The sequence below is a fragment of the Calonectris borealis genome, chromosome 7, assembly GCF_964195595.1.
Source record: "Calonectris borealis chromosome 7, bCalBor7.hap1.2, whole genome shotgun sequence".
Classification (NCBI taxonomy): domain Eukaryota; kingdom Metazoa; phylum Chordata; class Aves; order Procellariiformes; family Procellariidae; genus Calonectris; species Calonectris borealis.
Window position 1 is genome coordinate 25,482,420 of NC_134318.1, and position 71,863 is coordinate 25,554,282.

The 71,863-nt window shown below is 40.2% G+C and overlaps 2 protein-coding genes across 2 annotated transcripts; one reads left to right on the top strand and one right to left on the bottom strand.

Moving 5' to 3' along the window:
• The first annotated feature begins 6,858 nt into the window (after nt 1-6,858).
• On the top strand, nt 6,859-38,209 carry TNKS2 (tankyrase 2). Its single transcript, XM_075154690.1, has 27 exons — nt 6,859-7,142; nt 13,195-13,419; nt 14,399-14,494; nt 14,812-14,848; nt 15,179-15,254; nt 16,581-16,675; nt 17,788-17,854; nt 19,555-19,741; nt 20,661-20,782; nt 21,277-21,368; nt 21,462-21,540; nt 22,599-22,770; nt 23,487-23,566; nt 23,888-24,033; nt 24,442-24,607; nt 24,908-25,127; nt 25,550-25,659; nt 26,371-26,559; nt 27,311-27,563; nt 28,215-28,297; nt 28,895-29,015; nt 30,054-30,151; nt 30,783-30,857; nt 31,908-32,013; nt 33,877-34,063; nt 35,521-35,677; nt 35,967-38,209. The coding sequence occupies exons 1-27, from the start codon at nt 6,941-6,943 to the stop codon at nt 36,027-36,029; spliced, it is 3,504 nt and encodes a 1,167-aa protein (XP_075010791.1). The 5' UTR covers nt 6,859-6,940; the 3' UTR covers nt 36,030-38,209.
• A 16,341-nt stretch (nt 38,210-54,550) lies between these two features.
• On the bottom strand, nt 54,551-55,224 carry FGFBP3 (fibroblast growth factor binding protein 3). The gene has a single exon (XM_075155452.1). The coding sequence runs from the start codon at nt 55,222-55,224 to the stop codon at nt 54,712-54,714; it is 513 nt and encodes a 170-aa protein (XP_075011553.1). The 3' UTR covers nt 54,551-54,711.
• Between the last annotated feature and the right edge of the window lie 16,639 nt (nt 55,225-71,863).

The window sequence follows — 71,863 nt, forward strand, 5'->3', positions numbered from 1 at the left end:
CCCATCCTTTAGATGTATAATATTGGCAATAAACAAAGCCTACCAATATACTAACTCTTCTTTCAATTAAAAAAATAAATTTTAAAATTGCTTTACATATGGGTTTTGTGTGTGTGGTACTGTTGCCCAAGACATTATACTTTTAAAATGTTTTAACAGCTATTTTTAGTAGGCAGTTGAAAGGGAAATAATTCACTTGTCTACTTGATAATTCTGTGAACCTGCACGTAAAAGGTAATCCAAGTGAAAATATAAAAATTACAACAGTTAAATAGTTTGAACTTTGGTAATGTATCTCCACTTATAGCTGGTAAGGTCTCTTCCAACATACCATTAATAATCTGTCAGTGAATGAATGTAAATTAAGAATTATTCTTACCTTGCAGCCTACGTAGATGTAATACAAAAAACCTGCTATAGATAAAGAGTTAGTTTGCTATGATGTTTCAGTGCCCATCCTTGTGCTAAATCTTTGTAGTAATATACTCTAGTGTAAAAATCCAACAAACCCTTTGTATAACATCAGAGAAACTGTTGGAAGATGTTTTGCTTGCACACCGTTAGCCAGGTAATACATAAAAAAAAAGACACCTACGTGGCAGAGTCTCAAAATGAAGCCAAATTAATGACTTTTAATTCAGTTTTGCAATTTATTTGGCTCTTAAGACAGTTCAAACATAGAAATATTTTAGAACTCTTTGACCACCCAGGGTTTTCTAAATTTTATTAGGCCCAATTCTACATTAAATTTAAGGTATAACCAGCTGTTGTGTTACTTTGCTTCAATCTGAGAGGTCTGATAAACAGATTCTGTCTTCAGTTTACTCATGGAACAAAGAAATGAAATAGAAGATGTCCCTTAAGTGGGGATTAGTCCCTTAAATGCAGGGTGGCTGCCTACCCTGCATTCAGGTAGGAACGCAAATGTGTTTACCTGGTATATGTCTGAGTCTTGAGATTTATCTGTTAAAGGCAAAATATCTTTCGATGCAGATTTTAAACCTTGCTTGCAGGAACAGAAGAATTGTTTTAATGGATCACAAAACTTTTTTTCTCCAAGAATATCCCCGGCAAAATGTACTCTACCCTTCTTGAGACATTATTACTGGTTACAGTAAGTGTAAGATGTTGGAAAAATCATCCCAGGAGAAGTTTCTGGTTGTCATGTGTTGGTTTAGCTCCATGATAACTTATGCTTAGCAGGACATATACATAACTGTGTTCGTTTCTCATAATCTTCCTTTCAAAAAAAAATATTACTATTTATTTTATTGGGTTTTAATGACAATTTGTGACCATTAGAGTTTGATTCCAATAACCTTTTGAATCTGTTTCCTATTTTCTGTCACTCAGTTCAAAATCTGCATAAATATATTCTTCACAGTAAGTCTGAGGATTTTAATGTTTTAATATCTGATTTTAATACCACTGTAATGTCATTCCTTCTTTTCATTACAATTCCCCTTCTGAATCAGTGCCATGGACTACTTTTCAGTAGGAGCCTTCTATTAGAAATGTTGAAATTCTTTGGATTTGATCATTATTACTTCATGGTGAAACTATAATTACTTCTTGAACCAAATAACTGTGTTGCTTAAGTCAAGAATAGCCTCCTCTTTTTTTTTTCTCCCTAGACTGTGGAACTAGCTGTTCCAAGAAGCCATCATTTGAATTGTTGAGAAATTGCCTCTCAAAGATTTGTCCTGAAATAACATCTTGCCAATCTATGTGCAAGTAGTTGGAGCCATACACTACCACTTTTTAAAAAACCATTACATTTAGTTGCTGCTTTGCTTTCCTTCACATTGCATACTCTATATGGTATTTACATTACATACTATAGGCAACCAATTTAGGTATCCAAATTAAACGTATAAGCTTCTTACACCATCAATGGAAAGAAGTAAAGTGCTTTAGACAGCAATTAAGAGTACATCAGTGAGAAACCTGCCTGCTTTGTTAATTACTCAGAGGACGTGAACACTTCTGTTAAATGCCCAGGATAGATTGCGAAGATGCCTGAACTTCCCCAAGGCCTTTTTTTTTTTCAGTTGGGACAGGAAACTAATATTGAAATCTGTTAAAATAACGTCACTTGAACTGCAATTTACATGCATGGAGATTCTCTCACTAGTTCTTGCTCCTCTGAAGTTTTCTCCCTCTAAGATGATTTTTCCAGGAGAATTACTACTTCCCATCTCAGTCAGTTCTAGATAGAATATAACCTAACTTCTTTTTTTTCTTTCGGACAACTTCAGAAAAGCTGAATATGTCATGGTTGGATAGACATTCTAGTTTGCCTTTATTTGTTTTTAGCTTTTACATATTATTGTACCTATTTGAGATATAAATGCGTCTGTTTGGCTAACATCCCTGGTCAATGCTGATCTTTGGCCCAACTGCTCCTCTGCTGCTTCTGGCTTTCTTCCTAATAACAAATAACAATTTCCCAGGTCTCTGCCATGTTCCCGTGCTGGCAGCCCACGTAATTCTGTTTTGCACATGTGGAGTCCATGCTTTTAAAAAACCTCTCTGTCGTCCCAGACATGTTCCAGGCACTAGAGAAAAACAAAAGCTCCCTTTAAACCCTCTAGACATGTGTCTGTCTTGTCATCTTTGACAGCAAAACTGGAATCATTTTAAGGAAATCACAAGCGTCCTGGACTAAAGGCTTCTTTTTTGTGTAATCTAGTTTCCATGAACTCTCATACACTTATCTGTGCTTCTGGTGTCAGGATCACAAACTTCTCCCTACCACTAAAAAGGATTTTCTCTAAATATATCATGTGAACTGTCATCTCCACAGCTGCTGGACAGTTCTGTTGGTTGCTGCATACACAGATACAGTATTTCGATAACTAAATTGCCTATCATTACAGCTTGTCAATAACTCACAGTGTACCCACATCTAGAGGGACCACTTAGCTCTGTGTTTGCTCCTCTCTGCAATGCTCAGTCTCTCAGTGCTTCACTATCTCCAAGTCTCCTTTCATCTTTTTTTTTTTTTAAATCCCCTTATTATTCCAGAACAACATTTTATATTTATTCCACTTTACCCCCATCTGCTGGTGAAACCAAGCTGGCACATATATTATGCCACTAACTACAGATGAGTGACTGGCAGAGAAAAGGAACTTAAAATGAGTAGCCAAAGTACTTGGTAGATGTGATGAGAAGGGGAAGGGAGAAAGTAAGTTCCTTTAGAGATCTGGTTGTACAAACATTCACTGTTGTACAACCTGTACTGCTTTGATTTTGCAGTGAGCTCTTATTTCTTAAATTGATCAGCCTCTCTTTTCATTTGGAAAAAGTAGCTTGCACTGAGAAAGTTTCTATTTATAATTTTAAAAATTTAGTAACTAAAAAATAGACCACTTCTGTTTCCCTCCAAAATTACCTGTTTTCTTTATAGGCATGTTTTATTATTTCCTGATGTACAGCATTAATTATTATTGGTTAGTTGGAGGTTTTTTTCCCCAAGTCTCATCCGGAAATACTTCAAATGGAATAAATTTTAAATCATTCTTTTTTTGGAATAAGCTGAATTTCTGAACAGTTGAAATGTCCTATTAATTCTAGCATTTTACTTTGCTTCCAACAGCAAGGCAACTACTGTAGGGACCAATTAGACAGAGCTGAGAAATCCTCACGAAATGAAGGGCTGACAGCTGAAAATCCTAAATCTGATGGGCTGCCTTGCAGATCGGCATGGACAATGTCTCTGCCCATAAGCAAATTTTAATCTCCTAAACAGAAAGGAAAAGGGTTTATTTTTAAGGCTGCCTTAGTCTGTCCATACCCAACAGTCCCTTTTTTCTCTCCTCTTTTGCTTTTTTTCTTTTTCTTTTTTCTTCTTTCTTCTTTTCTGCCCTCTAGCGACCAACCGTGTTTCTAAATAAACTGTTTAAGCACACTTCAAAAATACTTTCATGTATCTATTAGGCCAGGTCATGCCACTGACATAAATATGTTGCGAAGGTAGAGGTTATTCGTATATCACAAATTACACTAAAAAAAAAAGCAGTCAAATGTTTCCAAGCTGTTAATGGCTGAGCCTTTTGGGTTGTAACAGGTGGGTTATAAATCCCCCCTTCCTCTAGAAAAATCCCTACCACTTATATGGGGTGGGATTTGGCATATATTTCAGCTATGGTTTTCTAACCATACTATTGTACAGAAGACTGAAGGAAAGCACTGGATTTTACAGATTATTTTCTCATAAAAGAAATAAACATATAAATAAATAAAAAGTAGATTTATTTTATGTGATGTGAATCTCAAAAGTGAGTGTGAATACACCAATCCTAAAATATGCTGAGAGTCTTTGACTCACTAAATTCAAGTCTAATTGAATCCTGCTCTTACAGGATAATATTTTTAAAAATTATTTTCCATTCACAGAGACCTGCCATAGTTTTACACTCAAGCTATCAGGAAGCTATACTGGAAAAGGAAGTCAGGCTATAGGTAATTTAGAATAATAGTATCTTTTTGGCATAATGACGTGGAAAGAATGGGGAGTTTGTTTATTTTAGATCATGCTCTTTATTTTTATAATCCTGCTCTTTTTCTAACTCAGTTAAATTTTTTTTCCATTACCATTTGATAATAGCTTTTGCCAAGGAAAGAAACATAGAGTTTATAGTGAACTAATGAAAAATTGTTCTAGTTTTAAACTTCTTTAGAAGACCTGGGGAGCAGGATGTGTTTGTATTTACACAGGATTTATACTTCCACAGACTTTTAGACATACAGTCCCTTCTTCAGTTTTGAAATGGAAGCAGCCAAGTTAATGCATTTGCTACTTCTGCTGGAGGCCTGAAGAAGGATTTATGAACTCAAAAGCCTGTGTATTTTTTCCAGCTATGCTAACGGGGCTAATAAAAGATACAAATGGCAGCACTGCAGATCTTGTTTTCAGTCTGTGGAGCCTGCACGTAGAAAGGGCAGTTTTCATCATGCATACTTTGGAAATGCTGGGAAGGTCTGAGATGGCTGCAGGCCTATGAGCCACAGGTGATGACAGTTTATGCCAGAACATTATGGCCACATGCAAAGCAGCGGATGAATTATGTACATGTGACAAAGCTGCTAGAGGGACTCTGGTCATAGCCTGACTTTTCCCTGCCTGCTGAGCACAACTTGTAATTTAAGTGGTAATGGGGAGAAAAGCCAGTGGGATGACAGAAAACACACATGACCAAGGCATCAAGAGTCTGTCAAAGCAGATGGTTTCTGTCCCTGTGCTGGCTGTGCTGCTCTGTCCCGCTTCTACTGTGGCTATATGTAAACTGGTAAACTCAACAGTGCCAGGACATAGACACAGGCATTGGTCCTTGAGCTGTTACTGTAGCATGGTTTTGGCCTGGGACTGCTAGTAGTCTCCCCAAAAAAATTCCTGGGCACAGTTTAGGCATTAGCATGGACCAGAGACAGGCAACGTGGATGTAACTGCCTTGTTTCAGAGGCAAGGATGTTTAACAGAACGGAAGTGACTACACTGTGGAAATTACCAGCTGCATCTCTTCCTGGTTCTTAGGCCATTTAATTTACTGGTATAACAACAGTCTGCAAGTTCAATTGAGTTTGGAGGCACTTATCTTTCTTGCCTTTGGAACAGGAAGCTACTGACCCTATTCAACTACCTTTTCCAAAGTAAGTGTTTTATTATGGCATGAGTGGAAAAATACATTTCAAAATTACCAAGTGAGTCCTCTAGTTAGTCCCATCTGAGCTCAGGTTCCCCATCAAGCTTGTTAGGCTTACAAGAGGGAAAGAGAACAGGGAAGAACGAAAGAACATCTCTGTTACCTTCCAAAACCTTGAACTGGCAAAGTCAACCAACAGTATTTTCTAGTATGTTTTCAGAGATTAAGAAAGAAAACTATGTAATTTATATTGTATAATTTCCATTTCATAGTTATTATGCACTTCATTTTGAGCAAGATATTTTGCTATGTAAATAAGGATTTTGATTACATCATGAAGTTATTAGCACCAAAATGCAGTCTTACACATTTTACAGGGAAAAAAAAAATCCTTCAATAGTTGTCACCTCCTAATCTACGTTTAATTACTGTAAGCAGCAAAGGGACATTTCTATCCTTCTGGGACAAATTGCTACCTCTGTATTTTGAGGTTTTGTGCTACAAATCTTCCCCTAAAAAGGAGCAGCCAGCAGGTTAAAGACAGACCGTGTGAGCAGTATCTTTTATCTTGCTTCCTCCCCAACTTCGAAAAAAGCGTACTGAAAAACTTGTTAACAAGAATCCAGCTTCAGATCTTTTCCGCAGCAGTACGGGCCTTCGGGGGCGGGAGGGGAGAGGACAGACAGCGCTTTCAGACAGCAAGAGTTTCGTGAAGTGGGAATGTCCGGTGCAGGGGCACCCCCCCGGTCCAAGCACACCTCCCGCAGCCCATGCCCGGCTCTAGGCCCCAGCGATGAGCGCCCGCCCCGGCAGCGCCTCCCAAAGCGCAACGGCAACACCGGCCGCTGAGGTACGGGCCGAGCGGCGCCGTGCGACCCGCGGCCCCCAGACTACGCTCAGAGGCGCCCGGAGGCCGCGGCGGAGCCACAGCGGCTCAGCAGCCGAGGCCACGCCAAGCACCCGGCGCAGACGATACCACCCAACGCCCCCTCAGGCAGCGGCCCGGCGCCCCGCTGCGCATGCTCGGTGCAACCTCCCACGCGTGCGCGCCTCGCGCGTGCCCAGCTTGTCGGGGGGCGCCTGCGCAGCGAGGCCGGCGGTGGGGCGGCTGCTGCTGTTGCTGCTCGTGCTGCTGCCTCCGCTGCTCCCTCCGCGCCGCCCGGATCCCTCCGCCGCGATGCGGAGCGTCCAGCGCCCCGCCCAGCGGCGCGTGTCGAGGGCTGCCGCCGCGGAGGGCCGCGGCCTGTGAGCGGGGCGGCGGGGGCTGCTCGGTCGCTTCCGGCGGGCCCGGCATGGCGGGGCGGCGGTGCGCGGGCGGCACGGCCGCCTTGGCTGAGGCGCCGGGCTGCGGCACGGCGGCGGAGCCGGCTCGGGAGCTGTTCGAGGCCTGCAGGAACGGGGACGTGGAGCGGGTCAAGCGGCTGGTGCGGCCCGAGAACGTGAACAGCCGGGACACGGCGGGCAGGAAGTCCAGCCCGCTGCACTTCGCCGCAGGTACCGGCCTGGGGCCGTCCTTACCGCCTCTGTGGGGAAGGGGGAGCCCGGGGGCAGCCCTGCCGGCCGCCAGGCCCGCTGGCGGGACGCGCACCTCCGCCGCCGTCTTGGCGCGGGGCCTGGGCAGGGACGGGCCGCGGAGGAGAACGGGGTGCGCCGTCCGCACCGGGCCCCGCCGCAGCGGGGGGGCCGGAGCCCTTCGCCGGCCCCCGTGTGCATCCGGCGCCCGAGCCGTGGCTGTGGCCCTCTCTAGGCGCGACGCCCGCTCTCGCGTGGCTGGTTAGCTGACACCCACGCGGTGATGGTTCCTGAGTGGTACAGGTGGGGTCTGGTTGGTTGGTCTTTTTGTTGTTTTTTTTTTTTTTTTTTTAAATAATAAACCTCAGCTGGCGTTGGGGACATCTGGACTGAGTTTTAGACTGTTCATGTTGTGGCATGTGAGCTCTGGCAGGTGACAGATGTCCCAGGTACTGTTTCCATTGATTTCAGCAGGTCTGCTCATTTTTAAAATTTCACCCATGAAGGGTGCCAGTCAGGTAACACCGTTTCTAAGCTTTTTGCATTCTTATCTTTAGCAAATAGACTTTGTTAATTCGGGACTTAGATACGCAAGCAACTGACATCGCAGAACAACTGCTTTCACTGGCAACAAGCCAGAAGATTGTATCCCACCTTTTTCAGACAAAGACCTGACTGTGACTGTTGTTTTCATGTCGTTTGTTTTGATTTTATTACAGCATTAGATGTAGGACCCCAAGGCTGGCAGGCTGCAGAAGGCAGCAGCTTCTTTTCAGCTAAACAATATGTATAGTAATAAAGATGTTTGTTTCTTCACTGAATTGTTTTGGAAGACGTTTCTACTTAAGGTGTCCTTTCCTCGCATTCAGTAGACTTAACAGGTCCAAGTTCTTGAAAGCCTCTCCAGGACAGCTGCATTTCACGGATTTAAGAAACTTGACCAAAAGAGAGCCCAGGAGACAACTTAAAATATCCTGTCAGAGGAAAACAATTTTGCAGCTATCTTTTTATATGCAGCAGTCCTGCATGTTCGCTAACAAACTCTGAACTTCTAAACAAATGAGTATGTTTTACAGCATTTTGGAGAAATGAGGGGGTTTTGTTTTGTTTTAATGTGCCCAAGATGTTCTTCATGCAATATAGTGATCTAGTTTATCTCTCTGGACAAGAGTGATCTGTTTTGACTTCAAAAAACAGAACTCCTGATCTATAGAAAGCTTTTTCTTTAAAAAATGCATAGCCATAAGTTCATGTAGTTGTTAGACTTCTAGTGTTAAACAGGTTGGTGTGTAAATGGGGGAGGCCATTGCCATGCTTACGTCTACTTCAGACTTGATGCAGAGAAATTAATTCTCCTCTCACAAGACTGTAGGAGATGCCAAAAGTTTCTGGTTAACATGTGGCATAAAAGACTTGTGTAATTTCTCGATTCAACACTCTTCCACTGCTTAAGGTAGAAATCTGCTGTTGTCAGCCTACCTGCAATAGACTCAGTGTGGAAGATGGACATAAGTAAATACTGGATTTTGGGGTTATTGTTTTTGTTTTGTTTTGCTTTGCATTATTCACAGTTGGAGTAATACTAGCTTCTTTTGTCTTCTGTCTCTAAAGGAATTACATTCCAGGAAGTAAAAGCAAAAGTCTGTTGTATTCTTGCTTTGTTCAGCCTAGGTGGCTAGGTGTTCTTAGAAAATACATTACAAAACTTTTCTGACTAATTTCATTCAGTTTCAAGACTTCTTTTATGGAAGAGGTGGAGCTGAAATATGAAGATAGGTTTTGTGTTGCCCTTTTTTCTTTTTTTAGTAGCATTCTGGGGTCTGAACTTGGGTTCCATTTTTTTAGTCTTTTCCCAGATCCTACCTAGCAATATAAAGAAATAAAACAAATTCCTCTTTTTCCATGTGTCATTTGTAAAGGTGGATTTTAAAATACATTAAAAAAATACTGCAAGCACTCCCTGGGCATGTGTCATTATTAGAAGTAATATGTATTGGGATCTTGGTGAAGGTTGCTCTTTGGATTTTGTAGTATACAATTGTGTGTGTGGTAGATAAGTTGTACTGAAGCTTAAGTCAAGAGCCCACCACCCTTCGCAACAAAATAGGCTCAGGCCTCTCTCACCATAAGCTGCACGTACTTCCTCAAGTCAATCCTTTTCATCACAGTGTATGTCAAACTTGAAAGTATCACAAGGTTTTAAGGACTTGGCAAAACCAAAATGCCCTTCCTGCAAACTAAAATTCATCGGGAAAATGAATGCCTGGGGCAGGGGAGAAGAATCAGAGCTCAGTTGTTTCTGTAGCTTTTCATCACATCAAAATTAGGTGAATGTCAATTATGACACAACAGTGACTGTAAATAAATAATTTTTTAAAAAATTATATACCGTTACAAGTTTCTATGGTGATTAATATTCAGGATTTGTCAGCTAAAAGTTTGTAACTGTTTGGGGAAGAAGTGCAGTGAGCTACTCAGCTGTCGTAGATGGTAGAAGAGTGTCAGCTGGAGGCCCTGAGTAGCCCTTCTACTTTGCAATAAGAAATAAAGTGTTCATCATGATGAGACAGTTATCTTGCACAGTTGCAAGCTGTGATACCATTTAGTTGGTCTTTTGATAGAAGCTCAAGAGCCAAAAAAAAAACCCCACCCCTTAAAAATGACAATGTTTTGTTTTGTTTTTCTTTTTACGCATTGAAATTGTTTTTGCAGCAGTGGACTAATGGCAAAGAGGAACTGTTACAGTAGGTAGTGGCTCCCTTCACTGTGTCAGCAAAGGCTGTCCACTCTTTCCACTCTCAGTGAAAACAAGAGAGAGCAGAGGGACCATCGTACAGAGTTTGGCCACCTCCTCTGTACACATACCTCGTTTAGAAAATAATGAGAAAATACTTCTCTTTCCATATATGGTGCCCTCTTGTACAGATGCTTCCACAAGGAAGTAAGGAATCCCTGCTGTGCACTCAGTGCTGTAGAGAAGTTGCAAAAATTGGCGTGATGCAAATGAGCCTGTCCCAACATTAAAATAACTGCAGGTAGTTTAGGGGTGTTGCTATACTTAGGGTATTTTCCGAATGGATACAGGCTTTGCACAGAGAGAAGTTGTGGGTTGCTCATGAACTGTATCTGATTGAACCTATGTACTAAACAGAGGGCATCCAGGTGAATTCTCTATGCCTATAATGAGGTTTACTGCAGCTGCTTTTCAATTACGGTATTGATTCCTGCTAAGGTTGGCATTTTTACATTCAAAAACATGGCTATACATCAAAGCTTGGAGGGACGGGAGTGCCTTCTGTATGAGATTGAGTGATGTTTTAACTACCAGACGTGTAACTTCTGGACAGATAATTTGATCAGAGGCTTTTCTAACATAACTAAGCAGTTCTGGAAAACATTTTTTGGTACTGAAAGAAGAAGATACCAAGCAGTCTGTCATCAAATAACAGTTTGATGATGTGTTTGCAGGCCTCTGGCACTTGTGAAAAGTCTCATCTGAGTAGATACTTGAAAATTTAGCAAAATTTGGGTATACATTCAAACTAGAAACAGAATTTTTTGAAATTTTGAAGACATAAGAAAAATTCAGGAGGACACATTGAAGAAAAATAGCATTTATAATATCTAGTTATGAAAGCTAAATTTATTTAAAAATGAGAAATGTGCTGCATATAATTTACTATATAGACAATATGACTGCGTGGGTATATGTTGTATAGGTGCTGATTTTTTTTTTGGCAGCAGAAATAAGCCTGCATGTGCAGTGAATATGGCTTATTGTGCCTGTGCAGATAAATTGTTTTTGCATGAACCACACGTCTGATCCAGTTGTCACCTCACGTGTGCTGAGCTCCTGTTCTCTGTTGGGACAGGCAAGGTGCCTTCTGTTAGTTTTAAGATGGGTAACTGTCATGTTGAGACTCAAAAGTGAATTTGCTGTACAGTATGTGGTTCTATCGAAGTTGAGGTCATAGCAAGCTAAGATTTTAATTATTAATAATGTATTATTATTAATAATATATTTTGAAGAACTGAAACACATCACCAGTATAGTCTTGTGACTGTTACTTAAAAATACCTTGGAGTTCATTCTGGGATTAAAAAGTTTCAAATGAAATTATTTTTCTAATAACCAGAAACCTGTGGAGAATGTGGTTCCTTACCAGATTTTGAGGGAAGAGGAGGAAAGATAGAATTTAACAAAGGTTTTTCTGAGTACCTTTCCTGGCCTTTTTATCTTTGGCATATACAGCTTGTATATGAGATCTCCTCTCAGCAGGTAGGTTCCAGAAATTGCTTAATAATGGCAGTGTTTGTTTTTTGAGCTCTCAATAGGGAAGGTGAAAGTACTTGTTACTCTAGGATTTCAGTTGCTGTCAGTCTGGGAGAAGGATTTAGTGAATAGTCAGGTTTAGTGAAGAACAGGCTATGAAAAAGTTGAGTTGCAACTAAACTAAAACTAAAAAGTTCAGTTGTAACTAAAATGTTGCCACTTCTCATATACTTCTGTGACTTTGTCACTGAAATGCTGCATAGTTATCAGGAATAAACATCATTTGTAGGTTATGGTTGCAGGGACTTCTACCTACCTACTGACATTCCATGGATAATTTGTAATGAAGTTTAAATTTGCTACAATCCGAGTATCGCTGGTGTTGGCAGCTGTGTGATGATTCAGTCTGAGGATAAAGATCAAGACTTCATCCCCACCCAGTTCCTGATCTCTTCATGAAAACGGTTTGCAACTCAGATATTTAAAGCAAGGAAGGCCAAGTCCTGCACACACAGGTTATTTCCCAGAAGATACTTGGCACAGATCTGATACATACCAAAATATGGCTCTTACCTGCCCTAATAATCCCTGAGACCCAAAGAGACCTTCATGAAACCTTTGAGGGATTTCTGTAGGCAGTGGCCTTTGGAACATAACCAGATGGGCATAATGGCTACAGGCAGAAGTCCTAAGTCATTCTGGCCTCTTGTGAAGATATTAGAGAAAACATAGATATAGTTTATAAGTTTGATGTCCTGGTTTATTTGTTGTTATATAAATATGCAAGATACAGCTGAAATTAAACAATAGTAGCTATAGAATTGGCTTATAAGAGCAATTACTTTATTTATGACGTGTTTCTAGCCCCCAGTGTGCAAGTGGGCACATTTTTTTGCTGCCTACTAACTTGAATGACAGGATTGTAAAAAAGTGCCTCAGAATGCATAAGAGCATTTTTGTACTTCAGTCATGATCAAATATTTATAATCATTTTAGGCATCACTGAAAATAGACATGAATATCTTTAAGTTATGGTTGTACATACTCTTGTAATAAATTTCTTCAGTAGAGAATGGTCTCAGATAAACTTCTTATGTCTCTAAGGGTTTTCTTAAGTGATCATTTCAAAGATGGAAACTGTGTGCACGTTATGTTAATTATTCCTTAGAAAGCAAATAGCCATGCTTCTAGTTTTAGCCCGAAAGCAGTGCTGCTTACTTGCTTTTTTTAAAAAATAAGCAATGTGTTTCTGTAAAATACTTTTCATGTTACATGAACGTTTTTTTTAAAAGCTTAGTGTATGAATTGTACATGCATTGACTCGTAGCCAGTCTCATCCTTACTGCTCCCAGGGCTCATCTGTTGGTCCTTCCACAAACTGGCCGTGGGTTGGCAGAGTATCATACAAAATATTGTTCAGTTTAATATCCATATAAAATGACTAAACGAGGTTTTGTTCTTTTTGTTATGTTTTCAAGAAGCTGTTGACTCATGGGGCCCTATCAAGATATTAATTGTTCCAGTAATCTTGAATATTATTTTTCTACTGATTTTAATCTAATTTTTAGGAGTTTCAAAAATAGCCTTAGCGTATAAATGCTCCTTTAGTAAAGAATGCCAGTTGTGATTGTTAGTTAGAGTGGTTACTGTTATTTAAGTTATTGTTGTTTTAATTTGTGTATGTGGGACAGGGAATTCTTTTACCCCACCCCAACACCTTTCCTCCCTAGCAGGTGGAACAGAGCTCTTTATCTTTTCCAGGTTTTGGTCGGAAGGATGTAGTTGAATATTTACTTCAAAGCGGTGCCAATGTCCATGCGCGAGATGATGGAGGCCTTATTCCTCTTCACAACGCTTGCTCTTTTGGTCATGCCGAAGTTGTCAATCTTCTCTTGCGGCATGGTGCAGATCCTAACGCTCGGGATAATTGGAATTACACTCCGCTTCATGAAGCTGCCATTAAGGGCAAGACAGATGTCTGCATTGGTAATTTTCTCCCACTGTTCCTGTGACTGACTCGTTTCTTTTCACTGTGAAAAATCAAGACCCTTTTAAAGTCCATTTTTACTCTATAAAGCTATGGCTGGTGTAAGGATTAAAACTAAAAATCTTTCATAAACTTAAATTCATATGCCAGTTTTATAAGAAACAAGTTTTTAGATCTGTTTTTGGTAATTGCCTAAGTATAAAGGTTCACATTGACATCATAGGGAAAGAGCTTTAGAGTGATGTGATGTGATGGAGCTAGGTTCTCTTCTACTTCAGCCTAGATTCTTATGCTGCCTTCTGCTGCTACTCACAGTGCAGTGGAAACAACAAAACTGGTTTTAATAATAGATTCATTCTGTCTCTGTGTGTAGTAGCCATGTTAAATTACTTAAGGATAGGAGCTAAACTTCAATTATGTTGACCACTTGTTTTGCCCACACAGTTCTTAAGAGTTAGGAAGAGGTAGAAAGTTAGATATGTGGTCAAGAAACTAATTTTTTGATTGTGTGGTTTGCTTCCATTTACTTTATTAAGGAGCACATCTGGAGGGTTGTATATATAACATTGCCTGTTTGGCCCCAATATCAGTGCAAGATGCATGGCCTGCTGCTACTGTGTACAGTTTAGGGCATAGTCACCTGTGGATTTGAAGCAGCATGCTCTGGAGCTGATGGGGAGTAGCTACTGTTTTTTGTGGTCTGTCAGTCATAGTCTTTCAGCTGAGATTGCCTCCTGCTAGTCTGTGATTGTTCCATTTCTGCTCTGCTTTTTTCTCATAAAATGTGTCCAGGCATGTTTCACTAGTTAAACTGTTCGCTGCTGACATTAAGGAATTCTGACACTAAAAATTTGAGAGGGGAAGTTAGGATCAGTAACTGGATGTTTCTTTTGTTGCTTGTGGCTTACAGTAATGATACGTCTCATAAGCCATGTCTTGCAGAATTGTTTTCTCATGGAAAACTTTGGCATTTTGTAGTGCTGCTGCAGCATGGTGCTGAACCAACCATTCGGAACACAGATGGAAGAACAGCTTTGGATTTAGCAGACCCGTCTGCAAAAGCAGTGCTGACTGGTAAGTGATAATCTTTCAATTACGTTATGACTAATAACAGCCGAATGAATGTAATGCAGTATTGGGGGCGGGGGGGTGTCTGGTATTACTTTAATTTCTCTCTGTTTTATAATTCTAAATAGAAATTCCTATATGGCCTTCATGATCTCAGTCATGGGATGTATTATGGATAAATAGTTTATTGTGCTAGTTCAGCAATGGACTGTCAAATTTTTAGCACCACGTTCTCTAACATTTTGGAAGAGGAGGATAAGTAGTGAACTTCACGTATATAGATATTTATTTAACAACTAAAGAAACTCCCTTTTATCTTCCAGGTGAATACAAGAAGGATGAACTCTTAGAAAGTGCCAGGTATGCATGTTTGGAAGATATCTGGAATTTAATTATATTTTCAGAATTGTCTAGGGGTTTGTATGTAATGAATATATATATATATATATAGGCTTTTGAGCTGGCATTCCATCTAGATGCTAAGCTTTGGCTGTTATGTGTGAATAAAGCTACAAAAATAATTATATAAATGCATTTCTGCTTTCCCTTTAATGCTGACAATACAGAAGTGAATGTATTGCTTCAGAACAGAACTGCTGAACATTATAGCTAGGAAAAATATAAAAACATAATAAGCTACTAAAAACTGGAATAAAAAGAATTCTGCCCATTTCATATCTTTTTTTCCAGGAGTGGAAATGAAGAAAAGATGATGTCTCTTCTTACACCATTAAATGTTAACTGTCACGCAAGTGATGGCAGAAAGGTATTTTTGTTTAAAACCTGATTTAAAATTAGTTCACTCTTACACGTTTTGCAGTTATTGTTTGACCAGATTTTAAGAAGGTTAAACATAGAATCTATCTGTTTTCTTTAATATATATGGGGAAATAAGATTGTACCTCTCTAGCAGCTAGCTGGTTTTTTTGTTTGTTTTTTAACTTTAAAAGGACTATGTAGGTATTTCCAGCTAGGAGCAATAAACAAACACCTTTTCAATTGGAACTTGTGTTTGACCTTCATATCTGCAGTGATAAAGAAGGGAGGCCTTTTCATAGATTCTTGTTGCTATCATGAAGAGACATACACAGGCCCCATACTTGCCATACACCCTAGGCCAGTTATTCCTGCTGTTTCAGGAACAAGCTATTCATCTCTACAAGTATTGGTAAAGAACTATGTGAAAAAATGTTCAAAATCTCCATTCTAAAAATACTGATAGTCTCCTGGGTTCAGCCCCTAGCCTACTGAAGGTTCAGATTATTGAGTATCAAATTTTGGCGTCCTCGTTGTTCTCATTAAGTATGTGTACTCATTCACTTAGGTTTTGTTTGAATGAGTTTCCCTGTTTAAGGCTTTGTGGTAAGATATTGGGATCCCCAAAATACCTATGCATCTCTATTTTCTTACCTTCTAGTTACGAGACTCATCCTCCAGGAACTGTACAAACCCAGTTCAATTGATGGATTTGTAAATGAAGAGGATTAAGATTTCTCTTCACTAATTTGTAGCTCTGCCCTTGGTGCTGCTGATGGGTATGCTTGAGTGGGTTTGCTAGAAAAGATCATAGAGCAGTTATCTGACTGCTCTGTGGAGGGTGAGAATTTAGAAGAGAAGATTAAGTTTCCCCCACACCCCACTAACTTACTGCACTCACAGATGTGGATAACAATCTCTGTTGATAATTTCTAAACGTAATCTGTTGATTGGTAGGGAGACCTCTTTGTAATTTAGCAGTCATTGTTTCTAATGGCCATCTTATTTCTCCTTTCACAAGGGACAGTTTGTCCCAGCAAAGTATTTATTGTTATAGGCTAAAAGACAAAAATGGACTGCAGGACTCAAAAATCCTTTAAAGAGGGCCTTCGTTGCCAGAATGTATTAATGATGAAGTAAATTCAGGATTTGTGTTTATGATGACTGCAAGAGTAGTCAGTAAACAATGAATATAGTTATCAAATGTCTGATTCAAGCACTCTGTTTTTTTTAATGTTGCAACAGTAATTAGTACTGTTACTAAGTTTTGAAAAAAAAATTAAAAATCAACCCTTGATTTTGTGTTACTGATTACTTCTACATTCTGTCATTTCAGTCTACTCCTTTACATTTAGCAGCTGGGTATAACCGTGTAAAAATAGTACAGCTCTTACTGCAACATGGGGCTGACGTACATGCTAAGGATAAGGGGTAGGTTCATTTTTCCTTTGTTCAGAATAAACAGAATTTGTTAAAAATTGAGATGAAGTAAAGAAAAGCAATACTATTTTAACCGTGAAGAATTTCTAACTTGAGACCATTATGCCATCTTTAGCCTTCCTGTTATGACAAAAATGCAAAGTGTACAGGCTAAAGTCTTGTGAATCAGTAGGATCCAAATTGAGCTGACCATAGAACATGCTGCGTTTTATCACTAGCGAAATTATTGTCTCTTGTTTAATAAAATATGCTCATACCTCACTGTGAAGTCAGCAAATGTTTCTGTGCTGCTTTTTGCAAAGAATGTGATAAAAATTGAAGATCTGTTTCCCAGAGATTTTATTTGGACTACATTTTCAAGCATTTGGTTGTTATGTCAGGAAATGTAGTGAAATATAGACATGCTAAGTTTATTTAGTTACATAAAATATAATGGAAAACCTATTTTTAAAATGTGTATTTATGTACATTAAGGATTATGGAAAGCAAACTCTTATTTCTCCTTTTTCCTAGGATTACTTCACAGCGACATAAATAGCTGCCCGATCAGACAGCTTTAATTTGTCCCCTTGGGGTTGGAATTCACTTTTGTCATATCTCCCTTACTAGCCCACAGTGAAAGAATTCACTTTGGCCAATTTCTCACTTGCTCCTAAGACCACTAGGTTTGAGAAAGTATGAAGCTGGATTTAAAACCTGTAGCTCTGCTGTTACTGTAGAATATTGTACATTAGCCAGTAAGACTTCTTTAGTTTCCAAGGGAGAAGATAATCTTACAGCAATGTTCTTGTGAAAAAGGAACTAATTACTGTCACTCCTGAAAATCCTCTGCAGATAGTTCTTCCTGCTTAGGGTTCTGAGTCTGAGCGGAACCATTTCATTTGCAGTAAGACGGTGCAATTAATTTGTCATCTTCTGATTATTTTAAACATTTATTGTTCTGAAAAATGCTGATGGGGTTTTCTGAGTTCTTCTCCAGCTTCGTATTTCCCCTCAAATTGATTTGAACACCTGTCATATTATTTTTGTAAAATGTTCAAGGTGCAACATAGTACCATTTGCAATGCTAAAATAATCCTCCTCCCCCTTTCTCTCCTATATAGAGATTTGGTGCCACTTCACAATGCCTGTTCCTATGGTCATTATGAAGTAACAGAGCTTCTAGTAAAGGTTAGTCTTTGAAGAAATTAAATTGCATATTATTAAATAAGAACAGTTTATAATAGACTAATGCAAGTTGCATTTTTTTATTTCATACTTAGATTTACAAAATTTAAAGAACGATTAATTGCTTTTGTTCTACATGTTAGTTAGTGATTATTAAACTGGAGCTACAGAATCTTCTGCTTGCAAGGAAGCTTTTTCCTTATAAATGTGCTTTCTGTTTTTAACACACTCTGCTCCAAAGGTGAATGTTTTTGTACCACCAAGTACTTCTTATCTCAACCTTTCTACCTTCACCCAAAAAACCCCACAAAAACCCCACAAAAACTAAGCAATACTGTGAGTTTGACAATAGAAAAATATTTCAGAAGACAGAGTATTAAGAGGTTTTTGAAAAGAATACTGGTAAAGATCATAAATATTTTCAAATTAAAGAGTAATCAGTCTCTTGAGGGAATGAACTTTACAACATCAATTCTGGCCCTGAATTGTAGCCTTCACCCCAAAAGAAAGAAAAAATGTGTCAATTTTTTTTTAACGTACGTGAACTCCCAGAACTGAGTGGCTTATCTGGATTATGTTAATCTTGAAGATAAAGATGATGCGCATTAAACTAGTGGCTCAAAGATGTGGCCTGCAAAAATCTCTGAGTGTTGTCTGCCAGGGGACTTTTGAACTGTGCCCATTCTCAGCTGCTACAGCAAATCATGATGATTATAACAGCTGGGGGTGTTCTGTTAGATAACTCTAGATGTTTGGAAGCTCAGGGAATAGCTGCTGCTGTTCTATCCTGTATGTCTCAGTCCCCACTAATTCCCTGTGTCTTTCTATTTGTTTAGCAAAATTTAAGTAAAAATTATTGAAATAAGCATATATTGTAGTAAGTATAAATAGTCAAGATTTTTTTTTTACTTCAGAGGCCAATTGTAAAGTGAATCTTTACAGTTGTGGTACTAGACGAAAAAAAAGGCTCTTGCTTAGACACTACTGTGTGGCTTAACTGTTAAGCTAGAGTTGTATTCCCTGTTGTATTTCTGCTCCAGTGAATCTTGAATTATCTTTTGCAAAGCACTACAGCTGTAACAGGAGCAATGGGAAAGAGTATATCCTATCAAACTTACTTACAGACAGAACTCAAGGTGCACACAGAATGTTACTGGAAAAGAATTACACAGATATTAATCATCCAGGAGTATTACTTTCAGAATCTTGTACTTAAATGTTTTGAATTGAAGTCAACTTTGAGTGCCTATTTCCTTCTAAATATCTCGGCATTCATATCTTGGAGGGTATGCACAGAACATGTATTTATCTTAGTGCAACTGTTGGCTCTAGACTTTTTCTAGAGCAACAAGAAACAGGAGTTTTTTCAAAGGTCGTTTGGAGTATACGAATTAGGCTCTTTCTCCAATTTGACCTGTAGCAGAGCTACTCTCCTTTTAGAGATACTGGAGAAAGCCTGAAGAGACTAGCCTGCCTTTGACTTCTTTGAATGCACCTGTGAGACACTAGAGGATTAAAAACTGCAGTGTGCTGAAATGTTGTGTTATATCGAAAATGAATGTCTGGAGAATGTCTTGGATACAGTTTGCATACAAGCATTGATTTTTATTTTAACAGTCTACTGCATTGAAATTAATGACAGAAATCTTTTTCTAACGATCTGGTTTTGATATTGCATCTTTTTTACCCCTTTCCCTTTCAAGCATGGAGCATGTGTGAATGCAATGGATCTGTGGCAATTCACCCCTCTGCATGAAGCAGCTTCTAAGAACAGGGTGGAAGTATGTTCTCTTCTGTTAAGTTATGGTGCTGACCCAACACTGTTGAACTGTCACAACAAAAGCACCATTGATTTGGCTCCAACACCCCAATTAAAAGAACGATTAGCATGTGAGTATGAAGTGAGATAAGTTCTACAGTGATAGATTGTATTGTGTACTTAGGTTCCCTAGGCAGTGACCTGCCAGAAATCAGATTTAGAAAATGCTTACAATTTCCAAGCAATTGTGCAATGTCGGACAGTACATTTCACTGTTCATAATTTGAGATAGCTAGATTTTCTGAATGTAGGCATTTAAAACAATTTTATTGTCAGTTTTATAGTCATGTGGTTGTGATGGGTTTTGTAGCTTTTCTTCCCTGAATACATGCTTTCCCTCACGACCTTGCCAGTACACTTTCATTTTCCATACTTGCTCCTGTCATTGCATTAAGACTGTTGAAATATTCATTTTTATTCCACTGTGTTTTGTTTGAAGAAAAGACATAACCATTTAGAATGCTGAATATATTCGAGTATGTCACAATCGCAGAAAGTTCAAAGAAATTGATGAAAGGCATTGATTTTTGTCCAGCAAACTTGAGTTGAAAAGAATGCCCTCAAATTCTGTCCTAGAGTGGTATAGCTTTCTGGGATATGTACAAAAATTATCAGTAAAAACTACATTAGACTTCATGTTAGCATCTAGAAATGGTTTTCCAAAGACAGGTCAGAAGTAGAAATTTATATATGCCTGAATTGGTACATATGCAAAGAGTGGAACCTAGGACAGTGGTGAGTGAAACAGATCTTATTCAGCCAGTTTGGATGTCTCTAGGTTTGGTTTAGAAACAAAGCGCATGCCGGTAGTGTTTTGACTTAGCTAACAAGTTCTGTCAAGTGATGTAAAAGCTTAAGTCTTAGTTGGAAATGTCTGCACCATGGTCTGCTGAATAAAATGAATATTTTTATCTGACTGAAAGAAACAATGCTCTTGATCCTTCTTGAGTTAAGGAGTGTAACCTGGAATGTATTTATTTCTTTTTAAAGATGAATTCAAAGGTCACTCACTGCTACAGGCTGCAAGAGAATCAGATGTAGCTCGTATAAAGAAACATCTTTCTTTGGAGACAGTGAACTTCAAGCATCCTCAGACACATGAAACTGCATTGGTAATATCTCAGGATTTATTAATTATTTTGCATATATTGTGGCTGACCTAAACATACTAGGTAATAGTTTAGAACTAAAAATTTCAGTGTCAAACAGTGTCATTCAGACCAACCTGGAATATCCAGTGTCTAGCTTAAACAAATAACATGGATTAATATTTTGTTCTTAAGGTTAATGTTAAGACTGATCTAAATTAATTTAGGTTGTCTAAATGACTGTTTTTCTGTAGAATAGTCTTGTTTTAAGCAACAGCAAGCTACATATGTAGCTTTGTTTGTAAAGTTTGAAGGTTTCCAGCAATTATTGGAAAATAACACAGTAAATCCAAAAGCCCACGTGGAATCTCCTGAATTAATAAGCTTCTACATGTGTTTGGTTTTTTTTTTCTGTTGACTTTGCTCACAACCAGGTCTTAACTGCCAACTGATCAGCAAGCAGTAAAACCTGTATATTGCTAGCTAGTTGTTAATGCTACAATTTTTAATGTTCTCAGCACTGTGCTGCTGCATCTCCATATCCTAAGAGAAAACAAGTATGTGAATTGCTGCTGAGGAAAGGAGCCAACATCAATGAAAAAACAAAAGAGTGAGTGGTTACAAATGAATACTCCTAAGTGTTTGTTTAGAAGATTTTGCAAAATACATTTTGAATTATTCTTTCTTTTTTTTTTTTTTAAAGCTTCTTGACTCCTCTGCACGTGGCATCAGAAAAGGCTCATAATGATGTTGTTGAAGTAGTTGTGAAACATGAAGCTAAGGTATGAGTTACTATTCATACCTTTTTTTGTTGAGGTTTGCCTACTATATAGGTTTTCATAGCATGAGAATGGACAGCTGAGTAGACAGACTTTTCTAAGATAATTCATTTTGGAAGGTTGTAGATTTATACACTTAAGACATAGGCCATCAATCCATCAGTACAGCTATATACAGTGAGGCATCATCATTGTTTTGGTACTATTTTATAAGAAGTAGTATGTAGTTGTTCTCACTGTTAACTGAAAGCTCGTAGAGTGTCTTATTTGGTGCTTCATTGACCAGCAGTAGTAATGAAATGCTTAAGGAAAAAAAAAAGTAGGGGATATATACAAACAAGAAGCTAGACTGAACTGTAAACCAAGTAGATTTTACGTGATGTTTTGTGCAGTAAAAATTACAGTGAAGGCAAAATGTTAAATCATAACACAGTGTTTAGTTCAAATACACAGCATTTAGTTCAAATTTCCACAAAAAGGAAAAATGGAAAGGAGATCATCTCTATAATGCTTGAGTCCTCCAAAAGTAGGAGTTGAACCTCTCTGATGTAAATTTGATTACAGCCTGACTGCTGTGAAGTTTCTAAAGCAATGATCAAAAACAGAGGAACAGTAGGGAATACAAGTAACCTTTGGGTGCAGAGTTTTAAATTGTTGAATACACCTTGACTGAAACAATAGAAAGTCCTCAATCTGAAAGACCACAATAAGCCAATGCAGGTAAAAGCTGTTCTACATGTTGGCACTGAGGATTTGTGCTGCCGTGAGCAAAATAATGACCTGCTTCTGTATGTGGTAAAATTGCTGTAACTGTTTGTTTACGCTGGATTATTCACATGCTTCTAAAAGGGGGCTATTCTTCCTCAGTAAAATAGTTTTAACTTTATGCACTGCTTTTGTTAAAATTTTATCTTTTGAAATGTCATGACCTTTGGAAATAGGCTGAATATGTTCTTTTAATTAAAGTAAGAATAATACATGCGAAACTCTCCCAGTCAGCATTGAAAACAGCTTTAATACTAAGTTTTGATGGTGGTATTTCTTGTCTGTGTTACTTTTAGGTTAATGCGTTAGATAATCTTGGCCAGACCTCTCTTCATAGAGCAGCACATTGTGGTCATCTTCAGACGTGCAGGTTGCTGTTGAGTTCTGGGTGTGATCCTTCCATTGTGTCTCTGCAGGGCTTTACAGCCTTACAAATGGGGACTGAAAGCGTGCAACAGCTACTACAAGGTACAACTGATCTATTCAAGATCCACTTCTGAAGTAATGTGGTGCTTCATTTTACTTGCCCTTTCAAGTGCTGTCAAGAAATAATAGTGAACACAAGCGAGGAGAAAAAAAAAAAGTACTTTCTACAAAAGACAGCACTGGGTTGTGCAGTTCTTATTCCATAACCACGTCCACAGGGAGAGTGTCTGTTCTAGGTGTAGTTAACAATATTGTTTACTCTCTAGTATTCAGCTACACAGATTGTCAGAGATGCTGAGAATGTTTCATGGTGTAGCCACCTGGAATCATTTTGAAAAAATCCTGACGTAGGAAGGGGGGAATCTTTTAAGTAAAAAATGAGTTTCAAAAGCAAAAAATGGCTGCTTTGCATTTATGAGCAGAGGCAGCAGGGTACGTGGATTTTTAAGAGTGAGGTTTGGACATTATACACATAGGTAAGCTTCTTGATATAGTGGAATTCTGAAACTGAGATAAGAATGTTTAGTTAGTTCCACAGTACTTCAAAATGAATAGGAAGCATGTTGCTAAAGGCAATTTTGCAAACACTGTTAGAGCTAATAGCTATAGTTGTAGATAGTAAGAAAAGGCAAAACTTGTCTATAATTGGTAAACTTTTTTTTAAGGGAAATCCTTGAAATACTCAAATGATTTCCAGTCTTAACAAATTCCTTCAACTACATACACTTATCTGTCATGCAACCTTATTTATTTTACAGAAGGTATCCCATTAGGTAATTCCGATGCAGATCGACAGTTGCTGGAGGCTGCAAAGGCTGGAGATGTGGATACTGTAAAAGTAAGCTTAAACCTGCCCTAAAAGTAACAGGGAATTATATCCCAAACTATAATTTCTCAAAACCAGCAATGAAACAGCCCTTCATGGACTGCAAAGTCACAGATGTGGATTTGGGAGGAAGGGAGTATTTAATTATTATTTTTCTTGGGACACAATCTTTGAAAAGTAAAGGTTTTATGTAAAAATAAATGAAGAAATAACTTTCTTTTTAATGAAAACAAGTTTTCAAAACTAGATGTGTATAACAACATTTTATGACTAGATTCAAAGTGTGCCAGTACTATGTATAGTGATGTATGCTTTGTTTTGGGGATTTCACAGAAACTATGTACGGTTCAAAGTGTGAACTGCAGAGATATAGAAGGACGTCAGTCTACACCACTTCATTTTGCAGCTGGATATAATAGGGTATCTGTTGTTGAGTATCTTCTTCAGCATGGAGCTGACGTGCATGCAAAAGATAAGGGGTAAATACTCAAATGTATATTTTCTGGGCAATTGTAATTGCTGAATACTGCTAGCTGATAAGCATTCCATCTTTCTTCAGACATTCAATTTTTTTATTTTCATGGAAAGTTCTGTTAGAATGAAGCTGTTCAGAATATCCACAAAAGCATTTTGCGGTACTTGAGACTAGAGCATCAAGAATTTCTCTGGCCCTGTGTTTTCACTTCTCTTCAGTGCCACTGCTGATTGCATTTTTACCACTTTGGCAGTAAATATTCCTACTACGTTAGACTATTGTGGAAATTTTTAAAAAAATGTTTTTGTTATGGTTTGATTGTTGAAGATGCACTGTGTTTTAAGTTTATATCACTTGTGAAAAAAGACACAATTTTTACAGAAAATTTTTCTTTTTTTTTAATTGTTTCCAGAGGACTCGTCCCTTTACATAATGCTTGCTCATATGGTCACTATGAAGTTGCAGAACTGCTGGTTAAACATGGTGCAGTTGTCAATGTAGCTGACTTGTGGAAATTCACTCCCTTGCATGAAGCTGCAGCAAAAGGAAAATACGAGATTTGCAAACTCCTGTTACAGGTATTACATATGCTGGAGAGAGGTTACTTTCTTTTCTTTCTTGTTCAGTCTAAAATGTGATCGGACGTCTTTGAGAAACTGGTTTGTGTTTTGTGGTTTCTAAATGATTGTAGTTAACTGTATGTTTTCAGTAGAAGGGATACTATTAGCAAATATGTTGTCCTTTCTCACACAGTAAATGAAGGCTCTCTCTGAAGGATTTGAGTATGTCAGAATATTTGCTCAATAAGGCATAAGATGCCTAAGATGCAACGTGTTCATTCTACTTACATACTTACCACCTGTTTTTGATGTGCACAGCATGGAGCTGACCCTACGAAGAAAAACAGAGATGGAAATACTCCTCTAGATCTTGTTAAAGATGGTGATACTGATATTCAAGACCTCCTTAGAGGAGATGCAGCCCTACTAGATGCTGCAAAGAAAGGTTGTTTGGCCCGAGTAAAAAAGCTGTGTTCACCTGACAATGTCAACTGTCGGGACACGCAAGGACGGCATTCAACACCACTGCACTTAGCAGGTCAGTGTTTTAATTAACTGGTGTGATCAGTGTTATTAGTTACTGTGGCTGATCTTTCTATGTCTAAGCAAGTTTAAAGTGTACCTTCAAGCTACAGGATTCCATATTTTCTCTTTAAAAAAAAATATTAGTATTTTATGCATATTAATCTTATGTTCCTCTTCTAAACTGTTTAACTCTAGTGACTTTAATTTCCTATTCTCTCTAGCCAAAGAGGATCTTTTATTGTTTATTGACAGAGGTTTTAAAACCAAATACTCTTAAATAGGGTGAAGCTGTTTTCACTAATAGATAATACACTGTCTTCACTGGGACTGACATCTTAACTTCCAAGTAATTTAAGTGAACTACTACTTTTCTACAACCTGTTGAGGTTGGTTTTTTAATATGTTTATTTATTCTGTCCTTTTGCAACCTTCCAGCTGGTTACAACAATTTGGAGGTTGCAGAGTACCTGTTACAGCATGGAGCAGATGTGAATGCACAGGATAAAGGAGGTTTGATTCCTCTGCATAATGCAGCATCTTATGGGGTAAATATCTCAAACTTTCTGAGGCTTTATTTGTTTTTAAAATAAATAAATAAAAGTGATACATTTCATTGACAGCATTGTGAGCTAATACTCCCTAGAAACCTTTTGCCATTAAGTTGTAATATAATCTTATTTGTAAAATGCAAAAAAAAAAATTTATCATAGTCAGCTCATTGTATAGGTGAAGACTCTCTTGAATTTGTAAAATCATGTTTGGAGTTTACAGAATTGAGTTTTCTGAATATGAGCACTTAGAAAGCCAGCAGCCTGAAAGGTGTTCCATAAAATGCATTTCCTTACCTGTGCCAGTCAAATTTTATCAGCAAGATCTCATTTTCATTCATTTGGCTGGTATTGAGACAGTAATTGTTTTTGTGGACTTCCTGGATCTTTGTACTTGGATCATGTCTTTAATCAAAACAGTTGGGAGTACTTTCCAAACTGGAAGTTCAAATTCAGGCTTTTTTTACTTCAGAAAATTGGGATTCTGTTGTAGTCTGTCCTTTTTTCACAAGAGAATGAATCTTAACTTTTTACTGGTATGTTATAAGTGAGGAAGAAAACACCTTTTAATACTTTTTTAATCATAATTAGAAAGTAAACGTATTCTAAGAAAATGAATGAGGATTACAGAGAAGTATCAGTAATAGTTCTGAGTTAGTTTAATACAGTGTGGTACCATGGAATTTAACAGGTATTTTTATTTTCCAGCATGTTGATGTAGCAGCTTTACTTATAAAGTATAACGCATGTGTGAATGCTACAGACAAATGGGCTTTCACACCCCTGCATGAAGCAGCCCAGAAAGGAAGGACACAGCTTTGTGCCTTGTTACTGGCACATGGGGCTGATCCTACTCTGAAAAACCAAGAAGGACAAACGCCATTGGACCTGGTTACTGTAAGTGATAGGGCTCTTCCTGGGAAATCTGTACTTACCTGCCATTTGTGGCAGCTGATTTAAAAACTATCCTTTAAAAAAATAGTTATATGGCAACTTCTGCAAAATTTAAAATACTGTGGTTTCTCTAGTGTTTATACGTGCCTGGTAAAGAAAGTCAGTAGAGCCTTTAAATATTTTCTTGCTTAAGACTTCTTATTTCAAGGTGGAATGGGAGGGCTGTGGTGGGGTGGGGAACCCAAAAGGAATTCATGCTTATAATTTGATGCTTTTAATTCGCTACTTATAGTTCGACTAATGCAAAAATTGTGGCAATAAAATGTGAGCAAACTTTGTAGAAACATAAATTTAGGAAACTATCTGGCTGTTAGTTTTTGAGTGTTTTTTTTCCTCTAAGTATTATAATACAATTGAAAGCTACACTCAGAATAACTGTTGTGTTTCATAAATTCTGGTTGCCAGTAGAAGCTTTTGTTCCTAGAAATAAATTCTCTTTAACTGTCCCTGAAGTTTTTTAGAAATATTGAAGTCTTTACTTTTTATCTTATTACCGTTTTTATTTACAAACATTTTACAGTCTCATGTATGCTGTTGCCACAAAAGGCTATTTGTAAACTGCATTGTGAAATGCATATTTTTCCAGTATGCATTTATTTATTTTGCAGTATACTTAAGAAGTCTGGAATAATGATAATGCGTTCCAGGAGTGTAAAAGCGTTCCTCTTTTAATAAATTGTTTTCTGCTATTTAGGCAGATGATGTCAGCGCATTATTGACAGCGGCAATGCCTCCTTCCGCCTTACCGACTTGCTACAAACCTCAGGTTATAAGTGTGTCTCAGACTACAGGTTCTACAGCTGATTCACTGTCTTCTGTTCCATCCAGTCCATCCAGTCTGTCTGCTGCAAGTAGTCTTGACAACTTGTCTGGTAGTTTTTCTGAACTTCCTTCTGTTGTTGGTACAAACAGTGCAGAGGGAGCTACTGTTCTGGAGAAAAAAGAAGGTGAGGCTTTCTCATTTAGGAATGAATAACATTTTCTACCATATGGTAAAAAGAATACACAAGTGTGAAGTTTCCCATGCAAGTTTCACGTGCACACAGTTACTATGACATACGCAGTATCCCTATTCCTTATGATGTCATTAATGACGAACAGAAGTCTAAAAAGTCTTGTAGTATAAGATTTTAGTACCTTCCTCCTACAGAATCTTTAAAATGTTCCTTTTTTTGCTTTACGGAACCAAAATGGTGAATTGTGTTTTAAAAGAGAAGTCAAATGAAATTTGGCTCCATACCAAGCAGTATTTTACTACAAACTTTATCTAGTTCGTAAGAGGCTGTTCTTGGATCAGATATCTTTAAAAGGTTACTTCTGTAACATTTTAGTTCTCAAAATATTTTCTGTTTGAACATGCACTTCTGGTAGCTAGTTAGTGGCTTATTTCGTGGAAGCACAAAGACTGCTCTTGGCGGGGGTAAAAATCTTAGAGTACTAGGGTAGATTAAGTAACAGTTGCCAGTGGTTAGTTCCTCATCTTCAGAAAACCAGGAATTTCTGTCTTTCTCATTATTGCCACAGACAGTGTGAGATGTGTATACTTTATTTTACAATACATATATGAAAGTTCATTGTGAGTTTTTCTTTTTACGCAGTTTCAGGTGTAGATTTTAGCATAAATCAGTTTGTGCGGAACCTTGGCCTTGAACATCTAATAGATATATTTGAGAGAGAACAGGTAAGTAGCTATATTTATTCCAGATACTTGGCTAGAAAGGAAAGGAATAAATGCTGACTGTTTAGAATAACGCAATGAGACAGATTTAAAGTGAGTGAATGTCAAAATGAATGTAATAAAGGAAAGGATTGTAACTGTGGGGTTTTTAAATTGATACATAATATAAATATATATTAAAATATATGTATATATAAAAAACTGGGGGCAATAATGTCCGTATCAGTTTGAGAGTGTAGGCATGTTTCCTTTCAGTGGTATAAATGCTGGAGTAAATAAGTGATCAGTAATTTCTGTTTTTGTTTCTGTTGGCTTGAATACATCTAGAAAATTGTATTTCTAGGTGAGAAACATGATCCTTGCAAGCAATACAAGTTACACGATTGTAGTTTGTAGCATATTTATTTAAAGACAAAAGTTTGGAGAAAACAGTTGAGTAAAAGTAAAGTACAAGAATAATACACTAAAGTCTCCAATGTTCATGTTCTTTTCACACTTGCTTTTTATCTCAACTATTGTGAGGTGTATTTTCACTGTCATCGGCAGCTGTTCTAATCTGTTCATGCTGTTGTACAAAAAATGGTGTTGCTTTCATTATAGATAACACTGGATGTATTGGTTGAAATGGGACACAAAGAATTGAAGGAAATTGGAATTAATGCTTATGGCCATAGGCATAAAATCATTAAAGGAGTTGAAAGACTCATTTCTGGACAGCAAGGTATATACTTGTTTCAAATTATTACGCAACACTGCCTTTATAGAATCCATTTTTATAAATGCTTTAGATTATTCCAAATTGTATCTCATTAAAAAGAATTAATAATAAAACTTGTCCTAGAAAATGGCACTTCAAATGATAATAATGTCTTCTGACTTGAAACATGAGCACTTCTGTTTGTGCTGTGAATCTTGCCTTTCAGTTCTCTCATTTTTTTTTCCTTCGTGATCACTGTTTTGTATTTAAGTAGGTAAAGTGTAGATCTAGTGCAAAATGATTGTAAGCTTTTTGAGGTGGGGAGTATTTATCTTCATCGGAGCACTCTGGAGAGCAGAGCACATTCTCTGTTGATGGGTTAGGGCTTGTTATGTACTGTTCCATTTGGTTCTGCAAAGGAATACTGTGTTTGCTCTTTCAGAAAGCCAGCTGAAATTCTTACATATACTTCTCTTTAAAAATACAGTTGGTGTGCTTCCAGTGAATCAAAATTAATATAATTGCTTTGTTTAACAGCTTCAGCTTGTATTGAAGTTTATGCTAAAGCCTCTTTATTTGTGCAGCAGTGCTGATACCAGCACAATCCTGGGAATATTAGCTTCATTTAACTATGGCTGCGTAAGAGACCAAAAAAAAAAACAAACCTCACAAACCTTTTTTTTCCTCGTCTCACTGAAACATCACTTACTATTGTTTTGCTGCGTTTCATAGAAATAGGATAAATTAGTTTAGTACTGGTAGGATTTTTTTTCCCTCTTGAGACACCATCTGTGAATTCTCATTCTAAAATCTGCACTCCATAGTAATGATTTGAGGGATCGCACTTTGACGTCCACAAAAAAGTATGTAGCTGATGGAAGGCAATTAAAGTCATTGGTAATCTCTACCTTTCTTAGCAGCTAACCTCTTCATCTTATAAACTGACTTTTGAGAAAATGGTCCCTTTTAAAAAAAAAAAAAAATCCCTTACTGGTTATCGTTCCAAATCATCAGTCTTAAAGCAGTTTCTGAAATTGTTGTTGTGTTTTCTTATATTCACAGGACTCAACCCATACCTGACTCTAAATACTTCTGGCAGCGGAACTATTCTTATAGATCTTTCCACTGAAGATAAGGAATTTCAATCAGTAGAAGAAGAGGTATGCCTTTCTTTGTAGTCTCTCAGTATTTTTGTTATTTCTGCTAAAAAAGTAGATAAAGAAGTATTGATAGACAGTTTAACAGTGCAATAAACATCTCTAAGCCTAAGAAAAACTTGCATAAGAATACTTCAAATTTCCAACTTTGAGTGCACCACTTATAATCTGTGCTCATGACGTCCGTTATTTGTTTTCTTACTTACATTATTATTGCTTGTAGTATTTTTAAAACCACTACTGTAAAGAAAAGCTCTTTGATATAAGGTATAAATTCTGTGCTGCCGATTGCCTGTCTGTTATACAGAGTTTTAATCACTTCCTTCCAAAGTGTCATAATCACACAGAACAAAATTCTGAGGAAACAATATTCTAAGTAGATTAGTGACAGACTTTTTCAATTTGAAAACTAGACCATGGACTATTCAAGATACGGTTTTAAAAAATCATTACACCTGTTCATGTGCATCCACAAAATCTGGCATTACTTAACATACAGTCACTGCCTAAAAAATTTCTTGTATTTTTTTTTTAAGACAGAACTAGTTCTTTTGATTATTTGATTGTGTGAAAGATATGTGATTTGAATGTGTTCTGAAACAAAGTGATCGTTCTTAAAATTCTCAATCTTCAGATGCAGAGTACTGTACGAGAGCATAGAGATGGAGGACATGCTGGTGGAGTTTTCAATAGATACAACATCTTAAAGGTAGCTGTTGCATTTTTATGGTCGATGGTTACATCTTTATAGAGTTTTGGCTGAAAATAAAATGTCCATAAAATGTTCTGCATCTGTTTGTTGAGTTCTGTAATGTGATAAGATGTGCCGTTCTGAGACATGCACAGGAAAAAGACCATCTTCCAGGGAAATTCGAATAAGATTATATGAAAAAACTGCTTATGGGCTAATAGTCATTAAGAAGTTTTATGAGAAATTGACATAGAAGGACCTCACAGAAAACTGCAGAATGTTTGAAGAAAAAGACACAGGGAAACAAAAGAACGTTTCTGTTGAGGGAATGGCAGGGGGAGAAAACAGCAAGAAGTGAAAGCAAAATTCTTGAAGCATGGAAGTAAGGGTACCTATTTTGGCTTGGTATAACGCCAAAGAAGCTTAAAACACCAGGCAGCAGACAACCTTGCTTTAAATAATTTAGTGGAATTTTGGTTTGTGTTCATATTTTTTTTCCCCTGAAGAAATGGTCATTTTCATTAAAATGATAGAGATTTTGATTTGCAAATACTACTGAGTTTTATTCTGAACTGATGTTGCAGTTTCCCCAGTAGAATTGATATGCTATATTTACATAGAGAAGGCTTTGCCAATGTCCAGTATACCTCTGCAGAGAGTACAGAATTCACTTACTTTTAAAGTGTTCTAGAAGTCTTCATGGAAGACATTTCTTAATTTACTGGATGATGTTTTTCTAATGGTTTGGCATCAAGCTATGTTTGGAGTGGTGCTCAAGTAGAATTGTGACTAAGCCTGCTAAATTTAAATTAAGAAGTATTGCTCAACAGATGTTTAAAATCAATTGATTCTTAATTAAAGCATATAATTACGATTTCCTTAAGTTATGCTACAACAATCAACTTCAGAATAAGTTAGAGAATTTGTGTTTCATTGAGTTCTAAGGAAAGTATTGTTTAAGTGGCAGTGTAAGTGTACTGTGGTATAACTGCTATAGGTTAAATATCTGTCAAGTAAAGCAAACAAGTTTTCAGTTTCAGGGCTGAACTTACATTTTGACCGTTTCAGATTCAGAAAGTGTGCAACAAAAAACTATGGGAAAGATACACTCACAGGAGGAAAGAGGTCTCTGAAGAAAATCATAACCATGCTAATGAAAGGATGCTGTTTCATGGTGAGATATTGAAATGCACCTTATGAACTCATTTCACCATCATTGGAGGGTTTCTACTGGCTTAAACAAAGTAAATGTTCCCAGTGGAAATAGGTTCTAGGTTTTGCATGAGTTTTACATGAACGAGTGTTTGTATATGTCACAATGGGGATGCACTGTATCTTTCTTCTGAAATTTGCATCTCCTTGTCTCTCCCTAAAGGAGACTTCAAAGTTCTAAGTGAAAACATTTTAGCAATTATGAATGGAGATTAAGGGGTGTGCCTCCTCCTTGGTTAAGTTACTAATTCTGTTTTATTGGCTGTATAACGAAAATGATTAAGGGTCAAACTTTATTCTGCTATGGGTTGTTTTGGGGTTTGGGGTGAGATTTTTTTGTTTTCTTCTTTTTATAATTTGATAAGTTAGTTCTTGTTCATCATTCCAGAAAAGAAGCTTATAATTAGCAAATTAAAGCCAATTGAAAACTCTCCTGTGGACAAATATGTAGTTTGTCCTGATAAGCAAATTAAGCAAGTTCACAGTACACCCGTAACAACGAAAGCTATGTAGTTCCCAGCATTATACATTACTGTTGGAAGCAGCAACAACACAATAACTAACTGCTTGCCCAGACGTGTAGATATCTAAATCCTGTCTTTTGACTGTGGTCTATACCCCTGTAAGAGGAAATGGCCTCTTAATGGAATGACCTGTCTTTAAAGGAAAGTCTTTTTAAATTAGTTAGGTAATAGCAAAATTATCCCTGGAACAAAGCAATTAATGCCTTATGAGTGTTTTTTCTCTCGCTTCCTCCCTCTCGCTTCCTCCCTCTCGCTTCCTCCCTCTCGCTTCCTCCCTCTCGCTTCCTCCCTCTCGCTTCCTCCCTCTCGCTTCCTCCCTCTCGCTTCCTCCCTCTCGCTTCCTCCCTCTCGCTTCCTCCCTCTCGCTTCCTCCCTCTCGCTTCCTCCCTCTCGCTTCCTCCCTCTCGCTTCCTCCCTCTCGCTTCCTCCCTCTCGCTTCCTCCCTCTCGCTTCCTCCCTCTCGCTTCCTCCCTCTCGCTTCCTCCTCCTTTCTCCCTTTTGTTTTCATCTTTAGTTTATGTAATTTTTTTTTTAAGCATTAACATATGTCTTTAACCACATATGCCACTCACAGAAGATGATGAGCAATTGTCATAGGTTTTTCTCATTCTCATCTGGAATGTTCTTCTATTTCATATATGGTTTTATCATCTTTAGGTTGAAGGATAAGGCTTTGAATTATTTTCACTATAATTCCCAACATAACTCTGAAATGCCATATTCTCTTAGAACAGCTTTTCTCTAAAGGTGCTTTCATATTTATATATACTATTATAAAAATCCTTACTAAAAAAAAACTGCACTTTTTGTGAAAATTAATCGGTATCAAGTGTCTTGAGATGCAGAATCCAACCATTTTGGACAGATTATTCTTTAAGGCTAATTTTACAACCATTGCAAGTAAATAAATATTGGTTTACATTTATTGCTTTTTAAATGCAATCTACTTAGTGTTAGGAAGAAGACGGGATTTGTGTAGCAATGCATTCAATGAATCTTGGTTAGAATGAAGCTCTGCCAAAGGGAGTGCGGATTCATAGAGCCTTTTCATGCAGCAAGAGTTGTCTCAGATAGTATCCTTTGTAAATCTTTGTTAAAAATGTACACTTATCAGCTACTGTCATTTGTGTAATACCGCTAGCAAATTGGCTGTGTAAATCTAAGGTCAGAATTTCTGAAGATTGATTTCCTTCTATGTGTAGAAAAACTGTACAAAAAAAAGTTGGGAATAGATGATTGAATTGTGACACACAGAAAAATCTGTATACTGCATTTTCAATATTTTATTTCCTTTCTCTTAGGCTCCCCATTTGTGAATGCAATCATTCACAAAGGCTTTGATGAGAGACATGCCTATATAGGGGGCATGTTTGGAGCTGGGATTTATTTTGCTGAAAATTCTTCCAAAAGCAATCAATATGTGTATGGAATTGGAGGTGGCACTGGATGTCCAATTCACAAAGATAGATCTTGTTATGTTTGCCACAGGTAAGTCATTCAAAAGAATGCCTTTGTATGTTGTGTTATAGACCATCAAGTCAGCAGAGTCCCTCTCTGAAGAAAGATTTGCTTGGTAACCAAACCTTCTCAGCATTCCCTATATGCTGGGCCTAATAGAGACTTTAGAAAACTTTGATATGTCAGTCTTAAAGAACCTTTAACCATCTTCAGTGCATTTAACCAAATCTTTGCCCTTAACTTATTGTAAAAATCAGACTTGGGTAGCTAGAGAGTGAAGAGATTTTGCTAGGTGCTTGTGTGAAAGATGCAGCAATATGAGGGTTTAGCCCATTGCCTGTTACAGAGGAAGGAGAAATTCAGTAATACTCAGGTGCTGTATTTCTTTGAGGAGGATGTACTTTGTAACAGTCGGCCCCCATGTCACTGCTGCTTCACACGAAAATACAGATGTGGATTTGCGGACTGTCTATCACTAATTGAGTTCTTAAATCCACTTTTCTGCAGAACACCTGTTATGTCTTACTGACACCGTCAGTTCAGAATAAAGTTACTCTTACTTCATGGGGTTAATTACGGTAGTGGCCATCATTTCAACCAGGAGAATATTTTGTGTGTTTGTGTGCATACTGTTTTGCATTGGTATCACAGGGATAAGGTCATTCTTCCAGTTTCCTTCCGTGAGTCCCTGCCCTTTTTCATATTGCTTACTCTTTTCTGGCACTCTCAAATAAAGAGAATAATCTTCTAGAGTTATAGAGGATGTCAGAGTCTTTTCATGCTTTCTAAAGTTTTGAATAAGTTCTTTTAATTGGTCTTGTGTGAAGAGTTAGAAAAGCAAAAGTTTTGGCTGAGCAAAGTGGTACATAATATTGGTCTATAAAAATGCTGAGATTCCATTGCCATTGCAGTTACCTATGTAAATAAATAAGTACCCTTGTTCTGTCTTTTTATAATGAAAACAACATAACATACTGACAAATGCTGGTATGAGGTATTTTGTGTTGACCTAGAGTTTGCACTTGGCCTTGATGTTGATTTGGCTGTTTAGATACAAATCTAGTGTTACAACACAAGTGAATTATGTTGTTAGTATGAGTGATGGGGGGGCGCAACCTCAGAAAAGTAAAAAAAAAAAAAAAAAAAACCACAAAAAAACAACAACAACAACAAAAACCACCAAAAAAAACCCAACAGGAAATGACAATCTTTGAGCACATTGTTAAGCATGCTGTTTCCAGTAATTAAGATAAACATTTTTCGATGTTGTTACCAACCTTTTCCTCAGGCTAAAGAGCTTTTCCAAAAGGAGCGTACGTTTGTCCTTCAAAACAGAACTTTCAGAATTTTGCGAACTACAAAGAGTGACTAAAGTGGCTTCAAAGTTCCACTGTTCTCCTCATGTAAAAGTTTCAAATTACGAAGATAGTATTTCTGGAGCGTCACAAGCATTTTGTATTCATGGTCCTTTTTCCCTTTTAATACAGGCAATTGCTGTTTTGTCGTGTAACACTGGGCAAGTCTTTCCTGCAGTTCAGTGCAATGAAAATGGCTCATTCTCCCCCAGGACATCACTCGGTTACTGGGCGACCCAGTGTAAATGGATTGGCATTGGCAGAATATGTCATTTACAGAGGGGAGCAGGTAAACAGCTTTTTGGTTTGGTTTTTCAGAGTTTTTTTTTTAAGGCATATCATGTATTGGGGTTTTTTTCTTACTTTTGAGGTGCTAGGACTTGCTTTTGTCTTAAAACAGACTCCAGCTGTGATTGCAGGTGAAAGGATCCGTGTTTCCTGAATGCTCCAGGCATTTTGCGTTTGACATTTTGCCTTTTTTTCTTTGGCATAAATACTTTTTTCCCCTCTCTAGCAAACATTCTGAATTTATCCAGAAAATGAAATCATAATAAAGAATGTGTGTGTCCGTCTTTCAGGCTTATCCAGAATACTTGATTACTTACCAGATTATGAAACCTGAGGCCACCACTGAAGCTTAAGACAAATTATTTGTGGGAAACCATCAGACTTTGGATGTGAAGATACCAATGGCTGCCATCCTGTTAATTACAACGAGTTGTTGAAAAACTTTCATCCACAGGTGGTGCGGTAGCAAATGTGAACAAAATACACCATTTTTTACTTGATAAAGCTTTAATAATGTACAGTATGTTTTTCTAAAATTTCAGACATGTCGTCTTTTTCAGCACTTTAACAGATACCATTCCAGGCATAAACTGGGGTTTGGCTGTACTAAATTATAAACAAAAATTAACTTGAAACAATGGTTTTATACAATACTGGATTGAAATTTAGCAGAAATTGTAATGCTCTATACAGGAACTCATTTTACTAATAGTGTGTTCTTTAAAACACTGCATTTACACTGAAAATGTTTTCATTTGTAAAACTGTAAATAAGAGCTTTTGTACTAGCCTGGTATTTATTTACATTGCTTTGTAATATAAGTGTTTTAGAACTGCAACCTTGTACAAAATGTTTTTTCCAGACGTTGGTTTGTTCATCTGTGTTTTCTCATGCACGACAGATTTGAAAAGCCAATTTTTTTCAGCGTTTATCACTTATTTGTGAGGGAGAAAGCAAATTTTATCTGAAGAGGTTTAGAAATATTCAACTTTAGATCGAATACGCAAATTTTTGTTCTGTATTTTTATTTATGAAATATACATTCCTGAGAATGATGGGCTATGAAAATAGAATGCTCCAGCTGAATACTAAAGTGTTTTTCCACCTACTTCCTAGAGTTGCATATTTTATTTCTGTAAAACGTCTTCTGAAGTTTTTTATTTAACTATAAGTATAGTTAACCTGTATCCTCACTTCAAGGCTAGTAGACCTTGCAAGTTACGGTTTTAGTAAATTATTTCCTTTGAATGTAGTTGGAAAATTAACCTCAAGGAGGTCTTTCTTGAGTTCCTCTTGCTTACATTTAAGCCAGGAAGTTAAATAGTTTATTCCTAATATGAGGGCAAACAACTTGGCCTTTTTTCTATGCTTATTTTGGTAAATCAATCTACCTGTTGGTGCCCTCAGGATATGAGTATTGCGAGGTGGAAATGTTAAAAACCATCCTGTCATCTCCTGTGTTTCTTCCATGTTAACGTTCAAGCTGTAGTTGAAGCAGGTGCGTAGAAGCATGTTCATCTGCAGTGCTTTTGGCTGAGTGGAACTGGTGGGGGTTCAAGGTTCTGCTCCCTGTGCTTGGCCGGCTGGGTAAGGAGTGTGTAAGCGGGAGGAGCAGCTCTTCCATGGCAGCAGCTGCCTTCGGTAGCCCTGGTGAGATGGCTTGGGTGGAGGAAGAGTACAAAAGGTACAACCCCCTGTTCAAGTCTCATTCGGGGTTGCTGAATGCACCGATCAGTTCAGTCAGCCCTATCGTAGCTCTCTTGTGTATTCTGCTTCTCTTCCATCTGCGGTTTTTACCTACGTATTTCAAAAATATGTAAATACAAATTATTGTTCATTTGGGGTTAAAGTGGTTAGGAGTATATTTTAGTTGTTTTATACTTTTACATACAGGACACTGTCCCAGAAGACAATTTGTTTGCAGGGCATGTTATCATACCATGGTTTTAAATGTAGTAACTGGTCAAGATAATGAAATTGTCTTGCTGATGTGGTGGTTATGTGATTATGCTCTATGTAAAAATGTATTGAACCTTACCCAGTTATGTGGGGAATCTGAATAATAAGATTGCGTAACTCTTGCAGAAAGTAATATTGGCTATGAATAAAAAAGGCTTTGATTTTTAGGTACTTTCTCCCAGCATGTTGCCTGTTCCTTAGGTATAGTAATGCTGGAATTTGGTGTTCATGCAAAATCTGTTAAGTATGTTTAAAACTTTTTTGTTACTGCTAAAATGCTTCATTCTCTATGAATGATCACTTAATGTCTTGTAAAATATTGTGGTATGATAGTATTTTAACTGGTACCACAATGTTGGTTTTGTCTGTTTGGGGATTTTTTGAGCTGTTTTTTTTGCATGACATACCTTGCACTCTGAAGATGGAAGCTGTAATGATTTGATAATACTGACTATTGAGGTGAACCTTTAATCTCTTGTGCAATTAGTTCTGCTTTACTCATCTTGAAGTGTCTTTACATGTACTGTATAACATTCCATATCCATTTAACACTAAATAAATTTAATTCACTGGTTTTCTGGTAGCATGGGAGTAATTACATAGACATAGTATGTCAACCCATTGTTCTAAATGTAAGCATGCACAATACTATAACAAACTACATCATTAGAGGGGAAATTAATTGCATTAAATAGAAAAGCTTTTAATGTGGATGAAAAACTGTAAATACTGTGGAAGCTTGTAGTTTGGTATATAGCTAACAGCTTTAGCTACCAGTGAAAATGTTTTAATCATAAATCTAGAACTAAGCTTCAATTTATGCATCTAAAACTCCATTATATGGTCCAAAACTGGAAAAGAAAACTGCCTTACGTTGGTTTTATAAAATGAAAAGTAACCTGGAAAGTCTTACCTTTCAGATAACTGCATAGGTAGCAGTATGGTACATACATGAGCAACAACAAAAGTACTGCTTAGACCACTTGTAGTACCACAATAAGTAAATAATTTTATTTCAGTAGGGCCACTTATATGGTAGGAGGTTTCCAAAACCAGACTTGTATAGAAGATTTAAATAGATATGAGCACTAGAGGGCAGGAAAGCAAACGTTTAGTAAGATTGAAGGTGATGAAAATCTTTAAAGTATCTTGGGAGTACAACTTCTGATAAAACTGCTTCTGAAAATTCCACCTATCTAGGTTGTAGAAAATCAAAATTAACTTTCCATTCTGCATTAGTTTTTTAAAAACTAAGTAATTAGTATAAAAACAACTGCTGCAACCAAGCAAATTGAAAATGTTAGGGTTTTTTCTTAAAAACCTTTACTGATAACTTAGACCTTAGTTCTTAGAAACTAAAAAATTATTTAGCCAGACTCTTCCATCATACATAACTGAAAAACTTAAGATTATCTGTACAATGCATGTTCAAAGAGGTATGTTGGCACTAATTTTGAATGGAAATAGCTGCATGAAAGGAGTTGCCACTGTCTTTTTTACCCTGAACTTGCTCATTAAACTCCGTGCTGTGTGTGTATATGAGTACACACACACACTTGCTTACTCTCTCACTCACTTCATTCACCAAGAAGCTGAGAAAAAGTAAAAAAAAGTGACTTCTCCAGCAGCTCACCATTGTCAGTGAGGGTGCTGCAGCCTAGGAGCCATTTCCCCTTCTTATGCCCATCTCGTGAATCTAATGTAATCACACAGTTTTTCTCTTTTGCTGGAAAGAACAGCAGCATCCCATGGGTGGCTTGCCTTCTGCCTTCCAGTAAAAAAGCATAAAGGCTTGGTTTGTACTCATCTAATGCCACAATACAGCAAAGACTGCTTTCTCACCTTCAGTGAACTGGAAAATCAGACGGCCCTGAGGTCTGCCCCTCTGTGGTTCTGGGGAGTTGTGCTTTTCCTGCACCCACTGAAGCTGCAGGAGGTGGAGACAGTGTCCGCGGGGGAAGTGCTATAGTCGAGGGTGTGGAGGGAGGCCTGTGCCTCTTTTTGCCCCTCTCCAGCAAGCATAAGCAATGGTACTTCTGAGAGTATCAAGGGAGTTCTTCCCTCTGCCTGTGGCTCACTAGATCAGAAAAAGCTGCAGGCAGCCAGAGCAGAATGCAAGATAAAAAGAAAAAGCATGTAGATGATTGGTTTGAAGTTAACATGTTCTGTCCTAAAAACAGGCGAGGTTGGTAACTGAGAGAAGACAGGCGGGAGGGGAAAAATAATAAAAGAACTAATAACCTCTGAAGAAAGAAAAACAAGTTCTACAAGCACTGAAAAGTTACGGTAGGAATAACTAAGATAATCATGGTACATCAACTTCCCAACTTATGTCAGGAATCATTTCTGCCCATTTTGAGTTAAAACAGCAAACAAGCGTTGATGTGTAGACATTACAGGGATTTCAGAATAGCTCCTCTTGAGAAGAACATCCGTGTTTAGGAGGACACAGTTGCAGCCAATTCAAAACACTAACATTAGACCTGGGAAATAATGTGCGCAAGAAAAAGAAATAGGATTTAAAAACTGAAGGCAAATGTCCTATACCATAGTTCTTAAAAACTGGGTTTGAAGCATTGGTTGTCGGAGGCAAGCTGAAAAACCACAGTAGATCAGCATACCAGTAAATTAAAGTATGTCACGTTAAATTATCTACCTGGATCTTGTCTAGTGGTAGGATGTATACGGGGACGTGGGGGTGGGGATTTTAATGCAGCCAGAAAATTCAAAGAAGGAAGTGGAGGTCAGATCCATCTCTCCATCTGTAATCTTGATAAAACTGCTAAATTTATTCAGCCGCTACTCAAGTATGTTTTAGCTGGGGTCTTAATGGGTGGCAGCGAAGGGGACTGGGGTGATTTCCTACATGGTACAATTGCAGTGTACACAATGCCGTTGCACAACAGCTAGAGGAACATTTACTTGCAAAGTTTTTAAGTTAGGACCATTGAGAGTTTTCAAAAGTTCATAGTAGTAGTACTTGCAAACCTTAATATTTAAAATACGTAAATTGTTTAAGGAGCAAAAGAAAATGCACTAGTGCCTAAGAATGTATGATTGAGACTTCTTATAGTTGGGAAAGCAGCTTCATGTCATCTCATAATACTGTTTACAGATCTAGGTTGGTACGTGTGGGAAAGGATTAGTATTGAATGAAGCTAACAGAAATAGCCTGAGAAATGGACTTGAAAGTAGTCACTTATTTCTGGGCTAGTAGCATATGGTTTTATGTTGTCTAGCTGCTCTTCAAAAAGGTAACATTTTCTAGCAGTATATTTGGAAGCTTGTTTCACAACAAGAAATTTATTTAATTTTGTGAGACAGTGGGCATCATAGATCAATAGATGGGTATAGAAGTAGAACTTCTTACTAGCCTGATAAAGAAGCAAGTAAATAAATTAAGCAAGTAAATAGGATTGGCATATAAGTAGAACTGAAATTACATGAACAAAGGAAAAAATTGATCTTGTTGCAAAAATGAGTAACAATAAATCAATTAGTAGGTACAATACTTATGACCCAACTGAGGAGGATATTGTATCTAATAGTTTTTAATTATTGAAGTAGTCAAAGTGGAAGCTGACAGTAGTTACATTAAGTATTGTTTTAATTAATGATAGAGTGAACTACCAATCAGTCAAAAAGTGTCATCTTTAAATAAATAAATCTGTATATGATGACCAATGCCTGATAGATAGTGGTTCCCTATTTGGAAGTATTTTACTGAAGCATTGCACACATGCAATAGAATAAATGAGATTTGGGTTGGTATTAAAGGGCTTCATTTTGAATAATAAATATTCATTAGAGCACCTGTTTTCATAAAACAAAGTCTAATTCAGGATTTAGGGAAAGAAATAGGAGAACTTAGGAGTAAGTTACTAAAACCCAAAGATGTATAAATAATCAAAAACTATATAAATAAGGGCAGTTTCACAAATAGCATAGTCCCAGTAAGAACATGAGGCCCCTGAAGCACGTAGTATAGAAGGTGTTATTTAATGCAAAGATTCTAAAACCAGTAATCAAAGAAATAAATCTGACTTCAAAATAAAGGGACTAATGGTAAAGCTTATTTCAAAAGATGAGGAATGTGAAAATGCACTAGAAGCTGCAAAAACATAGATTTTAAGAGAAGAAAAAGTTCTCCTATTGGGACTAGAGCTCTATGAATGGAGAACAGGTTAGTGCGTTACTAGTAAGATGGATTTCTAAAGGTGCAGAACAGACAGACCTTGAAGAAAAAAATAAAGGGTTAAAAAAAGGGGGGCAGGGGGGTGGACTTGACCTGAGCATCTCTGAGCGTGGTAGCAGATAATGTTAATAGAGAAAATCTGGTCAGTGGTATACCAGAAGAGCTGAAATAGCCTACGCAAAATCAGAATGAAAAGCACTAAGTGTCTTGACAAGGAGACAAAAATAGAGAAAAGTGCTGCTCTTAACTGTGGTGAAGAGTAAGTCAGATTGCTGAATTTCTGAAATAAAAAACTTTAAGGTGAACCTTCTATCCAACGTCCTATTTATATATGTCACGTAAGTGTTTTAAGTATCTTTAAAAGCCTCTGAGCATTTGTATAATCAGACTCGAAATGAGATGGAGTGCCAGACTGGTGCTAGCACGTTTCAAGCAATCCTCAATAGTAGCACAGAGCAGACTAGTCCCAGGGGGAATTTTAATGGAAATAACCCGTTATGGATAGGATTGGACAAAAAAATATGGAAACCTGCTCTTTTTATGTAATTGTGTATTAGACCATATTCCAAGGCACTTCTTCTGAAATATCTGCTATTAAAAGTGCGCTTAATCAATTATAATTTTGGAAACACCTAATAAAAAGAACAGATGTTTGTAAAATACAAAAAAGAAATAATAGTAATTTCAGACCCGGACCAATTAAAAGGAATATTTCGCACTTACTGTAAATGGAAAGATTTATTCAGGGATATGCTCTAAAACCAGTTTTGTAATGTTTTATATCTATAAGTACCAGTGGGGAAGTAGTCCAGCAGAAATACATGAAATCATGACAATAATTTGCAAGAGATATGAGAACCTTGTACATGTGGCCACTTTTAATAGCCAAGGACTCGTACAAAATGGTCCGTAAACAAATAGTCCCGGATTTGGGTATGCCTGCTTTCTGTCTTCTGAGACTCCCCTCCCCATTCCCAGAAGATGCCAGCTTTTCAGTAAAGGAGTTTAACAAAATGTATGAGTTAAGTATTTCATATATTAAGTTTTGGTTCTGTTTATTTTTTTGAAAAGAAGAAAGAGTAATGATGCAATGTTGTACAATTAATAGCTTAAATATTATTAATTGTGTAATAGGGTGCATTGTTATGTATTACAGATGTTTTATTGCAATATCAATAAATAACATATTTTCCTTTAAAAAAAAAGAAAATCTTCAAAAAATAATGCTTAATATGTCTCCTTCACTGGACTGATTTTACAGTACAGATTTTGGGGAGTTTGTGCTTCAGCACCTTTAACCTACTTGAAATACTGTTAAAATAGTGGGTTTGGACTTGCTGCCCTACTAGTTTTAGCATAATGAATTTTCTCATATCTGTAACCACAATGAAATCGCATGTATTTGCCTCCGAATTCTGTTATTCTCAGAAAAATTAATCTGAACTATATTTGTACATCCCCTAATTTAGCAGTACAGGTATTTTAAGGTTATTAACCGGAACAGTTGGCTTCTCAAACTCAGACACAATTCATTCTCCCCTATTGTATCTAATTCTGGAGGTAAAACATACCCAGGATTTCCCAAGCAAAATCATAAAGTATGTCCTTTAGTTTTAAAGCTTACTTTATTCTGTTTTCTTCTTTTTCATAGCATTTTGTCTCTTCTGACCCAGTGGAATTACTTTATTTAACTGTGGCTACCTAAAAAAAGCCTCACGTCATTATTCCTAGTTCTCCCTCATACTGAGATCAGAATGGGGTCTGGCATGTAATACTGTAGGGAAACGGCTGTACACACGGTTTGTCTCTAAAAGTTACTCCCTGAACTAAGCTTTTGCTTGTTCACATCGGGGGGGCTTGCGGGTAGTTCAGGAAGGTTCAGGCGGCCGGATGATCTGCCTCTTCCCTGAGCGATACCGGGGGGCCCTATCGCGTTCTCCATCATCACTGCTATCGGTGGCTCCAGAGACCCCCGCGGTCAGAGCTGTCGCTAAACAAATGGCGTTGCAGCCTGCATTCACCTGAAAGACTCGGGCTCTCGTCGTGGCCTTTTGCACCTTCTCCCTTACGGTCCGCAGGGACTTGCTGGGGTGGAGGGCCTCAGGTTCTTGGTTCAGCGTCTGCCCTGCTATCGACTCTGTACCTGATCTGAAGAAGCCCTAGAAGTCTGTTGTGTGTGGCTGGAGCTTCATGATCTAAAATGTTTGAGTGATGTTTTGGATGGCATGTGACAGGAATGTACACGTCCTAAATAAACAGCAATTTCCATGAGGATCTCTGTACCGATAGATAGCAGACAGCCCAGTATCATTTGTATCGCTGGAAATTCCTTTTTCTCTACAGCATTTTGCCTGGTTTCTTTTTTCAGCCCAACTCCGTACTAAGGCAGTTCGACCCAGCGCTCTGTGATAGCCACAATATCCACTGAGAAGCTGAAAGGCATTTCAGTTTAGATAAAAGGGAGGTTTATCCAGCTTGCTCCCACGTAACTTCACACAAAAATATCTGCTGTGGCGCTTTAGTATACACCCTGTAAAAGCAAGTTAGATTAATCCTGGCTGATACTAAAGAACCCAAATTGCAACTGGTAATTTTAAACCTTGTATTTGAGAAGGATCAAGTGAATATATATTTCTAGAAGTCTTTGATTTAGAGAACTTTGCTTGCTTTGAAATAGGATGTTTCTATTCTCAGTGTTCAATCATAAGAGTAAGATCACATCATAATAAAAGCTGCTTGCCATTTTAAGTAGTTTCAAGTAAATAAAGAGTGTCTGCCTGAGAGAAAAGGAACTATGTCCAGCTTGTATTTATAGTCTAGGATTCAAGAAATTAAGTTAAGGAGCCTATACTGCTAATTGTTAAGAACAAAATAGATTAATCTGCATACTAACGATGTAAAATGCATGTGAAATCTATAGCTCCGTATGTGGAAAGCAGCACAAGCGAGACCACCAGTTCTGCCAATCAGTCATTCACATTTCCCACTGTTTTCCTCTATTGTGGCAAAATGTGAGAAGCTGCTCTCAGGCCACACAAACAATGCTCCGTATTGGTCTTTACTGAGGCATGATCAGGCGCCGATGCTGAGACTGCCAGCCTCAAAGAAGTGCTACTGGATGACATCTGGCAGCCTGGCTTTGCTACAGATAGATTTATGAGCTGTGAAAGATGGTCAAATTAACATCTTCTGCATTCTTGATAGGATTAGGGTTTCTGGGACATGCAGCCATTTGCATATTGCCCTGACTTACCACATTAGTATTGTGTTCGTGGCTCATTTTAATAGATTTTTGTGGGGGGCTTTCTCCCTTACCTCCTACCATTTTTCAGTCACCATTGGCAGTGACACAGCTGTGTTGGTTTAACAAACCTAGCAGAAATCGTACTTCTTGCTCTGACTTCTCCCAGTTACAATCTTAACGCAAATCAAGAGCCGCAGCAGTTGTAATAAGCTCTTTCCCTCGGGGAAGGATGCTCTTCACTGGGGACGAGCTTGTGCACACACACACGCACACACGAAGCTGAATGGCTAATGCACTTCTATGAGAGCCCACAAAAGTTGTCCCTGGGAGTTAGAGAGAGAAGATCTCACCCAAGCTACCTCAAGCAATTATTGAAGGTCTTGGAAAGCTTAATTTCATCAATAAAAACTTAACTAAAAACCGTGTTAGCATTAAATGCCTGTTCCTTTCCCACGCAAGACAGACTGCGTGATTTTTTTTCTTTTTGCAATGCTGGTCATCCAATGTTGTGTTGCTAAAATACAGCCTGCGCTTGTCACTAGGCTGGAGATGGCTTCAGTTTGCTGTGTCTCCACTGAGTGACAACGGCCACACACCCCTCGGCAGTTCCCCAGTGCCTGGTGCCTGCCTGGGTGGTGGCACAGGACAAAGCCTCTTCCTGGGGGACAGGGAAGGCTCTGGGCTGGAGACGTTGAGCCCTGGTCAGCACCAGGGCAGGGCTGACAGCAGGGGCGGGATGGCAAAGCAGGTGAGGGCTGGTGGGGTGCGAGCATGGCCAGTGCTGGAAGATGCTGTATGAGAGCACAGGCCACCAAGGGTGGCCATCGTCCCTTCGAGCCCCTAGGGTGGCTCTTAGCCTTCAGGTGTGGGTAGGAGTGATACTGGAGGATGTAAAATGCAGCTTAGATGCACCATTATAGCCCCATTAAATGTAAGGCCAAGGACTGTGTTTCATTCAGCTTCTGATCAAGATACTAGCAGGGAAGCTACTAGCTCATGCCAGCGAGGCCGTGATTTTTGTCATCACAGGAAAAGAATATCACGTCCTCTTCAATAGTCTAACTGGTTGAACATCTTCTCAACCCCACAGCTATTTTTTCTGCCCTCCAGCTTTGTTTTCCAGGTAGAAATAAGCGGTGTAAGTGAGAGACGCTGTGGCAGGACGCTGGAAGGGTGGTTTTGGCTGCACGGGCCGCTCACTGCCTGTGGGGCTTGGAAACAACAGCAAGTGGCCAGCCCAAGCCCAGAAAATACAACTCAGAGCATTTAGACAGCAGGCAAACAGAACTGCAGTTAATTCTGTGTAACCACACAGATTTCAAGTTTTTGGTGATCTTTAGAGCCAGAGATCCATGGCCTTTCCATGCTGCTGCTGGGACACCTGGCACCCTCTAATTGGGTGGATCCCTAATTGCATTCAGTTGCAAGAAACAAACAGCTTATGCTGTAGACTTACAGCCATTTCAAATGAGATTTCAGCAGTCCTATCGCTGAAAGAGCCAGGCTCACCTGCCTTTGGACACTCACTTCAGGACACTCACACCAGCTTCCTGGTGCTGATATGACCATCTGGGGGAACTGACCCAGCCGAAACCTCCCCTGCCCCAGAATGCTTCAACCCAGACTGGTTTCCTGATCTTGTTTGCATAAACACTTGCACTGACATAAAAACATGAGCAATAGCAAAAAAGGAGAAGGACAAGGCTGCCTCTTTCAGCTGCAAGGCCAGCTTCTGCCAGCTGCAGTGGATGGCGTAAGCAATGTTCCCCAGCCTTGGGGTGCTGGTGCGAGATAACCGGGTTAACGGCACACGCATGTGGTGAACAGGATTTCCAAGGTGCGTAGAAAAGAAGTATTCAACAAACCACTATTTCAATTTTACAAAGACTACTTATATGGACTTAGTCCTTACCTAGACTATGTAATAATAAAAAATAAATGAGCTATTCTTCCTCAGGAAATGACAACTTTTCCAGCCTTATCTTCTGAAGTTTTTACACTCGCTTCCATGCTGATTTAACGTTAGGTGGTGCCTTCTCTATAGAGCCAATTACTTTTGCTGCAACTGATGCATGATGGAAATATTTTCATTAACGTCACTCAGGAGTTAGCTCCAAATTTCCAACAAGAAGTCTACTCTGCTCCAGCATCTTAGTTTAAATAACTTGAAAGGACTTAGCATCTCTGAGTCCCACCACACCGTCAAGTTATGGGCAGAAGAACTGCAGACAAGAAAGACATGGACCTGTTGGAGCGGGTCCAGAGGAGGGCCACAAAAATGATCAGGAAGATGGAACACCTCTCCTATGAAGAAAGACTGAGAGAGTTGGGGTTATTTAGCCTGGAGAAGAGAAGGCTTTGGGGAGACCTTATTGTGGCCTACCAGTACTTACAGGGCACTTAGAAGAAAGATGGCGACAAACTTTTTAGCAGGGCCTGTTCGACAGGACAAGGGGGAACGGTTTTAAACTAAAAGAGGGTAGATTTAGACTGGACATAAGGAAGAAATTTTTTACAATGAGGATGGTGAAACACTGGAACAGGATACCCAGAGAGGTGGTAGATGCCCCATGCCTGGCAACATTCAAGGTCAGGTTGGACGGGGCTCTGAGCAACCTGACCTAGTTGAAGATGTCCCTGCTCATTGCAGGGGGGTTGGACTAGATGTCCTTTAGAGGTGCCTCCCAACCCAGTTCTATGATTCTATGATTCTACAGAGGCAGAAACATACACGATCATCTAAGTCTAATTTCCTTGGGCAGCAAAGAGCACAAAGAAGGCAATGAAACGTCTGCATGCTCATGGCAGGTGAGGACTCACATAAAAGGCAGAGCAAGCTGTGACAGATTATATTCTGGTGACATTGGGTGTGTACTCCTAATTTTGTGATGTTATTTCGTTCCTAAGCCACGTTTGCCACGTGGGCACGTTAAAAGGCAGAAGGCAGCCCATGCTAGGCAATTCGGGCTCTCCCCACCGTCCTGGTGCTGGCAGAAAGGGTCAGCCAGAGCCTCTTGGTGGCCCAGTGATGCGTTGTCCCCACAGGTGCCCCCTGCACACAGCTGGCCCTGGCCCCAGGGCTGCCTTCTCTCCCAGAAATGAAAATAGGAGCCTTTATCTCCCTTAGAGCTATAATAACTTCTTAAACCAAACCATTTTTTTCTTTCCTGGTACTGTTTGCCTACAGGACTATGGCACCGTCAAGTTCCTGGCTCAGAGACGTCCATTGAAACAAACTGTCACATTACCGCTGCTATTTACCATGGACTAATAAAGCTTTGAAAAGCCCCCAGAAGCTATTAAGATGCCGTTGATGTGTACGTGTGTGGCGGAGCCAGGCGCCGGAGGACGTTCATTGGCCCTGCGCGGGGTGGGATGACATCAGGCCCCGCTTTCCATAGGGCCTCCAGCTTGCCCCGACGTCTGCTGAGGGCTGCGAGAGAATAGAGCCGAGGGGAGAAAACCTTCACACTACACCCTCTCAGCTCCAATGAGAACACAGGCAGCTTCAGCTGGGGACAAAAGAACTTTTTTTAAAAAAAAAAGCACAAAAACAAAAAGAGGGAGACTGTAGTCTTGGAGCTGCTATTAACCGGAGATGAATCGCAAGAGACCATTTCATGGCGAGGGACTTCAGAGAGAGCAGCATCCCCAAGAGCCATTAACTCTCAGTGAGAGTCGTGATGAAGCCCTTTGCTGTCAGGACAGAAGCATGCATATAAATTTTATACCATTTGTCTTTGAGCAGAGACAAAAGATCAGTTCTAAATCCTCAACATCTTGTCTCGACTAACATGAAATAATACTCTCTTGTGTGGCTGTCTTGTTTCTCTTTTCCCATCAAAAGCATACTAGTGATAAACTTATTCATAATTCTGAAAGGTTTTGCTCTTAAAATTAAAAAAGAAGAAGAAAACACATGGGGTTGAGGCTATATTTATTCCTGTTAGTGCAAATCCTGCTGCTGCTAAGGTCGGTGACTTTGGGAAGCACACAGTACTACTTTTAATTGAAAAGAAGCACAGCTTTGAAAAGTCAGCCACTAGGTTTTCTTCTCCTGCTTTTCACTAAACTACCTCTGAGGATGATACAGCTCACGTATTTTCTAGTTAGAAGTGCAGTCTGAACAAAAATAGTAAATTACTACAGGATTTTTTGCCCTTTTTCAACTAAGAATTCAAACCCTATAGACATTTTGGGACCTAAGACCTTCACTCACTCATGCAAGAAAATCTGCTGAATCCAGTAGTCAGACTAAATAGGGGCTCTCGATATAATTTGCAGAATAAAATGCTTTAAGATCTTTTTTATTAAATTAACAATGTGTGCCGAAATAGATATTACATACAATTTTACGTTTTAGGATTTGGATCTTTTATTGGACCAGATTTTGTTCTGTGTATTTCCTTTGTTAAACAGATATTTTAACTTCAGTACTTTGTGAACATGTAATAAGAAATGATTTAATTCTATGTTCACCATGACCCTTTCATCAAACTTTTTCTCATTTTATGACAGTTTAAATAGAAAATAATGTCATGTTAGCATCTGAAATTAATTACAGCTTAATCCTAAGAAGCCTTATTTTACAAGGCGCAATTATTCCTAGACTTCCTCTGAGAGATGAACATAAAACTTCTCCAGCTGATCCAACAGTGGGTGTAAAATGGGTTTCCCTAGGGTGAATTGCCCGACACGGGGGCTGGTGTGGCGATGGTGCTGTGCGTCTCGGGCACTACCCGGGCAGGCAGCAGAGTCCTCTGCCCAGGGCCCACGCGGCAGCGAGTGGTTATTAAAAGCATGTACCCATCCAGGGTGAAAGGGCCAGCAGCAAGGACAGAGCTCTGAAATATATATATAAAAAATATAATTTATATATAATTTATATAAATAAATACATACAATTTATATATATAAATATAATATTTTTTTCTTTCTTTCTTTGCTGTCAGTGAAGCATCCATGTGTTTCCCTGGTGCACTGAGACCCCACGGGCTGACCCTCAGCGTTTGTCCCTGCCGGCCGGGGCTGCGTGGGAGCCGGGGGAGGCAGGGGGGGTCTCTCCCGTGGGAAGGCTGGAGCCGGCAGCAAAATCGGAGCCGGGCGGTCAGGCCACGCCACTGTTCAGCCAGCGGGAGTGGGGGCTGAGCTCAGGCTGAGCCTTGCGCTCCTCTCACGCCCTCGCCCCCTCGGAGAAACACGCATCATTAACCTTCCGAGTGCTTGAAATAAATTGGGCACAATATTTGCCTTCGGAGAGGCCAGCGCAGACTGTACACACGTCACAAAGCACGGCACACACCGAACAAGGTTAAGCCTTAAAAAGCTGAATTATTTGTGAAGCCGTAGATATTTCATATGCGCTTGTACTGAACAGATCCCTTCCATGTAAGGCAGGAGCGCAAGGGCTGGGAGAGTCAATCTAAGCTCTGTAATGCTGTACGGTTAAAAGCCTCTTCCATGTAACCGCATTTATGAACTGAGCTTGGAATTCTTAAAAATCCAAATTATTACAAAGGAAGGGGTTTAGTGTCTGGCCAAATGACAAAGCCTGCCATTCACTCGCCTCTTGTGTTGCTTGGCTTTACAGTGAGTCTCAAAGTTTGAGGTCTGCAACCCCGGAGCTGTCCCGGGAGCAGCCACCTCGGGGCTGGCAGCTGTGCCGGGGCTGTGTCTGCCGCCGGTGGTCCCCACGCCACGTCTCCTGGCAACCTCCTCCGGCAGTCCCCCACTTTGTTTCAGGTTTCACAGCTACTGACGTTTCTGGGTGAAACTCTCTGCAGCTTAGCCATTTCAAGGTTGTTTTTTTTCTTTTAAATTAACCTCCATAGACTGCTTCCCGCAGTACCGTGGTGCTTGTGCTGGCAGCGACCCACTGCCACTTGTGAGAGTGTCGTCTTCCACTTGTCTGCACTGAGATAGCACGACCTGCTGCCTTTCCATACCGTGTCTAACTCTGCATGTCTTGAAATGGGTTGGGAAGAGGGGAGCAGGAGCAGGAGCAAAGCTCGGCGCTGTTTCTGCAGATCCTGAGTGTGTAACAAATGAAAAGAGGAGAGAGAAAGGAATTTGCAGTCAGTGTTAGTAATGTAGGTGTGTGCGAGAGTACTTGTGTGCTCTGCTGCAGTAACTAATCCACTGAGGACGTACAACTTGCCCGCTAAGCTCAAACTGTAAGCATTTAAAATATGCTTATGACAACTCAGTAACACTGTGGCATCTTAAATTGCAATAGGTATACTATATGTGGCAGTATATTGGCATGCATTGGCTTATTTTAGTTTCAGTTTCCCTTTACAAACCAAGAATAAACGGATAGATGGTCCTTCAGAGGACAAGAGCTAGTCCCGTTGTCCAGACGGGGCAGAGCTCATGTGATGTCTTTCCCTTTCTGGTTACTGGACTTTTCTCCCTCCTCGGTCCAGCATAACTCACAGGCGTTGAGCTGACTTACAGATATGGAAATGCTTTCAAGACACAGCTGTGCCTGTCGAAAGCTGCCGTCACTGTGAGTATCACTGCTATGCTGAATCTCTGGAGATTCCTGTTCTTAGTTCAGCTCTGCTCAGATAGTGAAGAGAGATTTATTTCATTTATTAATTTTGTGATGTCACTTCATAGGAGGGGATTGTTGCAAACAGCAAGACAGCTTACTGTCCGCTTTAACCTTGCAAATTAGAGTAACATCTTGTAATTGTCCCTTCAAAATCAGGAAGTGGTGGAAGAGAGATTATTAGTTTTCTATTTATAAGACCCAGGGTTTTCTATGTGTAAAAAGAGTAATTAAAGCCAGCTGCACTAAAACCATACCCAGATTCAGCATCACTGATTTTTCTCCAAAGGAAAATTAAGAAATGGTATTGCCAGCTGTTGAGATTCTGTTGGAAACTCTAGACACCGAGATACCTGCTTGTATGGTCTCATGAATACATGATGAACTGTGAATTCAAACTGGCTGCCATCTCTACTGAGCAGCCAAAGGAAAGAAAACAATGCTGATTGTGTGCAACATGGCACAAAGCTGATTTTATTTTTTTTTACCCCTGAAAACTTCCGAAGAGTTAGTGCTCCCAGAATTCAAAATCCAGAAGCTAAAAAGTCAATTGATTCTTTTTTTTTTCAGGGTAGCTCATGCTTTTCCTTGAAAGACTGACCTAATATCATGATACATTTAGCTGGCAACACCCTTGTGATGATAACCCAACCTTGCAGCTGCATGTGGGGAAGGTGCCCTCTCGTTAATTATTCCCAGGACCACCTGCCTCTGGGATGGGAGAGCTTATCAGGCCTGCGGGGCAGGCAGCCAGGGCTTGCTCCTAGCAGGCTGGCTATGCTGGCTTTTCTTGCTGAGGACGTTGGGTGGCCAGGAGGAGCTGAGGAGGGAAGGACAAGATGACAGGAGCCAGCCAAGCCAGGAATCGGAGAAGTGGTGAAGGACCACCACAGCTGCAGTGGGAGAGCAGAGGTAAGGCTGGCTGCAGAGTGGATGTGTGGGCAGATTTGGGTGGCTGAACTAAATCTAGGGGGGTGACAAGTACGTGTTATGGTGGAGCTGTCATAGGGCTGGAAAGGAACAGAACCTGTTGGAGGTTGGCTACAAAGCCTCCCTGTGTTTGGTTTGCTTAGCTGGTGGTGTCAGCTGTCACCTAACCATGGGAGAGGATGAAAATGTTCAGCTGGAAGCAAAAAGCCACAGTCTTCCCTGTTAAAAACAAATCTGAGGATCTGACTGTGGGTTTCCAGCCTTTGGGATCTGCAAGGGCTGTAAGTCAGGAACTGTTTCTCTCTTGTCTGGGTTAAGTTTAATTTCAAATAGTTAAAGTTCTTGTTCAGCTCAGTTGCATCATGTCTGTAGGCTGCTGTGCTTAGCTGTGAGGCTGAATAACACTTTGTCCCAATAAGCTTGATCAACAGCTTAGCTGTGAAATTCAAACTTTTGCTACACATTGTTACCATTTTCCTTGTATGAAAAGATGGAATTCTGTAATCCAGCAAGGTAAATAATGCTGCCATTAGAATATATATGACATGACTAAACATTCCTCTATCAGTAACGCTAGAGCTTTGACAGAGATGTATTTTCCTGAGGCAGAGAGCTGGTTACACAGTGACCACTAGCCTTGCAAAAATAGTGCTGGCTTCCTCTTCTAGCCCAGCTGCTTCCCCAAATGGTTCTTCAGGTCACAAAGAAAATACACCTGGTGCTTCCTGATGTGACTGCTCCTTTGAACCCTCTTGTTTGAGGGCAACTGGGTTTGATTTTTGACATTGTCCTGTCTGCTTTATCCATGGCTTATGTGGTTGTTTTACTGCACCTGTGAGGGATTTGATGTTTAATCACTGGTCCTGTCGTGTGTGAGGGGACCGCGATGGGCACTCTGCCGCTGCAGGGATACCGCTCCTCTGCGCTCCATCTGCTGATGCAGTGAAGTGTTCCGCTTCAGGAATAATGTATGAGAAGCAGCCCTCTGAGTGACTGCAGGGCTAACTTGAAGATATCTCTGCGGAACAATTAAACCAATGTAATCCTTAATCAAATGCCTCTCTGCAGACAGGTGTTGTTTCAGTTTCTGCACAAGTGGCTCCCCAGGAGCTTCTTTTTTATGAACGAAGGGGCTAGGTCCTTCCCCCATTTACCTCAAGTGCAGCCCTGCTTTCTGCACAGCTGTACTGGGCAACGGGGCAGGGAAGTTGTTGATGCACAGTCGGGGGTGGGCTGTTGAAACCACAACCCCTTTTTGTAGAATCTGAGTGGGATGTGTCTAGAGGAGAGAAATCGGGACTGGGGAAAACCTGAGCTTTCCGTACCAAAATGTAGCACAGAATCGTGCTTCAGTAAGTGGATAAAGTATTTAGCACCTCAAACCCCTCTTCTCCCTTGGTAAAACAACTTGCCTACTTCAACACTATGTCCCTCTAAATGTGCCTGCTGCTTTGGCCTCAGCTCATTAGCCAGGTGAAACTCCATTAACCTCCAAAATACAGCCTCTGTACCTAGCTGCTTCTGAGTTTCTCAATCTTTTCACAGCTGGTTTCTCACCCAACTCTGTTCAATGTTCCTGTTTGAAGTCAGTCAGTGATTATCTGTTCTGTGGGAACAGGACCAGCCTGGCTTGTTTAGCTTGTGAAATCTTTGTAAGCCAGAAAGTTTTTTCTAGGACTTACTGTTTAGTGAAGTCTCAGTTGTTCCTTATTTTGGAATAAATGTTCGTTTTTCTAGTTGGGCAATTTCACTGTAACTTTAACCTTTAGGCTTATAGAAATTGATTTGGGGGAGGGAATAGTTGTCTCCCGGTGTTTATGTCCTTTGAAAAACTTTAATGTATTCAAATACATGAACTGTCCCTAGATGCTCTCATCTGTTAGCTGACAGATGTCACGTGCGTTGTTCAGCAGCGTAACGGTGCTGCAGGTGTTACACGGCTTTGACGAGAAAAGAGTTACGTGAGCTTCTTGTCATGAAACAGTTGCCACTTTATTGGAGAGGAAAAGAGGGAAGCTGACAAAGTCGAGGGTCGCCGCCGGCAGGCGGGCGAGGGCAGGCAAGGCTGGGAGGGCGGCCGGCGGCCGGGCGGGCAGGGCAAGCCCTGGCCGGGGCAGCGGCGGCCGCGCTCCCTCCCGGCGGGGCGGGGGCGGCTCAGCCCTCCCAGAAGCCGACGAAGAAGCTGCACAGCGAGTGCCACCGCTCGGCGCAGTAGGTCTCCGCCGGGTCCTCGGTGGGCTCCACGGTAGCGGCCGGTGCGGAGGGCCCGGGGGCGGGCAGCAGGCGGAGCTGCGCCTCGGGCGGCGCCCGGCCCGGGCCGCAGAGGCGGGCGCTGAGCGGGCCGCCCTGGGCGCAGGGGTGCCGCCGCCGCCGCAGCCTGCCCAGGATCTGCCGCCAGTACTGGCGGCTGCGGGTGCCGTAGGCGGGGCAGCGCCGCGGCTCCCCGCGGTAGGCGCAGCTCCGCACCGCCCCGCCGCCCGCCGGCGGCCGGCAGCTCAGCCGCAGCTCGCTGGCCTCCGCCGCCGAGCGCAGCTCCCAGCTGCAGCGGTGCTGCTCCGGCGTGGAGAACCGCCCCGCCTGCACCGCCTCCTCCGCCCCCCGGCCCGCCCCGCCGGCGGCGGCGGCGCCCAGGGCGGCCAGGGCCAGCAGGGCCAGGGGCAGCCTCATCTCCTCGGCGCCGCGGGAGCCTCCTCCGGTGCCTCAGCGACGGAGCGTCCCGGCACGGGGCTCGCCGGCCCGCCGCATCCCCCGCGCCCTGCGGAGACACGGACGCTGCCGGGCGGGTGCCCCCGCTGCTCCCACCCGCTGCCCGCCCCGGCGGGAGCGCAGCCCCCGGGGTCGCCCCGGCCTGAGCCGGGTGGCGTTTGTTCCGGCGGAGGGAGGCAGAGCGGGCTTGTCCCTCCACAGTCGTAACCCCCGGGGCTTTGAGCTTGTTTCCCCCCGCCCCGCCGGCTCCGCTGACGGACCGCCGATGGCGGCGGGGCCCCGGGACCACCCCAGCCGGGAAGCCGTAACCCGGGGGCAGCGTGAGGCGGGAGCCCGCACCCGCCGGCTGCAGCATCAAAGCAGCGAGCGGCCGCCGCTCGGCAGCCAGAGCCGGCTCCCGGCAAACCGCTGCCCCAAAGCCCCGTCGTTTCTCCCCAACGCCCCCCGGTGTTTTCCGCTCTCTCCCGAGGGCACTCACGGCGCGCTGTGGGGTGGGTGGAGGTGCCACGGGCGTGCGCGGCCGTCTGCGCTCTCCGGCTGCTGGCGGCGGGGCCGGGGCCGGGGGTTATCAATGGCCGGGGGCTGCCCCCGCCGACGCCCCTCCCCGGCCCGCCGCCCGCGGGGGGACAGCGCGGGGACACGCGGGGAGCTCTGTGCCTCGACGGCACCGACTTGCGGGAAGTTCCCCGAACCCCCCCGCTCCCCTTTTGTTCGAGAAAACCGCACGCCGGTACCGCAAAACCATCCCGTGCTGCGGCGGCCGAGGGAGCGGGATCTGGGTGCGGAGCCGGGCAGCGGCGGTTGTGCGGGGACCCTCCCTGCGGGGAGGAGGAGGGGGGATTCTGGCGGACGAGAATCGATTTATTTATTTTCCTTTGAAGTTGACGGAGTTAGATCACAAAAAGGGAATCTCGTTTAGGAAGTAAAATATCAGTGTGGGTTGTTCTGGGATGGTTATTTTTTGTTAATGTGGAGGCAGGCTTCTATGGGGGGGTGTTTAAAAAAAAAAATGCGCAAAGCTTCAAGAGAATGTAGCCATGATCTTTGTGTTACTGCATGTTTGGGGATGGGAGATCAGACACCAGTTTTGGGAATCTCTGGTCGGACTAGACTCTCAAAATCCACATGTGCTTACGTTTCATGGGTGATGATGTACTTTGCACATCTGTTCCAAACCACTTATCACTCTGACCCTCTTAGGAAGATCAAAGACAAGCCCTCGAGTTCCTAGCAGCTCCCCGCTGTCCCTGCGGTAGCGGGTCAGCAGAAGAGCGTGTCCCTGCTCAGCGTGCTGAGCCCAGCACCGCATGGCAGAGACGTTCCTCACCCAAGGCACTTGCAGGGGAGGTCCAGGTTGTCCCCTGAGCTGTCACAGGCTTTTAGAAAGATTATTACTGAGCTTTCTATATAGATACACCCATATCCCCCATGTGTATTTATACCCTATATTTACATTGATGTGGAGATACTATCCAGACCATTGTACTGTCAGTGTAATGCACTAGTTGAACTGCAGCTATCGTAAAGCAGGCAGGGCTGCGGGCACAACGCAGGCTGAGACCAGCCCCGGCTCCTGTCCCTCAGTGGGTCGCGGGGTCACACCCGCCCCAGTACGCGGGGACACCCACTCGGGCTGCATGTCAGCCACCACCCGGGCTGGAGCACGGCAATGTTGTTGGTAGAGCAAAGCTAAAATGTAGCCTTCTTTGCACAAGAAGATAAATGTTGCTGTAATGAACACTGACTGGGACAGTGACATCTGCTCCAGGCTTTCTTCTTGTGTCATCCCTCCTTTACAGAGACTTTACACTAAAGTGCTTATAGTAGGGTAAAGTCTGGCAAAGCATCCCAAAAGAGTGCCTCAGTTACACGTGGATATTTGGGGGTGCTAGCACCCCTTTAATCTTTCCTCATGGGGCGGTTCTATTTTGAACAAATAATATCCAGTGGGACTCCATGGAGGAGAGAGAGAGGCTGATACTGACTCATTTATCTTTCTATACAGTAAGTCCTAAAAAGGAAAGACTTCTGCAGAGACTGAGAGAATGACTGCTGGAGAAGAGGTGGGATGCAGAGTCCTTTCTCCAATTCAGGGGAGGGGGGAGCATTTTCAGATAGATCTCCCATTTCCTAGCTGCATTTCATTCTTGGAGCTCTCCCTAGTTGGTTGTTTGGGGTGGGGGGAGGGGAGGACAGCAAGGGAGAGAGGGTCATGAGAAGGAAATAAAATGGCTTAGGCAACAAACCATAGGAGAGGGTTTACAACCAAGAATCTCACGTGGAAGCTGGTATCTCCTTCTGTCCTGGAGTTACATACGTAACTATCTCTGAAAGACAAGGCTTAGCTGACTGTTAGCTGTCTGTGGCTCCTTACGCGACATGCTGGATTGTGTAAATCCCTTTTGTGAGCGCTGAGGACTTCCCATGGGCTGTAGGAGGTCTTGGCATCTAACTTTGGGCTGTGGGTACCGTGGGGCATCATAAAGAACTGCATTGTGACTTTGAAAACTCTCTGTGGCTCCAGGGAGCATAAGGCACATCATGTGCCTTAGCTTATTAGTCCACCAGACCTTGGAGTTGCTTTCAGATTAAGTTCTGACCACCTGTAATTGCTATATATTATTACACTGAGATCCTTGGCCATTTTCCACATTCTTGCTATCATTTATGCAATGTGAAATGAAGTTGTCTAATGTGTTTGAGGTCAGTTTTGTAGCAGGTTATCCGAAGTGTATCAGGTTTAGAGGAAAATATTACCGTGTGTTTTAATTAATGTTTTGCTGTTTTACTTTTTGGACAGTTTACTTTAAATCTCATACAAGTTATTACTGTTCAGGATCTAAGGAAAGAAAATGAAACAGAATGAAAGCTTGCCTAGCCTCCCCATAAAGTAATTTTATCCTCCTTATTCTTTACCATGTTCTCCTGGTACCTATATTTACACACACATTTTCCTCCATGATTGTGACTCATCTTTTGCAGTAAAGCAGATGTTAGTCTCTGAAAGTCATTGCGTCTATATTAATTTTCCTGCACATGCTACAATTTTATCTCTTGGTTTTGATGGGGATGAGGGGGGAAGGGGGGAAATCGTTTTTACATTGCTAAAATCACTGTATCCTTTTGTTCTGTGTTTGCAGTTAAAATAATCCAGTTAGTCTGTGTTGCTGCTGTAGCTGGGGTTTGACTTCTCTTTCCCTACCGTCCCCCTCGCCTTAGCATATAACCTGTATAGTACTAGAAGTCAGCTGGTTATGGAGTTATCTTTGAAAACGTGACCAGTGCGCGCTGTGGCAGACGTACTTGCCTCCTATCTGCAGGGAGCCTGAAACAAATCTCTGAGGAGCTGATGGGCCTGTCCATCTAAGGAAATGAAATAGCGTGCTTACTGTGTGACTCCTGCAAGGAGACTAAACCAGAAGGGGTTACAGATGTACCGTGTTAGTTTGCAATTTGGACTCCAATCCAAATTCTAACCCAAATTCAAAGTCAACGTGAACACTCACAGGAACAGTCTAGGCCATGGGGTTCAGCTCGATGGAGAGAAGTGTAAGATACAGGTCTGAAACACCTGTGCAAATCCAAGATGATGGGTGCTGACTAAGTAACGTGTCTGCAGAAATGTGTGTAAGGCTACAGGGAATCACAAGCTGAATGTGAGGCAACGTTTTTTATGCAACTGCGAAAAAGGCAGACACATAAATAAGGGTATCGCCTATAAGACACAAGAAATAAGGCATGGGCTAAAGCCAGGCATTGGCTGGGGCATTGTATCCAGTTTTAAGCATTACTCTTCAAAAAAGATAAAGATCAACTGGATTGAGTCTGCAGAAAAAAAAGAGAATATCACAGGCCTAGAGAACTTGATTTATGATGAAACAATTTAAGCAATGGGCTCGTTAACCTAAAGAAGAAAATAACTAAGAAGGCAAATATGGCAAAAGTAAAAATCCAATCACTGCTTAAAGCTGTCTCCTTCTTATGCATCTTTCCATTTCAGAAGTTCAGACCATCGCTTTAATCACACTTTTCATTGGCCAATGAATAAATTATCTTGTTAAATTTAACTTAAGCTATAGTCTGTTTATAGGCCACTTCACCCACATTGAAGATACAGTACAGGAAACTGGGTTAGGGCTTTGACTTCAGGGTTTTGAGCTTTGAAAAGTCAGCTGAGATAACCATTTGTTTTTTATGAAAGTTCCAGTCACTGTGGAGAATAATACTTATTTCTCTTATTCTAGCCTCTAGGATTGCAGCAACAATTGTTAATGATTGCAAGAATAGTTTTGATTTACAAGTGGAGAGTAGCCAGTCTCTCCAGCCCTGTCATTATAAGCCCCTTTTCAGAGAAGTGGGTAGTGTAAAGAACGTTGATGATTCATAAACCTAAATTGTTTTAAATATACAACATGAGCATAGCTGTGTTTAACCTACTTGTTTGAGCTATCAGTTTTCTGATTTCTTGTTACTGGCTCAAGAGAATAAAATCATATTTAATGTGGTAATAAGCACTGTCTAGAGGGAGATAGACTGAGCTTCTCAATTACCTGTTTTTGTTCAGGGCAAGCCAAGCTCTGCATGGTATAAAAGACAAAAACTGGTGGCTGAAGAGCCATGCAGAGACAGATTTCCCAATTTGGTCATGAAGCAGAATAAAATATTTCCTTACACTGGGAAGGTGCCTAGCAGTCCCATTCATCTCTGCTGGGCACCTCAGAAGTTCAATCCCTACAGGGTATCATGTATTTACTGGCTTTACTGGTAGAGGTGTCTTAATGCTTCATGTCCAGTTATGCTGGAGGATCGTCTGAATGCAGACAGTTGTCAGGTCCCTCACTCTGAGCTAGAGCGCTGCAAGGCAAAGTTGTGAAGCATTTTCATCATCTTTCCCCCTTCCATCACAAGCTGGCAAATAAGCATGACTACTGAAAAGTTTTGTAAGATTATTTACAGGTTAATACATTATTAGCACCTTTGACCTGCAGATAGCTGAAATTCTGGTGGTTGTGTCCTGTTTCCAATAGTATAGAAGGAACAAAGTGAAACAAGAATTTCCTTGCTCAAATTTTCCTTCCTAAGTTTCTTCTAGATCCTATTTAAGCACTTCTCTAGGGTCAGACTGATGCCTTTGTCCAGGTTTTTGGTGTGTTTGTGTATTGGTTCTTTCCTTCCTGCCAATAAAGTTCCAATGAAGTTCAACCCAACCTTTCATTTAAAAGATGGCTTTTTGCAAAATGATAGAAAAGTCAAAGAAACTGCATAGTACTGATCAGAGATTAGCAGATTTATAAGTCAATTTCTTATGCTGCAGAATCCGTTTGAAACCATCCATATGCCCATCCTTCAGTCAACAGATCGTGCTGCTGCTGAGCGTTCTCTTGGAAGCCAGGCCATTGCAGGGCACTTCAGAATCATCCCAGAATACGGTTTCTCCTCAATTCATTTGCTTTAGCAAAAAATGTTCCACATATGTTCCCGCCATCTTTTCCGTCTCACATTCCCTGCAGGTTTTTTCACAAGCTGCTCTGAGTCATTCACCTTGTGTTCTCCAGTGCTCTGTTTTTCACACTGGAGTTCAGGAAATCTTAGTGATTTGAGTTTCTGGTAGTGGTTCCTTTGCGCCATAGGAACCGCTTTGTTCCTTGCACCATGTGTATATTCCTTTATTGCTTTGACTTGTACATTCTCAACTCAGATTGTTGTATTTCTGATTAGAGATACATAACTACATGCTAATTTTTCTAAGCATGTCATTTTTCATATTTAAAATGCCACCTCTTAAATGTTTTCTTCTATAATCTGCCTTCCACTGTGAGGATGCTTCTTTTTCACTTGTGTAAAGGTTACCATGCTTATTCTTTACCTTCATAAGCAAACTTATGAAGTTTTTTCATTTCTTTTTCTCAAATGTTTGTCAAAGAGTCATTGTTGTCTCCTTTCGCGGAGAACCCACATGACCACTATTTCCTACCTTCATTCTTTACTGTATAATTAATGGACTGACCTCGGCATTGACAATGCCCCTTGTTGAGCTTGGTATGGGAGCTGCTAAAACACCCTTATCACTCCAGGCTTTTCTATCAGCTGATCAAAATTTTAAGTCTTGTGAAAGGCTGAACTTCAGCTTTGCCTTTTCCATTCTTTAAGCTTGTTCAAAATAAATCAGCCTCTGGCCTCTAATAGTGAAGGAAATCGCAGAAAGAATTTATTTCAGCTACTACTGAACAGAGGACTTCATTAGGATATCAAAAAAGACCATTTCCTTTCATAGAACTTATGGCTGGTCATCCTACAGTCGGTTTAAAGAAGCAGAAAAGATATTCCTTGTTGTGGCAACACACACAGAGACCTATGTGTAATTAAAAAAACATGCAAGTATTGTAGAATGAAAATTAGTTGCCTTTTAAATTGATCTTGGCCACTTATTTTAGACACAGACAGAAGGGGTGGGGGGAACCCATTTAATCTGAACACTTCTGAAGTGTTAGAATTAACTCAACAAATGCATCTTGAGACTATTTCTTTGTTGTCTTTCACAATGTAGGTGACCAACATGCTATGAAAGGCTTATTTCATTATTTAAGTGAGAAGAGTAGGTAAAGACTAGAAGGGAGGGGAGCTGAAATGATGCAGGAGATCAGCTATTAAAATGTCACCAGAGAACGCTTGTGTCAGATGGTGTGAGGGAGCATTTGTATTCAAGGAGCAGCAGGCATAGGCGTGAGGATAGCAGACGGCTGGTGATATAAAACCTGGTACTGCAGCATGAACTCCCCATTCGCCATGTGTGGGAGGAAGCCTGTTGCGCAGATCACCGAGAAAACTCAGAGAGGTGGGATTGCTTCTTATTTTTCTTCTTTTTGTGAAATCTAAGGAAATTTCACATTCTGAAAATGCATGTTTTGAGGGTTTCATCAACAAAATGTAGTTGCAGAGCTTTTCAAAAAGGAAACAAATTATAATTATTTGACAACCAAGTTGTAAACAGAAGACTGAGTTCTTTAAAATAGATTAAACGTCTTGTGGTTTGAATAAAAAAACTTCAAAGCTATATATTGGAATACAAGTTTAAAAAAAAAAAAATTCTAGATCAAAAGGTCAGATCTACCAGGCTCCAGTTAAAATTCCAGAAAACCTAAATGGCAGATTTATAAAACATACAATAAACTGACCTGGTATGTTTAATTTTATTTCATAAAAAATAATAGAAATAGTCTATTTTTTCTGAAGAAAAATGGAACATGGATAATGCTTTCTATATATCATCACAGGAAAGAACCTCACCTGAAACTGGAGCAAGTTCAGACATTTAACTTGTCCAGACATCCAGTTTATTCAGAGCTTAATTCTCTTACCAACTGCTCACAAACTGAAGGCTGGAGATTGGTTTTCCATGGTGTGAGCTGATATGTAGACTATTACAAAGAAGAGTAAATGTCAAAAGAGATAATTATGAAAGATGTCATGTACCTAAAAGGCGGATGTTTTTAAAAAAAACCAACCAAAACAAAACGTTTTTTATGGGTTATGTTTATTTTTGTATTGTGGTTTTGTCTAAAGATCTGAGGTAGTGGGGAGAGTGCTGGCGTATTGGACACTAGCAAACAATGAAGTTGGCCCTGCCCTGTAAATTAAAGTTATTTTTATGGGGCAGAAATACACAGGCTATGCAAGCCTATGTAAACTCTGACAACATATGATTCACGGCTCTTGTATGACAAAATTAAAACCAGTTTGATATTGTGTTTTTTAAGTAGAACTATACTAGGCATAAGTATCAAATAAAAAGCCACCATAACAAAGAAACATCAAGGAAAGACACCTGATTAAAAGGAGAACTAAGAACCTAATATTAATAAAAGCAGCTGAGCAGTATATTCTTGCTTGTGTGTGTTTGCCTTGACACTACACAGGCCACCGAGTTTCCAAAAGGGTGTTTTCTGGTTTGATACAAATGTGCATCCTGTCACCAAGCATTTGCTGCAGGCACAGTTTTTCAAGCAATTCTGGCATTTTCTTTTGTGTGTTAGAAAATATGGTATTTTATTCTTGTGGTAGAAGATATAGAATAATCTGCCCATAAAAGCAAGTAACAGTAAACACTGCACTTGTACATTTTTACCCATCTGTTTTCTTGTTTGAGTTTGCTATTGCTAGCTCTTTGGTCCGGATCCCTAAAAGCCCAAGTGCACCGTAGCTTCTGTGAGTTCTGCTACCAGGCTCTGCCGGCGCTCGTAGTCCTAACACGTCTATGAAAGGCTTCTGGTACACGTGGAGAACTTCACGTAGGCAGTTGTGGAAAGTTTGGAAATGATAACAGAATTTATACCTAAAACATATTTTTCTCTTCACGTACCATAGCTGCTGCTCTTTCCAAAGAATATAATTACTTTCCCCATTGCCTTGCTACTCTCAATGTGTACCAAGGGATTAGCAAAGTAGGACAGAATTGGACAACTGATAAACTGAAGTTCCTTCTCTTATTTCTTAAGCATGATAAAAATAATTCTAAGAGGTTTTTTCCCCTCAATTTAGAAAGAAAAATGAATCACAAAACCTAGAAACCTTTTTTATCCTGCGCTAGTGCTTCAGAGTTGTGGAGAAACTAGTTAATTCATCCCCTTTGCTCTGCAAGGAAGGAAATGGGTATTATGTTTATGGTACATACAGCAAAACTGAAATGCAGGTAGAATGTGTTCCCATCCCTAAATCAGGAATGTCAAAAACCCAGGCATCCTGACAGACAGCCAGACAAGTCTATCCTACTGGAGATGTGGGCTGGCTCTGACTGTATTTTGGTGAGGTCCAAAGGGGAAAACCACATAAACAAAGTTCTGCCCTGACACTCTGCTGCTGTCCTTGTGCTGCAGCCCACCACCCCCTCGGCTATGTGGTGGACTGCATCGCTGGGTGACCACCGAGCTTCCAAGCAGGACCTGGGACTTGTTAAGCCTGGAAAGGATCATTCTTTGGTATCTACATTTTAATCTTTCTTAAGACCTGATGTTTCTGAAAGACGTCTTCCCATTGTGGACTGAGTAGATCCAGAAGAAAGCTGCTTGTTAGAGACAGAAGACAAGAGGTGTCCAGAGTGTTAGTTCCATCGCTGGCCAAAGCACCCTGTGCATGCACTTCGCCCTTCTGTGCGATCTCTCTACATCCAACGTGGGGAGGTGTGTGTCTTTTCTTCTGTTAGCAGATTATAGTTGCTTTCCCCTTTCTGCATCCTGGTCTCTCTGGGCCTAAAAGGCTCCATCAGAAATGGAAAATTATTAGGAGAGCATAGTGATGAGACCTTTATAATTACCAGGTCAGGTGGTAACAGAATCACAGCAAATACCACAGTATCAGGCAGGGAAGGAACTGCTTGTAGTGTTTGCAGGATGCATGGTAGCAGGCAATATAGAGCAGTGGGATTGCATGCAGGCAGATTGAAATCTAGGAAAAATCTGTTTTGTGGATACAAGGTTGCATGATGTTAGATGCTTAGCCTAAAGGCTATCAAAATCGCAATGACCCATTCTGCTCAGTACATCCAGTTCTTTCAGGTTAACCCCTTGGGGGTGCTGAAATTCTTTGTATTTTCCATTGTGACATGTATCAGTAGACTGAAGTTATAGAAGTCTCTGTTCCTGGAGCAATATGCCACGAAGAGCTTTTCTCCTTTCTTACCACACGATACCCTTGCCAAGAGTGATGGGTCTTCTGCCTCTAAAACCTTATAGCCTAAGTCAGAATATAATGTTAATGAGGAAAACCGGCTGTTTCATTGAAAACACACTATAGCTGAGGCTAAGAGACAGGCGATGAGCATTTCCTGAAGGAAAATGTATGATTTTTTCTAAGTAATACAGAAATATTAGTGTCAATACTCAGTGGTATTAAACTACATGAAGTTTTTCCGCTGTATGGCTGTTCTGCCTTCAAGGTTACTTCTTTTTTTTATTGTATATAGATTTCCTTCATCTTCCTTCAGTGTATTTCCCAGGAATGACTCTTTTGACTGGACTGCAGGGGAGCAGGCATGTTGTTGCAACACCTAGGGAGAAAAAAATGTGTTTGGAAGCATATGACTTGAGGCATTGTTTGAACTCCGCTTGTGGCACCCCAAAATTACACATTTCAGCTTTATAAAGTAAGACATACTAAACAACAACTGAAGCTCAAGAAGATATTTACAATTCAAATTTTTTGCCTGTCCAGCTTGCTTGTCTCTGAAAGTTAGGCTTAAATTCACAAAGGGGATTATTCAGAAGCAAAATAAAATGTTTTTCTATTAAAAAAAAAAGGTAATGCATATTCAGATAAGCAGCTCTTGTGCATTATCTGGAAGCAAAAGTGATGGTAGTAGTAAGCGCAGTGACCTCAGCTTCAAATAAAATCAGTTTATTTGAATTGTCAGATATCAGCGCAGCACAAAAGGCATTACACTTTATCTCTATTCCCTTCTCCCTGGACTAGCCCCAGATGTGTCTCTGAGGATCATCACAGCAACTTTTTACCCCTCTTCAAGGAAATGGCTTCCTCTACAAACATCTTTAAAGCTACTTTATGCTCCTTCAGTAGCACAAGTTGCCAGTGGTACAGTGAAAATCTAGCCCTTGTTTGAAAGAAGCCTGCAGTAAGCTGTGTCCCAAAGCTGTGTCCCAAAAACACCCTATTGTTCCCAGTAATTGTTGCTCTATATATGTTACGCTTTCTTATGCCTTGTAAACACACATTTTATGAAGTCATTTAGGCTGCTATCTTAATACCTATTTAAATCTAGCCTTAAACAGTTCTTGAAATGCATCAGTGGTGCAGAACTTTTATTGCAGCTCCATCAATAAAAATTGCTTTTGGTTTCGAGAAGAGTCTTCCTATGAGTAAAATGCTGTTAGGCTGGGTTAAAAAGCAGCCTAGGTGGCCGGACTGGCCCTGTGGTGAACACCTGAGGTCAGTGCTAAAGTGTTAAGACAAAACTGGGGGTCTTACAATATGCAGCTGGAAATGGAAAGTGGGAAAGGAAACAAAAGCAGAAGTAGTCACTATTATCTTTTAAGAACTGTTTGAAAGGAGAACATCACACTGGAGGAACGTCAGCATAAATGTAACAGCAAATGTGGCTTTTGGTGTTGATGTCACTTATCTAACCATTTGGTTTGTAAAGGATTCTCCTCTTCCAAGCTCTTTCACGAACGCTGTGAAGAAGACGCGGGACGGCACAGTCTGTCACACAGCAAAAGAAGGCGCAGTCGCAGGCCCAGCGCGCCGGTGCCCTGCACCACGCTGTTAGCTGCATGGCTGCCGCAGCAGGAGTAGGCAGGACCAGAAGGAATGGAGCCACAGGAAAGGCCACGGGCGGAGCGCCTCCAGGAGGTCCTGTTCATGCGGGACAGCCACCCTCCCCAGGTGCCCGCGGCCTGGGAAAGGGACAGGCTTTTGAGAATAGGGGCAAAGTCTTTCCTTTTTTTGGAGGTCCACCCAGCAGAGCAGAGGAATTCCTTTGACCGTTGCTGTGGGTGTGAAAGGCCTAATAGCGGGAGTGACTGTAGCAGAGGGCTTTCTGGGTTACGATGGTGCTGGCGTTTCCTTTTGAGCTCTTGAAGAGCTTTAGACTGAAGGCTGGCAGCACACCAAGGAAGTATCAGTCTGGTGCTACTGTAATTCATGGCTTGGAAGCACCGGTACTACAGGATAAGCATGCTCAGAGTGGAAATTACGGTTATTAATTACCACTATCAATTAATTTATTGTCACAATGTAGTTTGGCAGCACTAATAGTCATCTCTTATGTTTTGGACTATAGCAAAAATGTCTAATTACCAGTTTGCTGTCTTGAAACTCAGCTCTGTTATATATTTCCCTCCCTCTTAACAAATGCGCACCAAGAACATTTGCCATGATGTTGCCTCTGATGACTATATTACTGATTTAGGCATTAGTAAATACTCTGTGCTCTGTGTTATTTTATGCATTCATTTATTTAAACTACTTTGGAAAATTGATGGTTCTTATTACTTTGATGGTTTATATCTGTTTAGGCCCTGAAATCTAAATGGTAAGGTTAGAAAGACTTTTCAGACTGACCATCAAACAAAAGAGCAAATCCTGCCCTGTCTACATGGTAAAGATCATTACCTCTCGTCAGGTTTTTAGTATGATCTCTAACTGATTCAGCTTTGTTACCAACAGCAAAATATTGCAACGAGTTTGCACACTTGATCGTGTTATCCCGTCTGTCGCTATCCCGCATCACTGGCTTTTTTTTCCCCTTCAGCGAGTCAGAGTCTAGGGAGTTTTTCCTCTCATCCTAAAGTAAGTATCTTCACCTAGTCCGATAAATCACTTTAGACATGTATGGCTGTTTGGCCCAGATCTCCATTGATTGTAATAGAGGTTCAGACAACTTGCTCACATGTAGTTAGTTATCTTTCATGCAGAAGTCATCACAAGATTTGAGCCCATGTAATAGTGTGTATAAATCCATTCAGCCAGTTCAGATTTAAATATGAAAAGAGTAAAATATGTTCTCACTGAGAGTGGGCACAAAGATTAATTTAATTAGTTAAAAATATATTAAAATGTTGAACTGCAGAAAACTGTATGAAAATGATCTTTGAAGAAAAAGGGGAACCTAGCAACGGTTTCTGCAAATTTTACAAATGGAAATGTCTTCTCACTACCTAAACTAAAATAAAACTGGCTCAAGATGAAATTCTGCTCCTCTGGTTGATGAAGATAAACGTGTATTTTCCCTAGCATCTTCATTCATTTTATGCTATGCACATGTAAAGATCCTGCACACGTGTCCACACTTCATTTATTGCTGTCAGTAGTTCCACTGATAGGCAGTTTTCCTATCAGGTAGCTAGTTAACTTAGAAAAATGTGAAATGCAGGTTTCTGCGTTTTCTAGAATGTCTTGAGTGGTTAGAGACAGGTAGGGATTGGGGAGAGATAACAAGCCCAGATCAGGATTACCATAAGTTTTTTTTCAAGCCAAATATGCTAGAAAAAATCATTTCTTTGTTCAACATCTTTGTGCCTTTCTTCGGTGTAAGCGCAAATTGGTTCTTAAGAGAACTAGAAACGTGAGGAGTAGCCCGTGCCCAGGGGCTGCATCCTGCTGTATGTCCCTTTGCAGTAGGAAAGGCGAGAGGATTCAGGAAAGTGCGTTAAATTATAACAATGAGATAAATAAAGTTGAGTTATGTGGTGGGAGTCTGTAACTATGGTGATGAAACCACTCAAGTACATCAGAGTCCAGGGGGACTGGACTGATAGTGATTAACATCCAGAAAGCCACTTCAACCTCCCAGGCGAGAAAAAAAAAAACAGTTATGAAGAATAGAGAATTTTTTACAAAAGAATTTTTACTGAGAAATACTCAACTGATTGAAATATACTTAATATGGTGTGCGTAGGTGCATCATCTGAAATCCAACACAAGAGGCATGATTTTGGCAAAAGCAAAACAACAGATGCTTCTGACAACCAAGTTGTATAACAGATTTCTCTTTTTGCTACCTAGGTCAGCTGTTTCTCACTGAAATTAAAGTTTAACTGAAATGTTAAGGCATCAGCTTAGTATCAGAGGAATAAGAAAAAATATATACAGTTGAGGTATGATCTTGTTTTTCTTTACATTGATATTTCCACTGAATTCAGCATTTGTTAAAGTTACACCTAAGTTTAAATTTGTGGATGAGGTTTTTGAGTTGGTTTTGGTTTGTTTGGGTTTTTTTTACCTTTATCATAGCAACTATATGTAATAGTTGCTAAATCAGAACTATTTAATTCGTTTTCCATTTGTACGTATATTTGGATGGAGTTTCTGAGGACACAACGTTATTTAGTGTGTATTCAACTCAGCAAAACAAATTACAACAATTTAGGAAGAAATAAAGGGAGGGGGAGGGAAGACTAACTTTGGAAAAAGATTTTCCTCTGATGCCTTGGAAATATACTTTGCAATATATAAGGGCTAATATTCCTCTGCAATATCCACGTCTGTGTGCATTTGTGAAGGAGAAAGATGGGGAAGGTGGAAGGTTTTCCCTGCAGGTTGGATGCATGGGTAGACTTCCAGTCCGAGGGGAGGAGGAGATTGGGAGGAAATTTAGTCTTTTTAGGTTTTGCTTATTAGGATTTTGCTAATGGGGAGTTTCTTTGAGAATGTATTTTTCTGTTATTATGGTTTGAATTGCAGAATTGTCCCAAGGCTTTATGTTTTCTCCTGCCAGGTGACACATGCTTTTTCAGTCCCTTCTCATTCCTTGAACTGATACATGTAGAGGCAGCGCTGTAGCTGTATCAAGCTTCTTCAAGTCAACGGAGATCTCTGAAAGTTTGTGTGTAATGCAAAATAAAGCCCTTCATAAATAAGATGAGAGGCAAACAGATAAGCAATAAACAACAGAACACAAAAATGTAAGCATAATTCCAAGGATGCATGTGTTGTAGTTAATCTTTTTAAAATATTGCTTAGGAAAGAAGATGAAACTTTGCATCAGCGTGGTGTTCAAGTACATATTTGCTGTCCTACTGCTGCCTGCTGCTACAGAGGTGCTGCATGTGACTGGTGACACTACATTTGTTTTTAGAAACAACACCCTGATGGCTGGTTACTGAAATGTCACCTGGCACCTTTGCCACACAGGGGTGTGGGACCAGCCTTGGTCTTTCACCAGGCAGGAGTTCTTCTCCTTACTCTGCTGTATCTCCAGCTCCAGAAAGCCTTGCCTTGAGGTTTAAGTCTCCTCTTCCTTGAAGAACACTGTTTACTTTCTAGCCCAGTTGTCTAAGAAGGCATGCACACATGCACGCACATATCTGTCTCCGTTTACCCCCATGCTTAACTTTTAAACCCGATGAACAATTTCAGAGAAATTTGACAGCAGGGAAAAGCTCTCAGCTGCATAAGCATCTCTACAGCCACCCAAGAAGGCTACAGGGACTTTATCCCTATTTCTCATGTGCGATGTAATAGTGAGAAGGTCTGCTGTGGCAGCTCAGCTACATAAGCTTTTAACTGACCACAAGAAGTTTGTATTCATTTCAATTGTGTAATAAAGAAATAGGACCTGTAGCTGGCTGAGAACTTTGTAGACTGGCAGAAGGAAAGGGAGTGGAAATTATCTGAACAGAGAAGGCGTTTGGCATGATACATCGTAGAGCCCTACCACTTGTACTTTGCTGAACTGGAACATGTTTTGATTCGGATGTTTAGACATTGGCTAATAAGAGTGTTTAGATAAGGTATCTGTGAGGTTGGACTGGTTTGACACCAAGGCTATTTAAAAGCTATTGTTTAGGTCACTGTGATGTTAATGGTATTGTAAATGTGGAACTAACAGGCATGGAAGTGAACTGCTTTTAGTCAGTGAAATACGTTACATATATTGTGGTGAATCCATAAAGAAGTATGTAGATTTGATTATCTGAGTTATAAAAAGTATTTGAGGAATAGCCATAGATCTCCCTAAAATAATGCCTTCACCATTTGTCATTCATTTTGTCCTGCCAAGCCAAGAAAGTTCTGATCCAGAAATGGATAACAAAGTGCTGCCAAGTTTTTGCTTTGGAAGGTGTTTCTTTTGAGTGGCTGCAATGGTGTAAACAGGAAATAATTTTCTCTTTTAATTTCTGCTGAAGTAAACCTTTGGCTTTTTGTAATAATTTTAATATCTCTCATCAGACTTGAACCTAACAATACTAATTGAATCTTGTGTCATCTAATACAGCAATTTGCCCTGTCGTGAGAAAAATGTCAATTAGAAATCACAGTTAATCACTACAAAAAATTCTTGGGAAAATAAGTCTTGCTCATTTACTGTTCACAGAACTGCGTGGTCTGTAGTATACTTACAATTCGGGAGCCTTCTCAGTCTAGGAAAATAAAAATACATACAGTATCAATATTTATGTGTTATTAAATCAGCAACAGCAGAAGATGTAGTCTGAAGGGCTATGTGGTGTAGCTTTCATATGAAGTACCTTCAGTAATATGCCACTTAAAATGAGTATAAACAGTTTGTAATACAAAATCTCTGAAATTTATTGCAGCCTTGAACATTACACTGCACTTACTACAGTGGATCTTATAGCTGTAAACTATTGTAACATTTATCATCTGCATATCAGTAATGACCATTATCAACTAGGTACAAACAATTATTTCCAGCATCACTTACAAAGAGCAATTTTAAATTGTCCTTTTAAAAAGCTTCAGTAAAGACCAGGTTTTTTTTCTTCAGGTAAATATCCATTTATTTTCAGGTACAATCTGACCTATTAATGGACCTTATTTAAACTATAGCCACAAGCACCGATACAAATAGCTTTTTCCATTCTTAACACAAATATAGTTTAATAAATCAAAGCTACCATGCATTTCTGATTATTCTTAAGAGAAAATATTATTCAAATATATTCATTGCTTAATTTCTGCCACCTGCTCTGTCATACACTAAGTTTTCATGACTCTGTGCAGTAAGTCCAGACTACTTCCTGGGCAGGACAGCTCCCATAGGCAGGGCAAACCTTGTGAGAAGGTAAATCTTTCCCTTCCACTAATTAACAGCTTTTATCACCAATAATGAGACTGTACATACACT

Bases quoted from the DNA above. Each gene is read 5' to 3' on its own strand.
- TNKS2 (XM_075154690.1), top strand. From the start codon at position 6,941: ATGGCGGGGCGGCGGTGCGCGGGCGGCACGGCCGCCTTGGCTGAGGCG. The intron at 24,608-24,907 runs GTATTACATATG...TGATGTGCACAG, and splicing joins TTTGCAAACTCCTGTTACAG to CATGGAGCTGACCCTACGAA. The intron at 32,014-33,876 runs GTGAGATATTGA...CCTTTCTCTTAG, and splicing joins TGAAAGGATGCTGTTTCATG to GCTCCCCATTTGTGAATGCA.
- FGFBP3 (XM_075155452.1), bottom strand. From the start codon at position 55,224: ATGAGGCTGCCCCTGGCCCTGCTGGCCCTGGCCGCCCTGGGCGCCGCC.